Source organism: Fusarium vanettenii, assembly GCF_000151355.1.
Source record: "Fusarium vanettenii 77-13-4 unplaced genomic scaffold NECHAsca_95_unmapped, whole genome shotgun sequence".
Taxonomy (NCBI): Eukaryota; Fungi; Ascomycota; class Sordariomycetes; order Hypocreales; family Nectriaceae; genus Fusarium; species Fusarium vanettenii.
In genome coordinates this window covers 1-52,313 of record NW_003315794.1, presented here as the reverse complement: position 1 = coordinate 52,313, position 52,313 = coordinate 1, and the positions used below count along the sequence as shown (strand labels likewise).

General features: G+C 41.6%; 14 protein-coding genes across 14 annotated transcripts; 5 read left to right on the top strand and 9 right to left on the bottom strand.

Annotated features, from left to right (window-relative positions):
• Positions 1 to 6,595: 6,595 nt before the first annotated feature.
• Positions 6,596 to 6,751, top strand: NECHADRAFT_55948 (uncharacterized protein; the record flags this gene model as incomplete). The annotated part of the gene is made up of 1 exon (XM_003039525.1): positions 6,596 to 6,751. A coding segment is annotated over one exon (156 nt), but the record flags the coding sequence as incomplete, so codon positions are not given.
• Positions 6,752 to 15,209: 8,458 nt separating this feature from the next.
• NECHADRAFT_55950 (uncharacterized protein) lies at positions 15,210 to 16,140 on the bottom strand (the record flags this gene model as incomplete). The annotated part of the gene is made up of 2 exons (XM_003039520.1): positions 15,210 to 16,001; positions 16,051 to 16,140. The coding sequence occupies 2 exons, from the start codon at positions 16,138 to 16,140 to the stop codon at positions 15,210 to 15,212; spliced, it is 882 nt and encodes a 293-aa protein (XP_003039566.1).
• Positions 16,141 to 16,873: 733 nt separating this feature from the next.
• Positions 16,874 to 18,715, bottom strand: NECHADRAFT_55923 (uncharacterized protein; the record flags this gene model as incomplete). The annotated part of the gene is made up of 2 exons (XM_003039519.1): positions 16,874 to 18,580; positions 18,632 to 18,715. The coding sequence occupies 2 exons, from the start codon at positions 18,713 to 18,715 to the stop codon at positions 16,874 to 16,876; spliced, it is 1,791 nt and encodes a 596-aa protein (XP_003039565.1).
• A 1,593-nt stretch (positions 18,716 to 20,308) lies between these two features.
• NECHADRAFT_89079 (uncharacterized protein) lies at positions 20,309 to 22,970 on the top strand (the record flags this gene model as incomplete). The annotated part of the gene is made up of 5 exons (XM_003039524.1): positions 20,309 to 20,859; positions 20,913 to 21,110; positions 21,167 to 21,223; positions 21,287 to 22,124; positions 22,272 to 22,970. 5 exons carry the CDS (start codon positions 20,309 to 20,311, stop codon positions 22,968 to 22,970), a joined length of 2,343 nt encoding a protein of 780 aa, XP_003039570.1.
• Positions 22,971 to 23,895: 925 nt separating this feature from the next.
• NECHADRAFT_105756 (uncharacterized protein) lies at positions 23,896 to 24,774 on the bottom strand (the record flags this gene model as incomplete). The annotated part of the gene is made up of 2 exons (XM_003039518.1): positions 24,286 to 24,774; positions 23,896 to 24,231 (listed from the first exon to the last, which is right to left on the bottom strand). The coding sequence occupies exons 1-2, from the start codon at positions 24,712 to 24,714 to the stop codon at positions 23,896 to 23,898; spliced, it is 765 nt and encodes a 254-aa protein (XP_003039564.1). The 5' UTR covers positions 24,715 to 24,774.
• A 518-nt stretch (positions 24,775 to 25,292) lies between these two features.
• NECHADRAFT_98298 (uncharacterized protein) lies at positions 25,293 to 26,720 on the top strand (the record flags this gene model as incomplete). The annotated part of the gene is made up of 4 exons (XM_003039523.1): positions 25,293 to 25,478; positions 25,769 to 26,145; positions 26,200 to 26,276; positions 26,335 to 26,720. The coding sequence occupies 4 exons, from the start codon at positions 25,293 to 25,295 to the stop codon at positions 26,718 to 26,720; spliced, it is 1,026 nt and encodes a 341-aa protein (XP_003039569.1).
• Positions 26,721 to 26,830: 110 nt separating this feature from the next.
• On the bottom strand, positions 26,831 to 29,681 carry NECHADRAFT_55920 (glycoside hydrolase family 3; the record flags this gene model as incomplete). Its single annotated transcript, XM_003039517.1, has 7 exons — positions 26,831 to 26,976; positions 27,025 to 27,883; positions 27,943 to 28,449; positions 28,504 to 29,318; positions 29,372 to 29,427; positions 29,487 to 29,519; positions 29,569 to 29,681. 7 exons carry the CDS (start codon positions 29,679 to 29,681, stop codon positions 26,831 to 26,833), a joined length of 2,529 nt encoding a protein of 842 aa, XP_003039563.1.
• A 628-nt stretch (positions 29,682 to 30,309) lies between these two features.
• NECHADRAFT_55927 (uncharacterized protein) lies at positions 30,310 to 33,260 on the top strand (the record flags this gene model as incomplete). The annotated part of the gene is made up of 10 exons (XM_003039522.1): positions 30,310 to 30,368; positions 30,435 to 30,465; positions 30,560 to 30,824; positions 30,878 to 31,030; positions 31,095 to 31,207; positions 31,263 to 31,513; positions 32,462 to 32,535; positions 32,590 to 32,776; positions 32,835 to 33,011; positions 33,065 to 33,260. Coding segments are annotated over 10 exons (1,506 nt in total), but the record flags the coding sequence as incomplete, so codon positions are not given.
• Positions 33,261 to 33,391: 131 nt separating this feature from the next.
• On the bottom strand, positions 33,392 to 34,138 carry NECHADRAFT_55924 (uncharacterized protein; the record flags this gene model as incomplete). The annotated part of the gene is made up of 3 exons (XM_003039516.1): positions 33,392 to 33,548; positions 33,614 to 33,858; positions 33,911 to 34,138. 3 exons carry the CDS (start codon positions 34,136 to 34,138, stop codon positions 33,392 to 33,394), a joined length of 630 nt encoding a protein of 209 aa, XP_003039562.1.
• A 508-nt stretch (positions 34,139 to 34,646) lies between these two features.
• Positions 34,647 to 36,012, bottom strand: NECHADRAFT_55935 (uncharacterized protein; the record flags this gene model as incomplete). Its single annotated transcript, XM_003039515.1, has 3 exons — positions 34,647 to 35,151; positions 35,201 to 35,534; positions 35,616 to 36,012. The coding sequence occupies 3 exons, from the start codon at positions 36,010 to 36,012 to the stop codon at positions 34,647 to 34,649; spliced, it is 1,236 nt and encodes a 411-aa protein (XP_003039561.1).
• A 498-nt stretch (positions 36,013 to 36,510) lies between these two features.
• Positions 36,511 to 38,668, bottom strand: NECHADRAFT_55951 (uncharacterized protein; the record flags this gene model as incomplete). Its single annotated transcript, XM_003039514.1, is given in 10 exon segments — positions 36,511 to 36,733; positions 36,793 to 36,969; positions 37,023 to 37,209; positions 37,262 to 37,335; positions 37,389 to 37,639; positions 37,726 to 37,808; positions 38,078 to 38,277; positions 38,330 to 38,445; positions 38,458 to 38,582; positions 38,635 to 38,668. The coding sequence occupies 10 exon segments, from the start codon at positions 38,666 to 38,668 to the stop codon at positions 36,511 to 36,513; spliced, it is 1,470 nt and encodes a 489-aa protein (XP_003039560.1).
• Positions 38,669 to 42,393: 3,725 nt separating this feature from the next.
• Positions 42,394 to 45,819, top strand: NECHADRAFT_64964 (uncharacterized protein). The gene is made up of 7 exons (XM_003039521.1): positions 42,394 to 42,546; positions 42,603 to 42,972; positions 43,032 to 43,394; positions 43,464 to 44,013; positions 44,079 to 44,187; positions 44,236 to 45,110; positions 45,161 to 45,819. Exons 1-7 carry the CDS (start codon positions 42,397 to 42,399, stop codon positions 45,744 to 45,746), a joined length of 3,003 nt encoding a protein of 1,000 aa, XP_003039567.1. The 5' UTR covers positions 42,394 to 42,396; the 3' UTR covers positions 45,747 to 45,819.
• Positions 45,820 to 45,896: 77 nt separating this feature from the next.
• NECHADRAFT_55945 (uncharacterized protein) lies at positions 45,897 to 46,865 on the bottom strand (the record flags this gene model as incomplete). Its single annotated transcript, XM_003039513.1, has 1 exon — positions 45,897 to 46,865. The coding sequence occupies one exon, from the start codon at positions 46,863 to 46,865 to the stop codon at positions 45,897 to 45,899; it is 969 nt and encodes a 322-aa protein (XP_003039559.1).
• A 424-nt stretch (positions 46,866 to 47,289) lies between these two features.
• On the bottom strand, positions 47,290 to 47,891 carry NECHADRAFT_98292 (uncharacterized protein; the record flags this gene model as incomplete). Its single annotated transcript, XM_003039512.1, has 2 exons — positions 47,290 to 47,795; positions 47,858 to 47,891. 2 exons carry the CDS (start codon positions 47,889 to 47,891, stop codon positions 47,290 to 47,292), a joined length of 540 nt encoding a protein of 179 aa, XP_003039558.1.
• Positions 47,892 to 52,313: the final 4,422 nt, after the last annotated feature.

Below are 52,313 nucleotides of genomic sequence, written 5' to 3'. Positions count from 1 at the left end.
AATTTCTCTATTACTTAGAGTAGGTCTAGATATTAAGCTAATAAATACTAAAGATAACTTATTAGCTTCCTAATAGATAAGCCACGGGATAGGGATAAAGTAGAGTTAAGGTTTAATAAAAAGTTTATTAATATAATTTAAAATAAAGTTTTAAGACGTAAAGATAGCAAATATAACTATATAAATATAATAAGTAATCTAATCAAATCACTAGAAATTTATATTTATATATTACCTTATATAGGTCTTTATTATATTATACTCTTATAATACTAATAGAGTTATATTAATAGAAAATTTAATATCCCTTTATTTTATACTATAGGTATAATTTATTATTAGGCTAATATAATAAGGGAATTAAGAAATAATCTTATTTTTTTTTTTTTTTTTATATTTCTTATATTAATAGTATTAATATAATATCTATAAGATACTAAGGTATTCCTTATATATTAGGTAAGTTTAGATATTATCTTATATATTAAATAATACCTCTAGGTATTATAGGTTTTTAATTATTATTTAGTAGTATATATAGATATATATATCTTATATATTAGTAGTATTTATATATTCCCTTATAGTCTAAATATATTATTCTTATAGCGAATTTTAGTATTAGTTATTATATTTATTATAAAGTTAAGGGTAATATTTTTCTTTTTATAGGATATTATCTATCCTAAGGTTCTATTAGTTTTAAATCTAGGCTATTATTAGTTATTATTAAGCCTTTATTCCGGCGCTATAATTAAGATCTTTATTATATCGCTTAATTTATCTTATTATTATAATAGTCTTAGTATTAAGGTCTTTATTAAGTTTATTAATTAATTTAGGTAATAATTTCTATCTTAACCTATTTATAAGATAGAGCTATCTTACCTTTAAGGGTTTTATTATAATATATTATAGTTTTAGCTAGGGATAATTATTATGCCTAAATTATTCCTTAGTAAGGTATACTTAGTTATAGGGCATAATAATTTCTCTTAGTTTTAGATTAATATTATTATATTTAGTCTAGGCTATGCCGAGTATTTTAGTTATTTAAAGAGCTATTTATAGTTTATTATTAATTTATATAAACCTTATTTACTTTTTACCTTTAGGGAGCTATTATTACTATAGCTAGTAATAACCCTCCTTAATATTATATTATTTCTTATAATAGACCTTCTCGATATAATTTATCTTATAGTAATATTAATATTTAAGTCTATAGTAATTATATTTCTTCTATTAGGTTATTCTAAGTTTTATAGGTCTTATATAGGTTTTATAGGATATATTATTTTATTAATATCGCCCTTAATTAGTATTAAACCGAGGTTTCTAATAATTTTCTTTATTATTACGGGGGTTCTAGAGTTTCTTCTAAGAGAACTATTAGTTATTAATCTTAATTACTTAGCTAATATAATTAATAAGGTTATTAAGCTAGTCTTCCTTATAGAGTTCGGCTTATATCTCTTTCTTAAGTCTATTAAAAAAAAAGGATATTAAGAATTCTTAGTCCTAATTAAGCTTTAAGGCGAGCTAAAAGTACTTAATATTATATTCTAATATAGAGTAAGTTTATTAGAGTGCCTTAATTTCTCTTTTTACCTAGGCTTTTTTATTTATTATTTTAAAAGCTTATTAAAGCGCGGCTTTAAAGGCTTTAAAGCTAGAATAAAGGTTTATAATCTATAGTAAGTATTTATTAAGTAATTTAATAAGGTATTGAGTTGGGGGAGAGGCGTGCTAGGCCGTTTTGGGCTATTAGGCAATTTCCTATACGTAGAAAAGGGCCAAGGCCGCGGCCCTAACTATTATTATTATTATCTTCTTAAAGGATCGGATTAAGAATAGGGAGCTTAAGGGCTCTTTTCTTAAGAAGATCTTTATTACTATTAATTAATTATTTACCTTTATTATTTTATATAGTATTTAATTTACGAGAAAATATATAAAATCTCTTTTTTAAAAGTTATTAGAAGAAAGTTATATAAGAAGTTTTAGCTATAATTAATATATTCTATTTCTCTAATAAATCTAGTGCCCCTATATAAGGTCTTTTAATACTCTTGCTTCTATAATTACTAGGATATATTACTTAAAGGCGATTTAATTAATTAGATAAGAGAGTATACTTTTATACTACTAATCGATAAACTATAAATATAACTACTATTATTAGGCTAAAAGAGAATAAAACGCTAAAAACTATTATAAGTAAGAAAAAGGTAGGAATCAGAGAGACCCCGAGAAGTCATTTAGTTAAGAAGGGAGACCGATTACGAATATACCTTGCTCTCCTTTGACCCTGGATTTTAAGATATTATTTAATTAAATTCCCTTAAAGAGTTAAGGCTAAGATAGACCCCTAGAATACCCTATAAAAGGCGAATATAGGGAAATAGAGGTATCTACCTATTATAGATAAGGAGAGAAATAATAATAATAGTATATAATTAAAATAAAAAACCGTATTTCTTAATAAGACTAGTAGTTTAGTCTTACTTAAGACACCTAGAGGACTCCTAACTAAGTAGTAATAAAAGGTCTTAGTAATAGGAATTCTTATTTAGATAATTATAAAGAGCGAGGCTCTTATTACTCTTATCCTTATCCTTATAATATTTAAGAAAGCCTCTATAGCTAACTTATTTTATATTATAATAACTAAGAATCTTAAAGTAAGAAACTAGCCTTACTAGGAATTAACTAATTAAATACCTATTATTATAATTACTATTACCTTAACTATAAAGATAGCCTAGAATAATAAAAGCGTTAACCTTAGAAAGAGGTCTAGTAATATCTAAGGCTAGAACCTAGAGATAGGAGGCAATAAGGCCGCCGAAGGTAATAACGAGGTTAATAAACTCCTTCTTAAGATCCTAACTAAGGGATTAAATAATCCCTTTTTTACTATCCCTCTTAACCCCCTCCCCCTCTTTAAGGGAAAAGATATAACTAAGTACCTCTAAAACTTTAATTAATAGGCGGAACTTATAAATATCTCTAAGGATAAAAAAGTAGCTCTCTTTAAGTTATATATTAATTAAGAGATTAAGAGGGAGGCCTAATAAGCTATAGATAGACTTAATTAGGAAGCTACCTAAGAGAGCCTAAAAGAAGCCTTTGCGAATAAAGATTCTAATTAATTAGAGACTATTAAGGAGAAATTAGAAATACTTAATAAAACTTATCTAAAGGTAGACTTCTATATTATTATTAAATAGCTAAATAAGTACTAATACCTCTTTTAGTAGATTAATAATAATTAAAAGATATCTAAGAGCTAATTTAAAATAATTTATAAAATATTCCCTAAGGAGATTATTAAGGGTATTTATGAAAGATATAATAAGAATATCTATGAGCTTATAGCTATAGAGTATTATATACTTACCTAAATAATTAAATAATACTATAAAAATAAGATTAAGATTTAGAAGACTTATTACCCCCGGAGCGAAGAGGATACCCACTGGGTTACCTAGGCCCTAACTCCTCCTAAGAGCCTAAGCCCTTCTATAAAGATAACTAAGACCCTAAAGATCCTTAAGAAAAAATCTAATAAAGTAATAACCTCAAAGATCGACTAATTAACTACATAGCTTAGCCAACTTATAATTAATATAGCAAAGGGGTAAGAATCCTAACTATAATTAGCTTAAATCCTTGAGAGAGAATATAATAAGTAGGTAGCCTTAAGAGCGCCTTAGGCTTTTAAGATAAATATAGTATTACTTAATTAAATATATAATAGCTAGAACTTCTATATAATTATAGCGTATAGATCTAGGCGAGGTAGCTACTAGAATAATATAATATACTAGTATTATAGCGAGAGAAATTACTTCCTAAGTAACTATATAGACTTTACCTATAATAAGAATAATAGGATTATAAGTTATAACCTATAAGGTAGCGCGGCTTTCCTAGGAAGGTCTAATAAGATATTACCGCTAAACCTAGTCTATGCCTTTAGGAGGTTTAGGATCTATAAGCTAGTTTATAACTAGCTAAGTTACTTCCTAAAATTAGATATATTTCCCTTAGTTAGGAAGATAGAATAATATAACCGCGCGGGAATTAACTTCTAATTAACCTAATAAGAGAATATTATAATTAATAATTAGATTAAGAAGAACCCTAAGGCTATAAACCTCTACTAACCGGCATATAAGTCCCTAGTAGGATTTAATTAATTACCTATAGATATTATAAAGGGAAACTAGGATATCTTAGATAGCTAGAACCTACTAATAAGAGCCTCTACTAATATTATTTTAATTAATAAAGAAACTATGCCTTTTGATCGCGCCGGAGAGCTCTAAATAATTACTATGACTACTATGGCTATTAATGCTAATATAAGGAAGAGGGTCTATATTAAGGATATTACTAAAGCCTAAGAAGCGGCGTAGCCTATCCGGAGGTTTATATCGATAGAGAAAATACCTATGATTAATAAGGAAAAAAATAAGAGATTTTAAATACTTAAAGAGAAGTAGGCCTCTATCCTATAAGAGCTAAGAGATAAGTATTAAACTAAGAAAATTTTAGTTATAGCTAATAAGCTTTTTATATTATTACTATAACTTAGAAGAGAGGTAATAGAAGATTATTAAGATATTATTAATAGTATCGAATAAATTACCTATATTAAACCCGCCCCGTATACTACTAGAGAGACGCAAGGATTATTTAATTAGAAGCCTTAGGGTATAAATGCGATCTAGATCGGCAAATAAGACTAAGGGGAGTTATACTAGGTAGAGATTAGTAAGAGAGCTAAAGTAAATATAATCCTTATTAATAATAAGCCTTAAATTAAGCGAACTAATGAAGTTATAAAAGATCTTTAACTTAGCGACTATATTATTATTATTAATATAGGCATAAAGGATAAGGAAACCGGGACTATAGAAGTGTATTAGGATAAGGCAGAGGCTATAGGAGGGAATAAGACTACTACTAAGCACGATAAATTAACTAATTAGATAATTAATATCGTCGAATTATTACTAAAAGGTTAGGGTAAGGCTATTATATAATTATAAGAGCTACCCTGAATTCTAATCTGATTTAATAATATAGAGGGTAAGGTCATTAAGGCTATAATAGATATTAGTTCTAAAGGGAATATTATCTTAGAAGAGCTCGCGAGGATATATAGCCTTAAGGTTATAATTACGAGGGCTTCTATAACCTCTTTTTCCTAAGATAAGGTTACTATGCTCGGCTAAGTAATAGTCTAGCTATACCTTAGAAATATATAGATCTAGCAAAGGATATATATAGCGCCCTCTAAGGGGATCTTAATTCCCTTTATTCTTAGTATATTATTTATCTACTCGGCAAAGGTATTATTTAATTATTTAACTAAGGATAATTCTATGCTTTTTTATTATTAACTAGGTAGTATATATATAATTACCCTTATTACTAGCTCTATTAAATAAGAAGCGCTAAACTATAGTATAGATAATAATATATTATTAAAATAAATATTAACCTTCTATCTAAACCTAAGGTTAATTAAGAGAGTAATTTAAGACCTAATAATATCTTAATATTATTATAGTAATTAAGTTAGGAGTTAGGGGAGGAGGTAATTAATATTATTAAAATAAAGATAATTAGGTAATACTATATAGCCCTTTAAGATATAAATTATTTAATTAAGAGATAAGCGATAAAAAAATATAAGATATAGAAAGGAAAAGACCTACCTAATTAGAGTAAATTAAAAGAGATTTTAATTAATACTCTTTATAAAAGAAAGGGTATTAAGATCTACCTAAGGGATAATATCCTATTAGATAGCTTTACCCTAGAGGGTAACCCTAAGTAAAAAGCTAAGAAATAGGAGAGAATAAAAGAGAAGCTTTAAGAAGATTTAAAGTACTAAGATTAAATTACGCTAAAGTTCTTAGATATTAAGCGAGGAACCTAGATTTATAAAGAGCGACTTTAAGGACTAATTAATTAAATAAATAATACCCTTATGCGCAAAGAATTAGATATATTCCTTGAGATTATATATAATAAAGAAGTAGTACTTATATAAGAATTTTTAGAATATAGGAAACTCGACCTACTTATTATACCGCTATAGGTTATTAGGGTAATTAAATATAAGGCCTAGTAAGCAAAAGGTATACCTATTCCTAAGGGATATAAGAAGGAAGTTATTAAGCTTCTAAGAACCTAGATAGAGAGAGAAATCCTCGAAGAAGGCCATAGCCCCTATAGGAACTTATTCTTTTTTATTTAGAAAAAAGATAATTAGTTTCAATTAATTAATTTAGCTATATTAATAAATAAGCATATAATTAGGGATAGCCTTATTCCTCTAGGCTATAATAAGTTCTCTATAGATTTTACTATATATAAGATATTATTACTTTTAGACTTCTTCTTAGGATATAATTAGATAGAATTAGCAGAGGTTAGTAGAGACCTAACTAGCTTTATGATATTAATTAGGCTACTAAGGATATATATATTACCGCAAGGAGCTATGAATTTAATCGCCTAGTTTACCTAGAATATTCTTTAAATCCTAAGAGACCTTATTCCTAATATATATTAATCCTTCCTAGATAATATTTGCGTTAGGGGACCCACAATAGACTATAACAAGGAGAAAGTAGCGCTAAGAATACGCCATTTCGTTCTAGAGTATTTAATCAACCTCGATAAGGTACTAATAAATATTAAGCTATTTAGTTACATAGTTATAGGCTAGAAGTCTTAATTTTATAGGATAATAGCGGTAATAATTAGATACCTTTATAGAACTTATAGGAGGAAACTAAAGGAAAAGAAAGTTATAAAGATTTTAGAGTAAAAAGTTTACCTTAATATAAGGGAAATAAGATCTTTCCTAGGCATTATAGGGTATTATTATTAATAGATTAAATAGTTTATATAGATTATAAAAGCCTTAATAGATCTATTAAAGAAAGATACTAAGTTTATCTAGGGAGCAGACTAAAAAGGGGCTATAGAGATATTAAAGAAGAAAATTATAGCACCGCCGATTCTTATTACTCTTAATTACTCCGAAGAAGCTAAGGAGGTAATCCTTATAGTTAATATAAGCCTCCTAGGCTAGGGAGGCATTTTAATATAATTAATTAATAGAAAATAGAAGCTAATTTAATTTAAATCTGGATTATAAAACCTAGCTAAGACTAAATATAATATAACGAAGAGGGAATATAGGGTAGTCCTTTATGCATTTCGCCGCCTTAGAGGCATAATATATAATATCCCCTTCGTCCTCGAGACTAATTCGCAAGTACTAATCTACTAAATTAACGGCAAGGCAAACGATATCCCCAGATCCCTAGTTCTAAGATAGATTAGCTACCTTCTTTTATTTAATTTCATGGTTAGATATATACCTAGAAAGAAGAACTATATAGCGGATAGGTTATTACGAAAATACGTGGGACTATCTAATTAAATAAATGCCTAGGTTAAAAGGGATATTAAGGATTTTATTAACCTCTATCTTAACTTAGTCTATGTTAATAATAAGCCTAGTATCTTAGATAATACCTACTCATAGGGGCATAAAGATATAGCTAAATACTTCTATATATTTAAGAAACCTAAGGGGCTAATATGCTCGTAATTATAATAGTTTAAAAGAAAAGCCCTTATATTTTTTATTTAAGGGCGATAACTCTAGAAATAAGCTAAAAGGGACTATAACTTACCCCTACTAATAGTCGATAATCTATTAATATAGAGGAAATTAATTAAATTATATTATATTAATAGCGGCTATAAAGGGAGAGAAGTAACCTATAACCTCACGAAGAAGAGATATTTCTAGAATAGCATATAGAGCTAGATCTCAGAAGTAATATAGTACTATCTAACTTATTAGGTATATGCCCCTTAGAGGCTATTAGAAGCTATCTAGTTTACTTAACTATTTAATCCTATAATTAAGGTTTATTTTAACTATTAATATATACCCCTTAACTAAGGATTTAAGTACCTAGTAGAAGCAAAGTATAATATAATAGGATAAATAAAAGTAATTCCCTTAAAAAAGATCTTAGCTATAGCGTTAAAATACTTCGTAATTAACCTTATTTATTAATTTAGTATAATTTCTGCGGCTATTATAAATAATAGTCCTAAATTTAAGAAGGAGTTCTTATTTTTACTTAAAGAATTAAGAGTATAAAAGATCTAAATATCTCTATATAATACTAAGGCTAATAGCATTAATAAATAAAGATATTACTCCTTTTTAATAGCTTTAAGGAAATTAAAGAAAAAAGGGAAGGCAAACTAATATAATAACCTAGAGAAAGTACTATTTGCCGATAAAATAGCTATAAAGGCACTATATAAATACTCCCCTTTCTACCTTATCTATAGCTAGGAGCTAGTATACCCTCTAGAGGTTAATATTCCTACTTAGCGATTAATTAATTAAGATAATATAGCTATAATAGAAGACCTTATCCTAGCGAGGATTAAGGTCCTTAAAAGGAAAAGCAAAGATATAGAGGTAATATAATAAAAGATTAGGGTATTCCGGGCGAAGGTTATAAAGAAATAAAATAAGAAGAATATTTATAGGCTAAGAAAGACCCCCCTAAAGGTTAGGGACTTAATATTAAGATTTAATATTCCCTAATTAATTAATATATTAATAAAGATAAAAATAGCGCGTAAATAATATAATCTATTTTATATCTTTAAATATTATAATAAAGCGAATTATTATAAGCTAGAGACACTTAATAGCTATAAGATTACTAAATCTATCTATAGAGATTACTTAAAGAAGTTTATAAAGGATAAGAATAATTAATAGGAAAGAGAATTAGATAAAGAGGAAGCCCTTAAGAAGCTCTAGGAGGAAAAAGAGAATTCTAAGAGATATAAAAGGAAAGAGAATATATAAATAATAAGGAGCATAAAGAATTTAATTAATTAAATAATTAATTAAGAAAATAATAGCAAAAGCAATAATATAGATAATAAGGAGGAAGATCTTAGTAAGAAGAGTAAGATATAATACCTAAAGAGATAGACTTTAGTGCGTATAGAAGTTTAATTCCTTAGCCTCACTACTAAGCAAGCTACTTAGTATAAGAGTCTCTAAGGAGAAATAGCGAGATAGGCAGCTAGTATTAAAAACCTATAAGGATCCTTAGGTTTCTAGTAAGGGAGGAAGAGAAAAAAGAGAAATTTTATATTATAATATAACTACCGGAAATTTTTAATAAAACTAGATATTTTATTTTACGAGGGATATATAAAATATTTAATTAAATACTAGGGATACCGCCTAAGATATAAGGGATACTATCTAGGATAGGCTAGATATAATAAGAGATAGCTATAATACTATCTATAATATTTTAGATATAATACTTAAATTTATTATTTCTTAGAAAATAGGCTTAATATAAGAGCAATAAAAAATAGCTAGGAATAGATAAGGGTCCTAATAAGAATATTAGAAGCAATTAGAAATAATTAATTAATTAAAAAGCAATTATAGACGTAAAACCAGGCCTCGCTATAAGGTAGGCTAAAATAATAAAAACGCTATATTACGCCCACTTAGAATCCATAATCACTCGAAATATATCGCCTCTTAAAAACCAGTCTTATTAGCCCTCTCCTTAAGGGTAAGTCCTCGTAACTTATTAAGAAGTTAACGGTCTATTTTAATAGACCTATTAATTAAAGGGTATTTATAAGAAATATAAGGATAAGATATTAGATTTAATTAATTAATTAAAACCTTATCTAATAGATTTGCTAGAGTCTCTTTTCCTAGAAATAGCTATTCTAGAAGACCCTCTATAGTAAACTTCGGTTAATATCTAGTTATAAACTCCTACTCGCAGGGCTTTTAGTGCCAAATATAGTTAATATATTTCCTATTTATAAAGCCCTTAATAGAGATATAAGTTAAGAAGGGATATAAGATATACTCCTTATTCTAGCTAATATTTATTAAGTATAACTAATAGTAATAATAATAAAGAATAGGGTTATAGTAACCGAGAAGGGCGATTCTAAGAGCCTTTCGGTGCTTAGGGCATAAGATCAATTACTTAAAGAACTAACCGCGAGGATAAGCGAAATTAGCGGGGATATAAATAGGCTAAAGAGGATACTTAGAGATTAGGGAGATAAGCTCCCCTATAACCTTATTGGGAATACTATAGTATTTAAAGAATATTTTTATATATGCCTTTGGGTTCTTACCTAGGCTATTATTAAAAGTAAGCTCTATATATAAAGGATAATTATCCCGGTCAAGAGCGAAGCGAGAATAGATCTAGACCTTTAGATACTCGTAGATCTATTTAATTATTTAATTAGAAAGAATATTAAGGGCAGAAAGGATTTAAGAATAAGCCTAGGGAAGATAGGCGTTTTTTGCCTCCTAAGGGGTAATCTTAAAACCTCTATAATCGCTCTATTACGAAGAGGTACCCTTCTAGAAGTTAGAATATGAAATCTAAGTCTTAGTAATAGCCTAAATATTAAGAAGAAGATTTTACTGCTTAGTAGCGAGAATCTTATAAGGAAGCGGCATAAATATAATAAATTAATTAATTAAAAAGTATAGAGGGGTATAAAATTAAAGAGGAAGAGGAGGGAAAAATAAAGAGTATAAAAGGTTAAGTATATAAGAAAGAAGAAAAATATATTAGAAAGGAGTAGCCTATTTAGGTAACCTCTATGCATAAGACTATGAATTACGATTAACCTTTGCGGGCAATAAAAGAACTATTTAGCACCGAAGTAATTAAATAGCCGACCTTTTCTTTTTATACCTATCGCATAGGTAATACTTTGCCTCTTCTCTTTATATAAATAAAGCCTAAACTTACTTTATTCCCTCTTACCTCTTTATAAACTAACTAATTAAACTATAAATACCCTTTTATTTATTTTATATAACTATAATTAATGCTTAAATAGATAAGAATCCTTTATCTAATAACCCTCGGATTAAGATAAATCTAGTAATTAGTTTTATTATAACCCCTATACCTCTTCGAAGATTATTATTATAAAGAGTATTAAATCTTTCTATATTTAATTAGATAAGATAATACTATAATTATATTATATACCCGCTATGAAGATAAAAAAGAACTATGATACCCTAATCTATACCCCACGAGTTATTAAGATATTACTAAAGACTATATTCTTTACCCCTAAGGGCCCTTATAGGTATATAAGTATACGGCCGAAGTAAGCTTACCTAGTTACCTAGGTTAAAGGCATTAGCAGGTAAGGAAGCTTCCTTAAGAAGGATAAGACTATTATTAATATAATTCCCGAATTATATAATAATAAATAATTATTATTCTTTTAGCCTTATAAGGAATAAAACCACTAGGACCTAGTAACCTTTAAGTACCCTTATATAATAAATAATCAGTAATTAATTAATTAAAAGCTAAGTAAGACTAAGCTCTAGCGAAGCTACTTCGAGAACCTAACCTTTAATATCTCCTAGGCGGACTATATTAAAAGCCTTTAGTATCTATACTAAGATCTAACTTACGACGATAAGATATTACTTAATATCTCGATTAGAGGAGTATTATAGATACTCGCGAATAAGCTTAAGAAGGTTATTATAGTTACTAGGTGCGAGATTAAGATCCCCGGGAAGGAGTTAAAGTATAATTCCTATTAGAATACCCCTATGCTATACCTACTAGATTATTACGACTAGATTAAAGCCTACTTTAATATAGGGTTCTATAGGCCTAGGAGATAATATAAATCCCTTATTAGAAAGAGATTCTTTATTAGCTTTATCTAATACTAATATAATAGCTACTTTATAACCTTTATTTAAGATAAAAAGAAAGTAAACCTCTATTATTTTAATACCCTACTAAATAATTAGATAATTTAAATAAAGAATATCTCCCTTACCTAAAGAAAGTACCTTATAATAGCTAGATAACCTTATGACTTTAATTTTCACGTAATCCTACTAACTCTATAATAGGGAGCCTAAGAATATAGCCTTTTATCTTTATTTTATCTCTTTTAGACCCTTAGAGGGTTAATAAGATTAAGTATAGATATACTTACCTAACTTTACCCCCCTATGACCCTAGAGATTAATAAAGAGGAAAATAAACTAATAGGATTATTTAATCTATTAGTCCGTGACTAGATATTAGACTCTTAGACCCGCGTAGGAAAGTCTAAGGATATTATATATAATAATAATATAAAAGTAATTAAGGGTATTTTTTAGACTATGATTATTAATAAGATCGGGATCTAAGATAGCTATTATTTATATAAAATTAAAAGAGGACCTTTTGCGAAGTATTAATTAACCTATATAGACAAAGTTAAGTATAAACTAAGCTTCCCCGATGAATTAAAAGCTATAGAATAGCTCTATATTAATATAGGAGGTTATATACCCGCAGAGCTAGAATCTATTAGTACTATTAGTAACTAGATAATTAATCGCTTAATCTTAGCCTTAATAATAAATCCTAGCGATAAGGCACTTCTTCTGCAAGGACCTAGGCTATTATTAGCTATTATTATAGCTCTAGTCCTTATAGATATACCTAATAATCTAATTAGATAATATAAGCGCTAAGACTTTAAAATTAAGGATAATATACTAATTTTTAAAGGCAGGGAATTTATCTTATTGGATTCTTTATTGAGTTCTAAAGTACCCGACCTAGGGTTAAAGGTAATAATAAAGAAGCTAATAAACTTAATATTAAACCGCAAGAAGTAATTAATTAAACTCTTATAATTCCCCCTATTAATAATATTAATAGCGATAGGTAAGCCTATTACCCCGGTACCTTACGAGAAGATAAAGGACCCCTAGACTCCGAGCGGGCCTCTAAAGTCCCTCTCGCTAGGCACCCTAAAGCGCCTACGCCCCTCCTCGAAGAATAGCTCTAAGTATATATAGTCGAGCTTATCGTTAAGCTCTAGAGGAAAGGAATCTAAGCTAGGGGCTTAAAGAGGCGATAAACTAGTTAATTAAATAATAATAAGTTATAATTAGGGCGAGTATAAGGATAGGCAGTCCTATATTACTAATATTATACCTAATATTTAGGGCGCTAAATAGTTTATTTACTTAACTTTAGAAAGCAATAATAAATATACTTCGGCAAAGAGAATAATAAGCCTAGCTATAAAGATTATATTGATATTTCTAGGGTTAAAAGGCTAGCTTAGGGAGGTAAGAAGCTAGCCTACGCAGCGACTATTAACTAGGAACTATATAACTTATATGCTAGCGGGTCTTATAAGACTATCCCAGTGGGATAATATTATATAAGTAGCCGCGTAGCTATGGGCCCCTGCTATAGCTTCGAAGGAGAGTAGGGATAAGAGAATAAAGAAGCGGTAAAGAAGCTAAGGCAAATAATTAAATAATTTATAAGTACTCTAATAGGTAAGAAATTAAGTTAGGGAGGTCACGGGCTAAAATAAGCGAAAGAAATATCTAGGATTAACGAGGCTTTTTAGGAACCGTAAGGATAGGTATTAAAGCCTCGTGGGGAGCTATGAGTTAGGGGAGAGGCGTACTAGGCCGTTTTAGGCCATTAGGTAATTTCCTATACGTAGAAAAGGGCCAAGGCCGCGGCCCTGACTATTATTATTATTATCTTCTTAAAGGATTAGATTAAGAATAGGGAGCTTAAGGGCTCTTTTCTTAAGAAGATCTTTATTACTATTAATTAATTATTTGCCCTTATTATTTCATATAGTATTTAATTCACGAGAAAGTATATAAAATCTCTTTTTCGAAAGTTATTAAAAGAAAGTTATATAAGAAGTTTTAGCTATGGTTAGTGTGTTCTGTTTCTCTAATAAAGTATTCTTTTATAATAGGTTTAAATTAGGCTATAATATACTTAGTAAGATATCCTATAATATATTAGACCTTATTAAATATTATAGTAAACTAAGTAAAGTAATAAAATATAAATATATATAGCTATATAAAGAATATTAATAATTTATATATAATATTATTAAATTTCTTTAATTATTTTAACTTTAAGATTTCTTTAATATTTTTACTTTTTATAATAATAATTATTATATTATTAATATTCTAGATATTCTTATAATATTATTAGTTTTAAACTTATTAAGTAATAGCTATATAATTAATAAGTCCTCTAAGTTCCTTTATTTTAATAATTATAGTAATAACCTAGGTATAGAGTTATTTAATTTCTTTATTATTATTATTTATTTCCTCGTCGCTATTAAGATTAGCTTAAATTAATATAATAGGGGTAAATAGGTAATTAATAAATAGAACCTATTAGTAGTTATTACTAAGAGTAGCCTAAGTAGCTATTATATTTAATATTATTTAAGGTAATATAAGTAATCCTCTAAATAAGAGCTATTAATATATAATAAAAGGGTATTTCTTAAGGGATAAATCGGTTATATAGGTTTATATTAATAGAGGAGAATATTATATAACCTTAAAAGGTAATATAATATTATATCTAATAATATACTTAAGGTATTAAGTATAACTAAGTTATATTAATAGCTAAGGTAGTTATTATATAAGAAAGTATAATAAGTATATTTTATATATTTATAATTAATCCTTAGATTAATATTCTCTAGGTTTAGTCTAGGGTAGGACTAATATTTTTAATGTTTGGTCCCTAGATCGATGCGGGCGAAGTTTGGTCCCTTCGGTCCCTTGCTTAGTTAGAGTATTTCTGCTATACTTCCCCGCCTAGCTTATGTCATGGCCGTGATATGTATGAAGAGTATCTCTTTTCTATCCTATCTGGTATGATCGCGGGAGAGGGCATTGGAGGTGTTATTAACGCGATTATTGCCATTGCGGGTGTTCAAGCTGGTACCGGAATCGGCTGCCCTGCTGGAATATGTTGATTGTAATCTTCTGTATATATGTATTTCTTTGTTGCGAGATACTGGGGGTGCGTATTTCACTCATGATGGAAAGAGTCCTTTACGGCGAATGCCTGTCCTCCTGTCAGGACACTTGATCATAACCTTTTACCTTTACCTACGACCCATCTCAAGTACTCGTCTTGTGCGGATCGGGGATATAATAACTCCAGTTTCATACACAAGAGGATGACATACAGTCTATTAAAATTGCAGCGCCATCCCTCTCGATGCTCGTTTACCGTCTAAATCAAGTGGAGCTTGGCCGTCCCCGGGCCGCTGTGCAGCCTTGGCCTCTTCTTCTGGGCCCTCATCTGCGTCACTTGAAAAGCCTGTCTCACATGCTCAACACCAACAGGTTCCCTCTCAGTCTTGTCTGTCGTAAAGAGACCCTCGCGAACCTTGTTCACCGACCCCTTGGATCTCCCCTTCCGCTGGACTTCATTGTCTTGAATGGCCAGTGCTATCTCAGTCAATCGCTGTACCATCTCGCAGGCCAAGAAGCTGAGAATATCCAGACAATCATGTTTGGGCTCGGACTCAGCAATGACACCAAGACCACAGAACTCTCGGAATTTCTGTTTCTTGCGATAACTGAAAGATGCTCGGCGACGGGATTCGGCCCATGTCGTGTACTCTTTTGCCGTCATTCTCCTTGTGATTTGGTCTGCGCGACGCAGCCTCTCGACAGTCGCCTGGTTGGTTTCAGGGAGAAGACCCCCCGGCTCTTGGCTCTCCGGCAGCTCTACAGAGAAGTAAGAGTCGACGTCCCACAGTAACGCTAGTTTGGGACGCTTTTGGTTCTTTTTATCCTTTTGGACAGGGACGTCGAGAACCTCAGCCAAGTCTTTGACTGCGGCCAGTTCCGCATCGCACTTGTCACTTTTTGCCTTGCTCTTGAGGCGGAGCCGATTCCATCGGAGAAGGTTCATGAGTCGCCCAAGTCTTACTGGGTCATGTCGGATCTGGAAGAACAGGTCTGCGTTGGAGATGAAGCGGGCGCCGCGTGAGGATGCAAGTTCGTTGGCACTCGTGAGCTGAAAGACATTTAGCAGCTGTCGATTGCAAGGTGGAGTTAATATGTACCATGAGGACAAGTTGGTCTCGAATGATTTCTTCAACGACAGCGATCGTTTCGGCCGAAGGGTCTTGAGTCTCGCCAGCGATGTACATCATCTGTTTGGTCAGTCAACACATGCGAAGAAAAACGAATGTGATGGACAAATACCCGCTGAATCTCGGATGCGAACTTGGGCTTGTACGTAGACATTACGAAATGATTGACCGTATGTGCTCAACTCAAATCCAAGGCTTGAACAGGGTTGTACGGCAACAAATTGTTGCCGATTTATACTGGAGATGACCTTTGCTGTCCATGATGCTCTGATTCACACTGTACTGCACGTTGAAAAAAGGCCCATGGTCCACACACATTCACAGTGCGGACTGCGTCAGTGATGAACAAAGACACAGCGACAGGACACTTGCTGGACTGGGGGGTTTGGGGATACCCGTTCATTTCGTACAGGATGGCTCGGGAAGAAACAGGGGTCTTTGGCAGGGGTTCAATGCGCCCCACTCAACCAAAAGAGCCAAAGAGTAGACAATGATCTTGGAACAAGCATCAACGGTGTGGTACGTGTGGCTTGCAGGAAATGATGTGGCCTTGTTGGTGGACTCAAAGAATATCACGTGGGCGAGTTTTACTGTTAAGATTAGGTTGGTTTTCATACTATCATGCATTGATAACTATAGTTACGGTGTTCAACAGCATTGGGTTTTAAAGCTGCTGTGTGTTAATCAGTATGCTCTTTGCCCCCGTGCACGACCAACATGCCAGTGAAATTAAGACTAGAAACATGAAATAAGGTTGCCATAGTTGACATTAAAGGGGTGCAAAGTAAGCCTTTCAATTACCCTCCGCCTTGCACAATGGCCCATCAGGTCGTTCAACAAAGGCATCAGACCCAACACATGTTGGACAGTAAAACGCATTGGATGGATCATACTTGCGCTTCGTCTTCAAATGAACGTCATAGACCTCTCCATAAAACGACGTCTTGAAGTCAGGATCATGGCGGTCCCCTTCATTCATGTAAGCACCAGTGTCAGGCGCAAGCTTCTTCAGCGCCGCACCCTTGACAAAAGTTGTGTCGTAGTTGGCTTTGTTTCGCTCTGCGAAACTAGCAGTCTTTGGAACGCCAGTCCCAGAGATAAGTGCCAAGTGCGACTTGCGCCAAGCTAGGTTCAGGCCAGATGTCTTGTCCTCGGCGTCCTTGAAAACTTGCCCGCCAGAGACAAGCAGGATAACATTTGAGTGAAACTCGTCAGGCTTGCCGCTGATAATCTCTACAGCATCCCGTACACTACTATAGTCCTTCAAAGACTCTCGGTTGATTAGTCTCGAGGTCAAGATCGCAGTGTCTCCTACGGGATCATGGAGTCCTGACTCGGCGCCATAGAAGGACCAGTAATCGGTATAGCTCGCCCAACTCTCGTTGACGAAAAGCTTATCCTCAAACTTGGATAGAGCTTTTCGCACAGGAGCCCAGGCCTTCTCAGCTTCATCTTTGCCAATGCCGATCGTCCAAAAGCCGTGAGAATAACCCGACGTCGCATTCCCGACAAAGACGGTAGGGAAATTGCGAAACCAGAAACCGTACCCCGAAAAGCCAGCGTCGTTGAGATCGGGAAGCATCTGCAGCAATACTGAAATAGCGTCCAGAAGGTCTGAATTCTTCTCCGTTTTCTCTAGGGGAGCAAGCTGCAGATGATGAGCAGTAACAACATCAACATTGGGATGTGCTTTTATGGTGCTGCTAAGAGTGATTCCGTACCCAGGCCCGCCTCCACGAAGCGCTCGGAAAAGGTCGGTATTTTCGCAGTGGTTGCAGGTAACGACTCGTCCATCAGCGAGCATGACCTCAGCCTCAAGGATCTGGTCAGCGCCGAGACCATAATTCCTTGTTGCCGGCCCGTGGCCACCTCCAGATGCCCACCCGCCGATGGCACCAGGTGAAACGGAGCCTCCTCCGACAGCAATGACATTGCTCTCTTTAGCGGCCTTGTTGACATCTCGCCATTGGTAGACACCATCGATCTTGATGGCGCTTCCCTTCCAGCCAGACCTAGTACACTTATTTTCCGAACGATACGTCTTTTGGAACTTGATGCCGTTCTTGAAGTCATGCAGCCAAAGTTCAAGACCACCATACCCGTCAGACCGACCGAGGAGATCATGCCCTGTGCCAGAAATCACAAGGCGGATGTTGCGTCGCCGAGCATACAGGAGCGTAGACTGGATCTGCGCACGAGATGTAGCGTGGACGGCGTAAACGGGAAGCGAGCCGAGAGTGCATGTGGTGGGCTTTTGTCCAGCGGCGTAGTCGACTGGGGCACAGGTGATGTTGTAAGGATAAGGCCTACCAATGGGATGGGAGGTCTGAAAATCCTGGTCTGTCCACATCTTGTTCACATAGGCGCACTTTTCGAGGTCCTGGGTGTCGCCTGGATAACATGATTGAGCTACTGGCTCCGTCTTGATGAAAACCCCGCCGACAAGGTGATTAAACGATTTCCACTCGACATTCGAAGGCCAGCAACTTTGACCAGGGACCTGTGTAGACCATTCAGTAAGGCTTCTGTCATCTCCTGCTGTTGCACTCACACATTTGCATCGTGGTGATTGGTATTGGCCTCGAACGAGAGTTGAAACAGAGGCCAATATGGCTAGCAAGGAATTACAGCGCATTTTCACAAAAGAGCTTGCGGCTTTGCCCATGAGAAGGTGGGAGATGCCCGGGGGAAAGGTATTTAAGCAATACGGATGCGGAGGCGTGTTTCAACCCATGCAAGGATCGACGACTCGTTGTCCAGCGTGAGAATTGAGAGCGCGCCATGGATCTCGATTCGGTGGAAGGCTGCTTATCCTAATGCAGGGCGAAAACTCAATGCAAGTTTTCATGTCCGTCGGAGAGCATGTGCAACTACCCTGTACGACCTCGGTTTTTGCTGAGATGTCTAGAGGTCGCTCAAGTACGCTAGAGAAAGCAAGAAATGTAGAGGCGAGGACGGGCCAAATCGAACTCTGAGGGTGATGGTGGGAATGAAATATTGTTAGACAGTGACATATTTTGCTCTTATTCCAACCTCAAATTCGTGGACCACCGTAGAAACTCGAAAAATCAAGACTCTTGGCAATCCCCAGTTTTACTCCGCTAAAATCAGACTAACTCATCCAGATAAACCAGTAACAGAGAGGAGGTCTCCCCGCTTTGCCAAGAGTCTCGATTTTTCGAGTTTCCACGGTTAACTCTCCTGCCCTCTTCCCACCTCTCTTCGATGCAACTCTCTCCTGTAAAAATTTTTCCTTGGCGGCTGCTGTTAGCGCCGCACGGGCACAAGGGCATTTTTCAGGCCATATTTGCAGCTTTTAGTGGCTCTAGGGATATATATCCTTAACAGCTACCTCGAGAAAGGATTAAGAGAGTTGACTTTCTCGATAAAGTATACACATAAATACCTGCGAGGCCGCGTTGCCGCGAGACTCGCACACATAAAATAACCCGCCGAAAAGGGCCCCTTTTGGGGCCCTGCGGCATATAACCAACGCTGGCCTCTTCAGGCCACATAACCAGCCGATTAGGCCCTTAAGGCACGAAAGGCACTAAAACCGACTAGAAGATAGCCCTATGAATAGCTGCATCGCGGCCCATAGCTGCTTGCGGCAGAAGTTGCAACGCGGCTATAGCCTTGGCTAAGGCTGCAATGCGGCTATCGTAGGCCATGCTGCGCACCGAATCAAATGGCCCTAGATGTTTGATATCACCAGGGTTATAATATTTGAATTTCCTTTCTTATGAATCTTACCTAGCTCTTCTTATAGGGGAAGTTTCCCTTCTAAAAGGGGTAGTTATCTCTTTAGTTAGTCTAGATAGGCGCCCTTTGTCCTCCTATATGATTTGACCGGCGTTAAACACCAATATATACATACATACCTCTCTTCGATGGGCACTAGTTTAGTCCACGAATCCCTTAGCTGAGGTTATAATGTATCACAAGTGGTCCATATTACAATAAACTTTCCAAGCTACGCCAACACTACTATGCTCCATTCCGTGATGCATAGGACTCGACCAGGCAAAGCCCATCAGTCCAGGAATGACATGTTCCCCTGTCAGCCTGCATGGGCGCTCTGGTTTGATTCGTCGGCAATGCACGCGCTGCCCCTCATCAATTTCCCTGTAGTCATCGTGAGCAGGATCTTTCCATAACCTCACTCTGTCATCCCATTTTCACTAACGTTAACCTCAGCAGCCTCATCTGGAAAAGAAGCACGATAACCATGGCCGAGGCCATTGGAGTTGCCGGCTCCATCGTCGGTATCGTTGCTTTCGGGCTGCAACTTGGCGTTACATTGCAGACACATATCGAGGCCGCCGTAGAAGCTAGTGATCGGCTTCAAGAGATCGCGTTCGAGATCAATTCCACGGCGGGTGTGTTGAGTCAACTCCAAGAGATTATGAAGAAAGACTGCGATACGGCTGTCCCTATTTTCAACATCGATGGCGTGCAGGATATCAAGCGGCTTTCTGAGAGATGCAAGAGGATATACGGCGTCATTATCATCTTGTTGAACGAAGCTGCTGAAGGTTCTGAGAAAAGAAAAGTAAAGGCACAAGTATCAGCAGATGGCCTCGACGACTTGTCATTGAAGCTTAACAAGTTGGGATTCCGGCGGAAGCTAGCATGGCCATGGCTGGAACCACGGATCAAACGTTGCCAACAGGAGCTGAGGCAGGTGAAATTGGGAAATTGGACCTTTTCCTCCATATTCAAGTGGTCAACCTCGCACAGTTTCAAATACAGTTCGTACAACCTCTTCTTACAATTCGGGTAACAATGCAGCCGCATGATGGAAAACATGCTAATATCTATGTCCCTCAAAGCCACACAACACGGGCTCCTGGATCGCTAGAAGAGGAACAAGCACTGAGAGGGCTAGCCCAGGAACTGATGAGAAAACGAGCAAACCATGCGAAGAAGCTCATGCAACGCCGCCATACTGAAAAGGTCGACAAGGCTATGGCAGCAGCGCCCACTTCCAAGCCCGAAACAGTGGCCCCGCCACCAGAGGAAACCATTAGGTGAAGGATCTTCTTTGAACTAATGTGCCCGACTAACGTCATCATTGTTCTCATAGTGCCATCAAAAAGCCAGATGCACCGCCTCTCCTAGCGATAATGACACATCATGCAGAGTACGTGAACATCATCAAGCAACAGACTGTGAACTAACCGAATTATTGTCTTACCCCTGACAGATCAGGAAAACAAACAGAGAATAGCCTTGATAAGGTTATAGTTGACTCAACGCCACAACCACGTGGCATGGAAGTGACGATGGAAAACAACAGGCCTCAACCTGAAGATGGGAATCTGGTCGAAGACCCCGTGCGCAGGCTTGCCCACAGATTTCAAAGCCGTGAAGCGCCATCCATCCCTGCGTCTCCTCCCCTCTTTTACAGCCAGCCATACGCAGGAGGCGGCGTTGCCACCGAAGAAGAGGCCAGCGTGGATTATTCCCCTTCAACCAGCAACCCAGACAACGGTGGCTCTGGTGATGACGAAGAGGGATCTATCAGCGGCAGCACCGCCGCCCCTACTGATACCACATCTCCAAATCGAATACTTCGTTTCATTCCGAATTGGGCTCATGGAATATTCTCACGTGGCAGGCATGACGACCGGAAGAGTGACAAGCTGGAGGCTTTTCTCCTTGAACTACCGGCCAGAAGCGATCTCTTGTCTAAGCCATCACTGATGAAACTTGACATGGAACAAAAAGACATCGAAGCTGCCCTTTCTGCAATCATGCCCCGCCGCTGGCGGAGAGGACGGCTACAAATGTGGGAGCAGTACAAGCATCTCGACCCACGCGTCCGTCACGAAGTTCACCTTGCTATGACATTAGCAAAGCAGTGGGACACGCAAAGCAGAACCTGGATAGCTATCGAGATCATGCAATCATCAGAGCTGGACCAGCAGGAGAGCCTTCACATCGTTCTATTCTTTCGGCTGGGTGAGGAGGTGGAGCCTGTTGCCTTGAACACTACCAGCGGCAACTTTACGCTGCCATATGAACATTGCCGTAGTTGGGAGGTGAGTCGAGTCAATTGCTGGCGGTTCTATTTGTGTATGGTCTGCTCATGTGGGCTATGAAATTATTATGGCTCTTCTAGCTGGAAGCGTATCCAACGCTTCTTGCAAATGCAAGAGGGATTTAGACTGACCTTAAACTCTCGACAGATGATGGAAAACCTTCTTGTCACAGCCTTCACCGGTACACAGTTGGAAGTCGCGGTACGAAATCGCAAATATGATATTGTCAACAAGTATACAGGCGCAATCATCCCACCAGAGACATGGAGGTCAGCGATCCTTCCTGGGATGCACATCAAAATGAATATGCGGTTTTCATCCAGGCAAGCGTTCGACGCGACGCTACCCGGGCATCCACCATCGATGCCACCTCCAGTGCCTGCAGATGGACGGATCCGGGTAGGCGGGAGTATGCCAGTCCACATACCACCACTAGGGCCAATGCCAGCCCCGAGGATGCCACGCATGTCAGTATACGGAGAGAAGAGGGTGGCACCCCGAAGGGAAGAGCTGAGTATACTCCCGTCAAGGCGCCAACGAACGACGTCATACAGAAGAGCCATGGTAGACATTGAGCCAATGCCCCTGCACCAAGTCAGCATCAATGCACCGTCTTCAGCTACCACAGACAGCGAGTCTACAACTAGCATCGATAATCGTGAACTAGATGAAGAGATGGAGGGACTTCTCGGCCCAAAGGAGGTCATGATAGATGAGATTGACACATCTAAGCTTGACTTGAGGGAGCTCCTCATGAGATGGACCAACATTCCGGACTCGGCTGGAAACCGTGTGCCCTTACCAGAGTCAGACAAGCGAGGCGCATCAGAGATGAGGATAGATTAGACAAGGGGAGTTCTGTATAGCGTCAGAGTTGAGTTGTCTCCGCATTATCAGGCGCAAGAGCGCAAGGTAATAGGTTAGTTAGTTCGCGTTTCACTGTCAAGTACTTTTGACATGAGAACAAATTCAGAAGCAATATGCATTCTCGAGGAAAAAATATGGTTGGTAGCGACGTCTGTGAAACTGGCCGCCAAAAACAAGAGTGGAAGACATGGCTATCAATATCATCAAAGCCAGATTACCTAAAACACTGTAACCTAAGACAACCAGCTCAGGTTTGTGCCAGGAGTGAAAACTCCGGCGCAGTATCAAACAGAGGTATTATTAAGGCCAACAGCTGACCATTGATTGTGAAGAGATTTAAACTTTGTTAGTCTCGGCAACTTGCCGGGTCTAATGAACGACCCGTGAATCCGTCCGGACTTACCCCCTGCCCTCCCCTTGCTCCTTATCGCGATAGTCTGCCCTACCTTGAAGAGCCGCAATGGCGTGCCTTGGCCGTCACGCCACAAGGCGAAATATTGAACTGTGATCGCCATTGCCGCAATGCTTTAGCTAAACTAAAGGGTTTTAGCTACGGACCAAGCCGCATCAGATGTCCCGTTAGTTAACTCCAACTAGACCTTGTACAGGGTCAAGTCCGACTGCATGCTTCGCAATGGTATCCCGACATGCGATTAGTATGGTCTAGCCCTTGATAGGCACGGGTGTTGCGGCTCAACTGAGAGTGGGCTTTTGAAACGTGTTGGGTGCGGAACCTATCTGCGGAGCCGCATCCGGTCGTTTTGCACGCTTAGACCGGCTACGATTTGCAGGCAGCTCGCCTGCGCTAAGCTCGGTAAACAATAAATGATATGACACCTCACAAGTTAAGGGGTTTATTGATTCGAGACCAACTAGCTTAAATAGACACTACAGGAGTATTGGGTCAGTTCCGGCCCTCGACGATCTTGACGATCAACTCTGCAGTTTCCTGTCTCTTTTCAAGGAACGGGCTATGACTGGTTGCCATCCTCGCCTCCTTCATACCCGGCGTCGACTGAACAAGCTGTTCCTGGAGAGGGAGCGGTATCACCTGATCCTTCTCACAGATTATGTAGGTCTTTGGAATGGTGATGTCGGAACCGATAAAGTCTAGGCCAGTCTCAAATGCATCTTGAGAATGTGGCTGTGTGGCGTCAAAAGCTTCTTGGGCTGCTTCTTTAGGACAGCCATTGTATAGGCTATTCCATGCTCCTTCGGGCGACATAGTCGTGATTTTATTCTACGTCTCGTTAGACATTCATTTATGTGATGGTCTCAATTTCTCTTTGCGTACCTTGGTATATTTCTCGCCAGTTTGAAGCCACTCAGGGTATGCGCCACCGAAAGTCGTGATGAGATCCCACCCCTTAACTGGAATTGCAAATGCAGCCATAAAAATGATTGAGTGAAATCCACCCTTGAGACCCTTCTCTGCTCGCTCGCTGATCCCCTGTCCTTCTGTGACGGCAGTAGCGGGAATGCCTCCGTATGAATGCGCAATAAGAACGACCTCTCGTCCTTCGGCAAAGTAAGGCTCCGATGTTTCAATGATCTTAGCCTTATCCGCCTCCCAAGTGACTCCATGGCTATCAGCTCCTATCGTGGGCATCTTGGGAATGACACACTCATAGCCGAGATCAATAAGCGTCGTCCTGAGGCTATCATAGCACTTGGGAGGATGCCACGCGCCGGTGACGAAAAGCAAGACGGGTTTGTCGCTCATAGTCGTTGCCTTGTAGTTGACGGTTTCACGAGTGCTGAATTCTGCCAATCTTGACAAAGTGGTGTGGCTGGATGCAACACAACATGGTTGTGATGTTGCCTCGTTCTTATACATAATCAAGGGGCCCGGGCCACAAATGTCGCTTGTTATCTGTGGAAACCGCTTCTCGGAAAACATCCGGAGTTTCGAGAACTTGGGACTAGGGGATCCTGGTGGGGTGACTAAAGGAGCATTATCGAAATCATTCGAGTTAGACTTTGCAAGACGCGTTTCATCGAATATGGAGCAATGGATATGGCACCACGCATACGAACTATAACCCCTGTTGAGAGCCCCATTTCGCCTCTTCTTGTGAATCTTTTCCTCAAGGGGCGTTGCGTTGCATTGCAGAATGAACCAGCGAGTCAAGCATCGGCTGGCCCTGAGAACTGCCAGCCTTACGCCGAAGCCCATGAAAACTCTAGTTATGCCGCCGCGTAGAGTATTTCACGTCGCCAAGTGCCCACCTATGTTCTCTCCTGGCCCGCGATTACTTGCCGAGATGTCTGGTTGAACCCTGATTTCCCTATCCAGCCACAATGTCAGCCACACAGTCGTCTACGCTTCCGCCCGAGGTTCTCAAGCACAATGAAGGCCCGTCGCTCGTTATCGTCAGCGCTGTGTCCATTCCCTTTGCGCTTGTCATTGTAGCTACGAGGGTGTGGGCACGTCATCGGAAGAACATGGCCCTCGAGATTGACGATTGGCTCATATTGATATCATTGGTATGCATGAGCTTATCACACGCGTGCTTCGATCCGATCGTTAATTGTGCCACCAGCCGCTATTATGGGCCAACGCTGCTATCGCCATCGCAGGTGAGTCCTTGTCTACTCTGGAGAATTGAAGGTATGATTGATAACACGGAATCAGTCGTCTACGTTGGTGGAGCTGGAAAACCACTGGCAGTCAACATGATGCAAGACCAAAACCGGCTTGGGAGAGCTCAGCTGGTGAGCCAAACACTCCCTTCCATGTCTTTATTCACTCTCTAACGACTCTATTATGGGGATAGTGCCTAGTATTAACCGAGTTCGTTTACGGAACAGTACTTTGCACCATCAAAGCCAGTATCCTGCTCATGTACTATCGCATATTCCCAACGCGATCGATGAAGATTGGCGGCTATGTCCTCGGTGGACTAACCCTAGCTTGGTGGATAGCCATTGTGTTCACTACCATCTTCCAATGCACTCCGATCGACAAGGCCTGGAAACCCTTCATGGAAGGGGGGAAGTGCATCGATAAGAACAAGTTCTTCATTGGGAACTCTATCCCTAACATTGTGGTGGATGCCCTGATAATCTCGTTGCCAATTTGGGCGGTATCAAAAGTCCAAGTACCGCGGTCACAAAGGGTAGCTATTGCTGGTATCTTTCTGCTCGGTGGATTGTGAGTTATCTCAAAGACCCTCGGAGGACACAGCATGATGCTAACCAGGCGTAGGATCGTAGTAATCAGCTGCATCCGACTGAAATACATCGTGGATCTTCTTCAAGCAGGACCCACGGCAGACTTTACCAGTGAGTCACTTGATTCATTGCCCATGTTGACACAAGAGCCGGCTGACAGATCAAACAGAACTGATTTCAACACCATGGATCTGGACAGTCATCGAGCCAACCATTGGACTCCTCTGCGCGTGTTTGCCCACGATGCAACCGCTGCTTTACCTAATCTTCGGGCGCTTTATCACCAGAGCGACCCAAGACCGCAGCAAGGAGGGGATTATCACTATCGGCGGTAGTGGGTCTAAGCAGACGGAAAGGGAGAGGGTGCCAGCCAAGGACGGTCCATTTAGGCGACTTCACGACAATGACTCTGCCGAGGAGCCTGTTTTGTGGCCAGAGACGTACATCAATGAGCAGAACACGGTGGTGGAGCATATGAAGGGCGACAGGGGGGATTCTATCCCGCTGGGTACAATTGCAGTCAAGAAGGACATGACGTGGGCAGAGTCACGATAAGTTGATGGAACTCCATAGGCAATAAACCCTGCCGTGTTGTTTACTCTGGTTGAAGCACGGCCTTTGATGGGATAACTGGGCTAAAGGATAGAAGACTCAAGTGATATCGTTTAGATTCCCTTCCAATTGAAACCAGCATCCACAGTGAATGGGTCTTCAAGACACATGTCCTGCGCATTCTTTCCAATCTTGACGTACCACTGACCGGGCTCGGCCCTCCACAAAGAACTCAGCTCATCCCAGTGCGAGACCGCGTCTGACTCCTTCGTTAGTAATGTCAAAAGGGGTCGGTGGCTAGACTTACATTTGTCCATCTCTACGGTTACCGTCTCGGACTTCCCTGGCAATAGCACGCCGGTCTTGGTGAAAGCCTGGAGGGTTACCTCGGGGTGGGTAAGAGAGTTGGATGTTGGAGGTGGGGGACTTGTATAGAAGTGAACTGAGTGAGCACCTGCGACATCGCCAGTATTAGTTACTTTGACTGAGACTTTGATTCGCCAGGAGCTCGGAGAAGTCGACTTGGAGGGCGTAATAGCCATTTGAGAATACTCAAAGTCTGTGTACGACAGTCCATGACCAAAAGGATACATGGGCTCGATGCCACGGGCGTTGAAGTGACGGTAGCCAACCCAGATACCTTCCTCATAGTATGTTCTTGTACGAGCTGACCTGAAGTTGAGGTTTGCAGCAATATCGAGCTCTCGCTTAGGAAGGGTAATTGGAAGCCTGCCGGAAGGGTTTACCTTGCCGTAGACAATGTCGGCAATGGCATTTCCAGCTTCATTTCCACCGTACCAGGGCCACAAGACTGAGTCAATGTCCCCAAGCCAAGGCATCGACACCGCAGAGCCTGTCTGCAATACCACTGCCGTCTTGGTTCTTGAGGCCTCGGTAGCTACGCGGCGTACGAGGTCGTTGAGGCGAAGAGGAAGAGATAGGTTGGGTCGGTCGTAGCTTTCAGATTCCCAATCCTGGTCTAGTCCGACAACGAGGACAGCAAAGTCTGACGATTTTGCTAGCTCGACAGCCTCATCGATGGTTTGGTCCTCGTCGATGGCAGGAAATGACCCAAGCTTCATTCCGATAAGCTGCAAAGGTTGGCTGTCCTGTCCAGGGGCTAGGGGAGGCTTCCTGGAGTCGTGCAACAGGCGGAACGTGTAAACCTACAGTGACACATGTCAGCAACAAGAGTCAACACACAACATCTGGTCTTCTGACTTACCTGGCCTTTGGTCACCGACACGGTAATGATGGTGCCGTTTCCTCCATTTCCAAAGAAGGAAGACGTCCGTTTCTGCTCCTTGGATAGGTCTGCCACGAGCTCACCGTCTAGATAGACCCAAGCTTGGCCAGTGACGCTGACCTCGAATTCCCAGTCACCAGTTATTGGTGCTGTAAACATGGCTCGGATCTCGGTGAAGTAATCATCGCCTAGATCTGGATGCGTAAAGTCGGCAAGCATGATATCCGAGTTCTTCCATACCTCAGAACAAGCAGGCTTGCTCGCCTGTTTGCCATTGACAATGGCGTAGTGCAGCATATCGAAGCCTTGCGTCACACCATCCATACTTGTAAACTCTTCTCCAAAGACAGGCAAGAACTTGGAGCCCTTGCAACCAAGTGCGTAAGAAAGCTCGACGTCGTTGGGTTTATTGCCGATCAGGCCTTGCCATGGCGTAACAGACCAGGCCGGACGAAGTCTTGCACTTCCACCACCAGTAATGACAGCCTTTTTGGCGTTAGGTCCAATGACGGCTACTTTCCCGCTCTGGATGGGCAGAACCGAGGCCTCGTTTTTGAGTAGCACGATACCTTCGCTGCCAATCCGCCGCACTAGGGCCGCGTCAACCTCTTGGTCATCCTTGCGTGTCCATTCAACAAAGTCGTCACTGTCGTAGACCATATCGGGGTTCAGGATGGCCAACTTCTGTACCCAACGTAGCAAAGTAATGACACGCTCGTCAAGGGTCTCGGGTCTTATCTTGTGAGAGTTGATCGACTGTCGAACAAGCTGGGGTTGACGCCACCGAGGCTTTCCAGGCATCTCCAAGTCAAGGCCAGCGTTGATAGCTTCGGCGACCGAGTACGTTCCCATCCAGTCAGACATGACAAGACCATCAAAACCCCACTCGTCTCGGAGGACATCTTTGAGGAGCCACTCATTCTCTGAACAATGGGTCCCATTGAGCTTGTTGTACGAAGTCATGTAAGCCCAGGGGCCAGCTCGAGCTTGTGCAATCTGAAAGGGGCGAAGATAGATCTCCCGAAGCGCCCTGGGAGCGATTATGGAGTCCTGTCCCATTCGCTCATGCTCTTGGTCGTTGGCGACAAAGTGTTTAATGGCCGCACTAATGCCTTCATCTTGAAGACCCTTGATGTACTCTGCAGCAATGATGCCGCTGAGGGTAGGATCTTCACTGAACGACTCAAATGCCCTACCGCCGAGAGGACTGCGGCAGATGTTGACAGTCGGCGCCAACAAACAGACTGCATTTCTAGCCTTGGTCTCAGACGCAAGCAACCGTGCGGCCTCGGTAGGGAGGGTCGGAGAGAAGGTAGCCGCTAGTCCAGTCGCATTAGGGAGCACCACAGCGGGTGCTGAGGCTGTCAGTCTCGTCCGTGATTGCTAAGTGTAGAGTTGCAAGACTCACTCATCTTGAAAAACGATTGCCCTCGTGCACCATTGGGCCTATCAGTAAGCTTTACCCTAGAGATGTAGTGGTCAACAAGGTAGTTGTGCAGGTCAATTGCCGAGGGAATCCTTACGAGGGAATGTTGAGTCTGGGCAAGGCTACCGTTCTGTCATGGTTGTTAGTGATCGAGACAACAGGGAATCGGCCAGTCTTACCTCCACCAGTCTTCACCCGCGATGAAAGCCACCTTTTCTGTCACTGACAAATGACTAACGAGTTCTTCCACAGACACTGTCAAGAAAGATCGATCCATTCCAATATTCGCCATGATGGTAGTTGCGAACTGTAGCGAACCTTGTCCAAGGTACGCCTTGCCGATATCTCACCACGTTGAACTATATTGCTTTTACGTCGAATTGATCTGGGAGGCTTTATGTCTTCCGAAATCCGCCTCTTCACATCTAATTTCCCGAAGTCTATCAGTTCCTACAACCTCATGCTCTCGACCTCAAGTTTCCGCGACTTCCCCGACTTCCGGGGAGCGCTCCGTGTCTACTCAGCCGATGTGGGCCAGGGGACGTCCAAGTCACCGCTTTGCTCGGATGTTCCCCGACTCTGAGTCACCTGGCCTGCTATGGAATGAGCTGATCTAGCCTCTAGCGGCTCCTCTAGTTCCTTGTTAGCGAACTTTTTACTTTTCAACCTTTTTACATGTCCAACGGCCCACCCCCAGAAATGCCCCCAGCATCTCCACGATTCTTCCCCAGACACTTTATTTCACATCTCTTGAGAACTACTTGCCAATAATTCACTAGATCTCCCTAACATAACGAATTTCATGTAAAATCCTTCCTTATTTGAAGAGCCATGGCGCGTCAGCCTTCCTCGTTTGTGGACATACCCAGTAAGGGGTTCAAGCTTGAGAATTCGCACTTCCAGACTGATACAAGGGGTCAGACAACACAAATAAGCTTTGGTATAAAGACACTTGCCTCAAAAGAAACATCGCCGAATGGTACGTTTATTCACCTAGCAAAGTTATCAACTTTCTCCGGCGTAGTCCGCTAAGATAAGGCTTCAGCCTGGGACTCTGTCTCGTCGTTTTTTACTTGGTGAGTGATTAAAACCCTTTGGCTTCAGAACCCAACAGACTGAGATGCGTTTACCAGGGGTGTAAGTGAACCGGAACAAGACCTGGTTATCTAGACTCAAATATTGCTAGACGATGCCAGCCTCCTCAATGGGCTCCAGGCCATTGCTTCCTGGGGTGAAATTGTCAACCATCCGAAAGGACCCATCCTCGGCCTCTACACCGCGACCTTGTACCTGCCATCCATGATAACCGCCTACCTAGGAGATTTCTTGTCTCGGCCCTATGGACGACGAATTGCCCTGGGTCTGGGATCTCTCATTGTCTTGGCCGGGAGTCTTGTCAACGCCCTTGCGGTGAATCCCGGCATGTGGGTGGCCGGTAAGTCTTTGACTATGTTTACCGGTATATATCCTGTTCCAACATTCGTCTAGGTCGAGGTATCATCGGCGCTGGTGGTGGTATCGCCAAAGTGGCGGCTCCGGCTCTGATCCAAGAGATCGCACATCCTAGATTACGACCGATGATTTCTTGCTGCTACTATCCGTTCTTTTACTTTGGTAGTCTGTTATCGGCACTTTTGTGCTGTAAGTTTGCCACCTTTCATCAGTGCTGGTCTTCCAAAATAACTGTTCTAAACAAACTTCGTAGTTGGCGGTCTCTACATCCCAGGAAGCTGGTCGTGGAGAATGCCATCTATCGTCCAGATTTTGGGCCCATCAATGGTACTCATCACACTTTTGAGTTGTCCCGAATCTCCCAGGGTTGGTAGTGGTCGTTGTCACGTTCTACATCACTTGGCTAACGCCCAGGTCTCAGTGGCTTGTCTATCGGAACAGAATAGCCGACGCTTCTGCTGTTCTGAGCAAACACCACGCAAATGGGGTCGACAACGACCCTCTCGTTCAGTGGGAACTCGCCGAGATTCAGGCTTCTATAGAAGAGGACCGCGTTGACCATCAAGTGTCGTACCTGGACTTCTTCAAGACACCAGGTAATCGAAAACGTCTTGCGGTCTTGTTGTCTTTGTGCGTGGGTACGAACTGGGTTAGAAATAGTATCGTCTCCTAGTGGGTGTACCCGTGTGTTCGGTTTTATTATATGTCAAAGTCAGGTCTCTTCCTGCAATCATATTTAACTTTTCTAACCCGTAATTAACCCTATTAATAATAGATTAAGCTTTTTCTAATAACCTTATATTTACTACTAATACCACGAATAATTAGATATCCGCTACCTATCCCGGTCTAAATCCTCTATTAATAGATCTTTTTAAGCCTATAGCTCTTTTACTAATTTTAATAGTTCTTTTAGCTAGCCCTTTAATTATTTAAGCTAATCTAAGAAATAAACTTTTTTTTCTTTAAGGGTATTACTTATAGCTAGTCTCTTAGCTAGGTTCTTAAGTGCTATTTATTATATATTAATATATTTAACTTAGCCTTTTTAAAGATATATATACTTAATAAGATAATTATAAAACTAAATAAAGGCGATTTAAAGTATATATATAAGATCGCGAATTTAAATAGGTTTAGAGATAAGAAGCTTAATAAGCCTAAGTTTCTTTTAAAATTATTATTTATTTTTATAACTTAATATTATAACTTAGGCACTTATATTATTATATTATTAATTAAGTCTCGGGTTAATTATTAAGATTAAGAGTTTTTATATTAAAATAATAGATATTTTAAGGAAAAAGGATAATAAAGAAAATAGAAATATTAATAATAAGCTAGAAGAAAAAGCTAAGTAATATAACTTCTTATAAGAAAAGGAAAAATAATATCTTATATTATAAGGCTTATCTTCTAGCTATTAGGTTTCTATAGCTATAGAGCCTTATCTTAGGTTTTTAGTATTTTATAGTATTAGGTTTAATATTACTATATATCTTTAATTATATCCTTTGCTTCTATGGCCGATAGTGATTATCGATGTTATTAAAAAAAATAGAACTAGTGGGTGCATATACTCTAAACCTTGACGTTTTCTACTAACCATGCATGCCATAGCTATCTCACACCGGTGCTCAAGACAATTGGCATCACATCTCCGGTGCAGATCACGCTTCTAACCTCTGGTCTCGGTAAGTCCACGAGTCTCACAGGCCCAGTGTGGATATTAACACGGGTGATTATAGCCATCTGGAACCTGTTCCTAGCGTTTGGAGCAGCAGTCAACGTTGAGCGCTTTGGTCGGCGTCCACTGTTCCTTGTGTCCATTTTTGGCATGCTCCTGTGTTACTGCTTCATCATGGGCTTTTCGGCTGGTTTCGCTTCGACTAAAAAGTCTGGTCTCGGAATTTCTGTCATTCCACTACTGTTTCTGTAAGTGTTGGCAAAATGGTCTCAGATACGGTCATGAAAACTAACGTGGTTGTTCAAGGTATTACGGATTCTATGATATCGCCTGGACGCCTCTTCCAGTTCCATATACGACAGAAATCCTACCTTTTAAGCTACGTACAAAAGGACTCGCCATATTTACATCCTTCGGAACCATGGCAAATGCCTTCAATCAGTTTGTAAATCCAATTGCCCTGGATGCCATTGCCTGGAAGTAGTAAGTAGTACCCCGTCCAACTCGCACGATCGAGTGGCTGACCGCTTTGCCAGTTATGCTGTTTATATCACCATTCTCCTGTTCTACCTCGCTTTCGCGTGGTTCATGTACCCAGAGACCAAGAACCATACGATCGAAGAAGTCTCAATTATTTTCGACGTGCAGGAAGGAGATCTTGAAAGCCTGAGCAACTTTGCAAAGCAAAAGACAAACCGGAGTGCTGCTCAGACATTTGAACATCGCGAGTAAAGGCTTTTGTCAGTGTGCTTTGGCGAAATTCCGTGACGTGGCCTGTAGAGGGCGAATGGGCCTTTATGTATTGTACACGTAGAAGATTGAAATAAGATTGAATTATACGGAGACATGATTCATTACACTTTTCATCCATACGAAGGCGGGAGAAAAGACCGCGTGAAGTCAAAATAGCCACTGAGGTCGAATCCAGTCCCCCCAGTTGTCATGTCCTGACCCAAGAAAGCACTGACATCAAAATCCCATTCCGGTTCAAGGAAAGTCGAATCTGATATCATCGAGCCGCTGCATGCGCAATGTCCAGTCAGTCTACAATGCACATTTCACGCTCAAGGGCGAGAACTACTTACTTTGTATCTGCCAAATTGCCAGCAAGTTCCAGACAAAGGCCTGTAAAACGCATCAAACTTCGACAGAGCCGTGCTACCCAGCCACAGACTTCGGTTGTGGACAGATCGTTCAACTCTAGGAGATCGATGGCCTGCTTGAGATAGTGCCGCAAGACAGTCTGATCTACTGTCAACGGTTGTTTAACCCGGGACGTGAGGATCCGAACGAAAAAGACGGCTGCTTGTGCAAGTATTAGAACAAGGTACTTTAGATCATGTTAGCAACTGCAATGGCATTAGTCGATTGATGACGCCCACATCAGCGCCATATGCAACAAAGAACTCAGTATTGTCTGATGCAGCGTAAGTATTAACAATAGAAATGGCTGCTTCACATGCTCTTGTCAAATGTGGTTGTAAAAGTTGATCAGCCTGGTTGTCGTGATCGCCTTTGGCAGTTAAAAGATTCAGTGACAGGGCGTTTAAGCATAGTCGTACGTGTTCGCCGTACACTTTGGCAAATTTGCTATAATTTCCAAGCGTCATGGTATCGTAAGAACCTGCATAGTGAGTAAGTGCCCAGGATTGCATGCTGACGAGTGAAGAGACTTACCAGCCCATGTCCACTGGCGCTGCCACTCATCCAATCGAGGATTGAGATTGAGCAACAGGGCTGACACGTGGGCGTGCCCTGAAGTTGTAGGTTGCGAGTTGTCTTGCTGGCTACTTGAACTGGCGCGAGTGGCCCGAAGACCTGAGACTAGATCGGTGGTAATCTAGAGTTAAGGAGGTTCAGGATATGATCGACCAAAGGCGGAAGAATAGGGTAAATCGGATCTTACTATAGATAGTTCCATGAGACTGGTAGCGTAGGTTGCAGCCTCTAAATCAGCTCGACCTAAAGCGCCGAGCTTGCGCGCAACAGCAAGATATCGTCGACAGTCGGTATGACTTGAAGTCATTACGTGGGGGCGGCCGAAGCCGAGGCTGAGACATATGTCGTACCTAAAAGCAATGAGTTAGGAATCCTCGGGGGAAAGGGGTTGATGGACTATTACTGATGAAGCATCAGCCAGGTGTGCCATTGGGGCAGTATCTCGTCGACTAGCTGTGTATCCTTCACGTCGGGGTTGGGCGAATTGATGAATCGCTGTACTTCTGGACGACTCCATAAGTCGGTCATCCCGATCCGATGGGCCAAACGGTTACACAGCCCCGATATCATCCATTGGTCTGCAGACTGCCCTTTTCCACGCGGGATCCAGACAGAGAGCAGCAGAGTGGCTTGCACGTCCGATAGCTGATGCTGTTTACGGAAGAGGACAAACCCAAGATGCGCGCAGGCGAGCTCAGCAAGAGCTTCGAGGGCGTTGACGGTGATAGCTTGGGGTCTTTCTAGGGCGAGTAACCTCTCTCGATAGCTGTTATAGTAGCGGCCTGCAATAGCAAGAATGCTGGTGAAGAGGAATGGTGATGACGACCGAATGTGCTCAAAGTGTCTGCCAAGGTCCTCGTATGACTCAAGCATGGGGAATGATGGATGGCACTTCTGGAAGAACCTACACGAATGTTATCAGATCGGGCAAAATACGTAGCCAAGAGACTTACAAGGTGAAGAGAGCTCGAGCCACCACCTCTTCAACGATACCTTCTGAAACTGGTTCGCTTTGTAAATGCACCTGAGCTTTATAGATGGTCATTCCAACCGTGTTGGGAGACACGCCCCCAGGGTTGGTCTTAACTGGCCTTTCTAACCAAGCAGCTGGATGGCCCATCAAAGCCGGAAAAGGGGCAGAATCATGCTGCAAAGCAGACCAACGAGATTCTAGTCTTTCCGAACTCCTTGGATCGACTGAGCCCTGAGAGGCTTCTGGTGTCATAATCAAACTGCCATTTGGGGCAGCGAGTCCAAGGCCAGAACGAAAAATTGAAGACCTCGAAACTGTCACATTCTCGGCATCGGTCAAAGGTGGTCTGTCAAAGCCATGGACCGCGATTCTGGTTCGCTCGGTGGCGGAGGTACCTCGTTGAGTATCCCCAGGGTTTTCAGGGCGCTCTGAAAGCCGGGTCGAAGGTTGAACAAGAGTTCTTGGTGGAAGGGTATTTGTCTCACGGTTGATAGTAGCTATCAGCTCGGCAACCGTCTTCTCAAGTTGAGAAATGCGTTGATTCGCAATCGAGATGCTATTTTGAGAGTCGCGTTCCCGATCACCAAAGCCACACTCGACCTTGGCTCGCTGACAAGCACTGCAGGGAAGACCACCCATGCAACGGAGCTTCTTCATCCGACACCGCTCACAGGCAATAATGGTACGCTGTGCTCGCTGCCTCTGTGCCTGTCTCTCGTCTGCTCCCGGGCTTGAGTTGCGCCGCTTGCGTCTGACGCCGTCTGCGTCGACCGAGGTTGGAGTGGTCGACATGAGGCAGTAATTGGTGTTGTATGTTTGGGGAAAGATTGTTCTTTGGTGCGGGGGGAAACTTGCCCGTGGGGAGTCAATGGGAATGAATACAGATGGAGGCTGCGGTTGAGTGATGTAATAAATACCGGGAAAGGGTGTCAGTCTAAAGAAACGGGGAAACAAGGATTTTTAGGCCCGTAATTAAACATGCCAGGTGATCACTAGCGTCTTTACCCCAGCACACCACTTGGGTGGAGGGAACATGCTGTCTCTGGACTTGGCAAACATCATTTGACACAAAGTGATGCTGAATGATCGGCATGATCTCTCTGCACGCTTTATTTGAGGGTCTAGGAACTAATTGGACTCCCCAAAAATTGGATCCCAACAGCAATTATTACACACTCTTTCAGCCAATCAGTGTGAGCAGCCCCGTTGTTGGATCGATGGTATCAAGATTGATGCATCCTTTGACTACCCTAGAAAGCCCCGTAAACCATGAGACATAAACCAGAAGGCTTATTCTTTGTCATCATGTGTGACAATGCTCGTGACTGGCTCTTTCTCATCTCCGGGCTTCTTGGCGTCCCGTTCAACATCGACGGCCTTGCCGAGGGGATGGCCCTTGCGATCGAAATCAAAGACCTTGGAAGCGTCCTCAGCCGAAAGACGCTTGGTTTCGGGAAACATGAAGAAGATGAAGACAAAGTAAAAGATTAGGATGCCGATATACACCGCGTAACTGAGACGTGAGTCAGTACGTTGGGATAAACACAGCAAGGGTTTGAATTGGGCACCTACTAGCGCCACTGAATGCTCTTGAGGGCAATTGGGTTAACAAATTGGTTAAAGGCGTTGCCTAAAGTGGCGGTACTGGTGAAGAGAGCCATGCCCTTAGAGCGGATAGAGAAAGGCAAGATCTCGACCGTGTAGGCAATCGGGAGGGGTGTGTAGGCGGTATCGTAAAAGCCATAGTAGCTGATTCATCATTTAGCACGGAAACGTTGAAGATGAACCGCATAGTAACTTACATAAACAGGAATGGAATAACCGCAATGCCAAGCGCCTTGGTTTTGGTGTTGGCAAAGCCCGCAGATAATCCCATGACGACGGCGTAGGAGCACAGCATACCTGCGGTCGAAAGAAGGAACAGAGGGCGACGACCAACTTTGTCGCAGTTTACGGCCGCAGCAGCAGCAAGGATGAGATTCCATATGGCTTGTGACAGATTAGCAATGGCATCGAGTCGTGTAGTTTGGAAGAAACCTACCGAGACCGACATTGATCAGAGTAATCTGAACCGGGGCTGTAATGCCAACTGATTGGAGAATTGGCGCAAGATAGCTAGATAGCGAGTTAGAAGGGAAATCATGCGAAACGCCTGCCAATCAACATACTAGGCGATGATTCCATTACCCATCCAGTTCAGAGAGCAAGCCATGGCAATAATCGTGACCAAGCGCCTCCTGTTTCCAGGTGTGCGCAAAAAGTCTGCAAGGCTTGCCTGCTGCTGAAGAGCTTCTTTCTGTATAGAAGTGCTGATCTGCTCCACCTCGAACTGCACAAGGGCATCATTTATATCGCCATTGGCATGAAGAGCCGCGAGGATCTGGCGGGCCTGGTCTTCTCGATCGTTCATGATGAGCCACTGATCGATGTGTTAGCAGACAGGGTATCTGGGTACTGTGCTGGATATGAACTTACGCGTGGAGATTCAGGGCACAAAATTGTGACTAGAATGACGGCGACGGGTCCAATTACTTGAAGTAGCGACGGGAATCGCCAACCCCAGTTACCGGGGATGTAAAGGCCAACGACTGTAAAGTGTCAGAGTAGCGACCAATGACACAAGTTGAGAAATTATATACTTACAAGTCATCAAGGCAGCGAAAAACATTCCAAAGTAGGCAAACGTCTGGTAACAAGAGCCTAGGATAGGCCGCAGGCGGGGATGGCTGATCTCCTGGATCAGAACAGGAGCGGCGACCTTGACGATTCCGACTCCTGCTCCCATGATCGCACGGCCTGAAAGAGTACTACATCAGCTACTTAAATCGAAAGGCAATGATCAATGGAAGAGCTTTACCGCCGCACCACATGCCAATGTTGACCGTAAAGGTGTTGACAAGGGCGCCGATGAGAATGATGATGTTCGCAATGATGATGCACCATCGGCGACCGAACTTGGTAGAGATCCAATCACCAATCCATGGCGTCACAATCGACGGGATGAAGAAGGAAGCGACGTAGATGCCCAGCAGGGCCCCAGTAGGGCGTTTGAAGAAACTGATAACGCGAGTTAGGAGGAATAATTGTCAAACTGAGAGCCACAACATACATCTGCCATGAGGGCATTGCTTGGAAACCAGTAAGAATACTGACTTGGTCTTGAATTTGGTTAGCTAAAGCTGTCTTTGGCTGCAAATATTCGTTTACTGACATCCCTATCAAATGCTGTTAGCATACCAACTCTTGTGGACAACAATGTGAAACGCTACTTACATTAGTCGCAATGACCAGGCAAAGTCCAAGACCTAATGCCACGTTATGACGCAGCCCAGCATCCTTATACCATACAGGATTGGTATTGTCTGTTTTGAAGCGTTAAAACCACGGCTCTCTTTGACGGGCTGTTGGACTCACTTGGCAGTTCGTGCCATTTGATGTTAGCGGCCATTTTTACAACGAAGTCGATAGTTGATATTCCTTGACTTGATAATATGCCCGTGTCAGAGGATGATCTTCAAGCTCCCCATGGGGAAGTCCTTCTGGGACTTTTTATTCCAGGTGTCGTTCATTTGCAATGAGGCCCGGAGCCGAAACGAGGCACAGGCATGTTCGGGAACCGCCGAAGCAGCCATCAGTACCCCTGTCACTTGAAACTCCTGATCCTCGGGTCTTCCCCGTATCTAACCAGACGAATTTTGCCTTCCACCTACCGCATAGGCCATTCTAACCGGTGCCTCCCCGACATCCGGGCAACCCCTGTACTCACCACCGCCACGCAGGTTCGATGGGTCACGAGACAAAATTCCTCCTCAGTCAATCTTCCCAGAATGTTTGTTGCCTCCCATGACTCGTCGGCCACCATGCTCTCGCAGCGTCTGATCTTCTCAGAGTGGATTGAACTTCGGGGTAGGACACCTGACTCCGTGTGACTGGGGCTAGAACACATATGATTGACATCTTCCGTAGCCTTTTCTAGTTCTCGGTTACGTAGTTGGTATGTCATTAGGCGACTTCTCCCCCGCTGTTGACCCCGTTCGAGGATGATGAAGCCTGATGGTGGGTTGCTTGATGTCAAGTTTCAGAGAATGATGAGCCTCTCGAATCCCTATGAGACGTGTATACTCCCGATCATTTACATACATGTATCGTCATCAATATTATATCTATCCTCTATTTGGACCAGCTATCCAAGAACCCTCCTTATCATTTCTTTCCTGTGCTCGCCTGGGCTACTAATAGCAAAGTATGGTCTGCTGCTGGTCCTCCTGGCGGGCACTCATATAAGATTGGGTGCCGCGATTCCGCCCGACTCCCAAAATTAACAAACTTTAAAATTCAAGAGTGATTTTCCATTGGTTAGGATAATACTGCCACTACGGTAATCGAGGTAGTCGGGAGATTCGAGGCGCTCGGGGCATTCGGGGCACTCGGGGGAATTGAGACGCTTTAGGGACTACACTAGCTCCTTAGTTTTTGTCTCCTAGTGAGCTACGTGGCTGTTATTCTCAACCGTCCTCCAGTACGCATCCGCTGTCTTCCCCCGCAGAGACTTTCCACACCAATCAAAGATTAGAGGCACTTCGTACAAGGCATGTCAATGAGCCCAATAGCGATATACGTGTCTGGGACACCGGAAGCATTGATCCAAGGAGTGACACTGTATTCAAAGGAAAGCCAATGGCATTCCGAATACGGTCCATTGTGACTAATCCATCGCTCGCTACTCCCCCATAGCACTTCATGATGTATTTGATAACTAGGGTGCTCCCAATTGAGAAGCAGGCCATGATCATAGCTATCCTGAGTTATCGACCCAGTGGATGCTATGGTCGGCACCAACGCCGACGAGAATGCGGCCGCTACGATGAAGGATAATTAGAGCAATGGCAGTCTATAGATGATCCTCGGGCTCAAAGACGCCACCATTACGTCGAGATAGCCATATGGCAAGGCGGTTGGTAAAAGGAGCAGCGAGGATGCAACCAATCATGCAACTAGTGAAACCCGAGACGAGGGAAACTTCAGTCGACTTTGCAGAAAATTTGTAAAGCTCGGTCGAGAGAATGAGGGCAGTAGTCCGGCTCGGGACGGTGTACCATGACAGAATAGCTCCCTCTAGAATGGGTAAGTTGACAATTTCTGGGAACCTCGCAAGGTAGAAAGGCATACAAATGGAATGAACGAGGTGGTTTGATTGGTTAGGATAACGACTGCCCTAAAACTTCAGTCTCTGTACCTACGCAAGGTTTGGGTATCACTGAGGCGTCTGCGAATGAGATCTTGGGCACCTCGTGCTCATTATAAAACATGGACTCGTCCCAGCAGAAACATATGATGAAGAAATTCTCCATTCCCATCATAGCCGCGATGAACTGGATACACAACCAGTTGTGCTCAAGTGCATGAAAAACACCCCCCTCCATCATTCGTAATTATCCCCATTGTTTTATCATAATATTTCACCTTGGCATAAGCTGGGTTATGACGGTCCATTTATGCCATGTTGTGCTACCCTATGCTTGGCTGTGCTCGCTTATGTGCTTCCATCACACGCTGCCCCTGGGGCGCCATGTCTTAAATCTCTTTCCAGGGGTAGCTGTTTTCCCCGCACCAGCCGCCTGGAGTTTCGCAGCTGGCATGAGAATGCACGTCGATCTCCATTTCCCTCTATCTAGATATCGGTAGCTGGCTGGCTGAGACCTGTCAAGGCCTGTGTTGAGAGGAAAAAAGCATGTCAGATTACTCCCAAGTACAATTCAGGGCAGACCCGGGCCTATTGGCCGCGATCTTGCCTACGTTGGGCTAGCTGATCTACAGCAGCACAGCTGAGGCCAAGCGACGGGCTATCGGGTATTTCAGCGCGCCACAAAGCGGACCGAGGCGCCTTTAAAGGTTGTGTGTCTTGGAAAATCAAAGGTGAGTGGTCCACGGTCAGGACGGGCTGAACTGAGACACTGGAGCAATGTAACCGCCCTTGAATCGGCTAGCCAGGCCTGACAGAAATGGGTGGTGATTGGCGAGGGTCCGGCCATTCTCGGTCGACATTGTCTCACTTGTTCTCGTCTGACGTGTCTATGCGCCGAGGCAAACAGTTGACGTCCAAAGGAAGCATCCTATGTCTAATCAGGTTGTTGGGTTGCTCCGAGGCCTCCGCCCCCTGGCCTTGTGTAGCCTTTTGATCAAGTCTAATCAGGTTATCCTATTGTAGAGCACAGCGTCCTTGGCGTCTTTTCTCTTCTCTCCTTCACTGACAGGTGCATAAAACGGGTTACACAGTACTTGCGGGCCGCCATGCAGCTTAGTCGCGTCGCTCTCGGGTGACAGCCTGCAGGCCTGTTATCGGATGTCGGCTGTGCACAGCTCACATCAAAGTCCATTGTCCTCGCTTTTTCTACAGACAGCCCAGAGAGGGACTGTGCTAAGTTAGAGTGACTGTTCCGTCACAGTTGAGACACAAGAGCAACATCCATCTCCTCTGGGCTCGATTACGAGCGATCAACAGCTCGCACGGGATTATTGAAATTCAACATGGAATGCCCCATGCCTATTCACGAACGCTATGGCAAATACCTACTCAATTGATAAATATGCAGTGGATCATGACACCAGCGTCGAGGCGGAATGCACTGATTGAGCATCACGCACGCATTCATTCTACCAATCATGGCTATTGTGCTACCAACGGGACCCGTTAGACTCCATGTCATCACGACTATTTACTCTCGGCGCGCATCCTGGGCTGCTGAATTCAAGACACGGGACGTACGTAGTGCAGATTTCAGCTGAAACATAGCCAAAGACAATCCCTTCCCTGGTGGATTCCTCTTAGCTCATTGGACTATTGGAGGGGCCGGGCCTGCCCGATTCCGAGACACATAAACGAGCTGCTGCATGATGCCACATTCTCAAGCGCGAAATAGGTTGTGGGATGAGAGGGACAGTGATGTCAGTTGTTTTGCATAGTGCCTGAGTCGCAGGAAAGGATCTACATGTTCGATCTCATGGAGAGGCTAGGTACGGAGTCAGTTATCCATTTGACATGTGGACATAGTTATGCCTCGAAATTTATGGTCAGGTCGAAGTATAAAAGCCATTCATCTATTCCTTTCCTCCCGATCATCACTCAAACTCTTACATCTGATCTTCCTCTCTCTTCCATCTCCATAATCATTCATCATGTCCGACCCACGTCAAGAAGAGTTCGATGCTACCCATGCCTATTTCATCGGGCCTAAGGGCTCCAACCTTCCAGATTTCAGGGCAAATATCAACACCATCCTGGATGAGCTACTCGTTGCCAGGCAAAGTTACTATCCTGAAGACCGGGTACTTCACACAGCTCACATAGGCGTTCATCATGTTCACTGACACCAATTGGATAGGCTTTCATCCCCAAGGAAGTCCGCCGCTCGGACAAGTTCCTCAAGGCGAGAACCAACCTTCGCCTTGCCACCGAAAAAGTCGCACAATTGCTAGGCGAGCACTCTGCGCCCTTCTGGTCCCCTCGCTATGAAGCCCACATGTGCACAGACCTGACTATGTCGTCCCTGCTTGGATACTTCATGACCATGCTGTACAACCCCAACAATGTCGCCCTCGAGGCCAGCCCCATGACCACTTTGGTTGAGCTGCGAGTCGGCCAGCAACTCTGCAAGCTGTTTGGGTACAACATTGACGAATTCAAGTCTCCACTGGCGTGGGGACATATCACCTGCGGAGGCACTGTCGCGAACCTGGAATCTATCTGGGTCGGTATGTTTCTCATGACCCTTCCTACACGTATTGTGGAGACTAACAATTGGCCTACGTAGCACGAAACCTCAAGTTCTATCCCTTGAGTCTTCAACTCGCACTGGGGGCGAAGGAAGCGAAGGGAAAGCTGAAATTCATCGCCAAAGACTTCTATGCACCCTCGAGCCACCCCGCTCCCAGGAAGCTGTTCACGGAACTGAGCACATGGGAACTGCTTAACCTCCGACCTGACGTCATCCTTGACCTACCAAAGGTACTAGAGAAGCAGTTTGGAATCACGTCTCAGTTCTTGGAGAGTGCCCTCAATGAGTTTAACATCCAGACAGTTGGTCGCGAGTACCTTGAAAAGAAGTTTGAAATCGAGGAACCGGCCAAGTACTTCGTCAGCAAGACTCGCCACTACTCCTGGCCAAAAGGAGCAGGTATTTCAATCCCAGCACTATTACAATTGGGAGTTTTGATTGAGATAGTTAACATGGTCTGTCTTATAGCAATTGCCGGTCTTGGTTCAAAGAACATGATCGGAGTCGACATCAACAACGGTGCTCAGATCGACATTGCCAAGCTCAGGAGCCACCTTGACACATGCGTCAGGGACGAGATTCCTGTCTACGCTGTTGTGGCCGTAATTGGCTCGACAGAAGAGGGCTCCGTGGACAGTTTGACTGAGATTCTGGAGCTTCGAAAGGAGTTTCAGGAGAAGCACGGTCTTTCGTTCCTCGTCCATGCTGATGCAGCTTGGGGAGGCTACTTTGCCACCATGGTCAATCGAGAAACGCACTGCAGCGCTCCCGATGAGGGCACCACGGTCAAGAAGCCTGAGCCAGAGTGGTATTTGGATCCCAACACCGCCGCAGACCTCAGAGCCATGGAGAACGCAGATTCCGTGACTGTGGATCCGCACAAGGCTGGCTACATCCCTTATCCAGCGGGCAGCTTGTGTTACCGAGATGGCCGAATGAGGCACCTCGTGACGTGGTCTGGCCCCTATCTGTCTCAAGGATCTGCCGAGAACATTGGTGTCTATGGAGTTGAGGGCAGGTAAGTCATTTTCTTACAGAGTTGAGGTTGAATCATCTTTGCTAACTCATTCCTCTCTTCAACAGCAAGCCTGGTGCTGCAGCCATGTCGGCGTGGTTTTCCAACACCACTATCGGCCTGAACCCCCATGGCTATGGCAGGCTGCTTGGTGAAGCGGCCTTTACGAGTGCTCGGGTAGGTTCCTCATTTTTCTCGTACTCAACTAGTGCTAACAGCTCCTAGCTATCCGCTCATTGGGCAACCATGGACAGTGACTACTTCATGTGTGTGCCCTTCAATATGCTGCCTGCCGAGAAGGGAGGTGACAGAAGCTTCTTCTCGGCTCCCGTTACGAACCAAAGGAAAAAGATCAAGGATCTAATCGTCGACAAGAGCGATGAGCAAATCTTCAACTCTCCCGAGGCAATGAAGCTGATCCGCGACCTCGGATCGGACCTCAACATCAACGCCTTTACACTCAATTGGAAGTACGGCGACGACAAGAAGACACTCAACACAGACTTGGAGGAGGCGAACTACTTTATGAAGAGAATTGTCGACAGGCTTTCTATTACTACCGCCGATACCGACCCTACCAAGATCCCCATCTTCTTGACTTCGACATCGTTCTTGCATGAGGACTATGGCGACTGCGCCAAGACATTCATGAAGAGAATGGGACTCCAGGAGTGCAACCAGAGCCTGTTTGTTCTGAGAAATGTCGTCATGAGTCCATTCCCAACCCAGAACAACTTCCTCAAGTCGCTGATGGGGGAGCTGGAGGAGGTGATTGTGGATGAGGCCAAGGCCTGCCGAAAGAGAAACACCCCCCGTGAGAAGCAAATCCAGTTCCTCGTGCAGGGGTCTCCAACTGCCTCTGAGGTGTTCCTGGTGTTCAAAGCATCGTTTCATGGCATCTCCAGACGGCAACAGGTCATCCTTTCGGCTACACTGGACGACAAGTTGAAGGAGTCTTATGACAAGTTGCTAAACGACGGGCGAGATATTCCTGTCATGCTGGAGACAGATGACAAGTTCTTCATCGAAGATGTTGTTCAAAAGATCGGTACCTCAGAGGTTGAGGGGATCTCGGTCCGCTTGTTCGAAAAGGGCACACGGTAAGTGTTGCAAAAGTCTGCTCGCGAAAGAAAAGACTGACATGATTTAGCAAATACAACCCCATGCAGGGAACCGTGAGCTTCAAGTCCGTTGTCAAGAGCCGACCTCTGAACTCTCCTTACCGCGACCCCGAGTACCCATCCGAGTTCATGCCATTCTATCTGTATGGTACAGAAAAGGAGATGCATATTACCCATGTGCTTGTCAAGTCCCCCAACATCTGTCTCTCAGCTGGCAACGTCAAGTTCGAGCCCAGTCTCCCTGCTGCAGTCTCAGGTCTCCTCGGAGAAGGCTTGATTCTCGGCTTCTCTGACATCCCCGAGAACTCGATGCAGCCATTTGCCACCAAGAACAAGGACCTCGGAGACAAGTTCTTCTTCAACCACAACAAAGAGTTCAACGTCCAGATTTGGAAGGACCCCAAGGGCGCCAGTGCCGTTGGGCCTGGTCTGCTATCAGGCCTGGGTGATCCCATCTACGATGGTGTCATGGCGCTTGGCGAAAACGTGTTTTTCGACGTCGAGGGGCCAAATGAGGATAAGCATTACGAGAAGAAGCCTGTGTCAGATTCGTGGCAGAAGAAGCTGGATGAGATCGGAAGCATGTTGGACGGTACACACGTCCATAACCACTGAGAAGGATTTCTCACTTGTCTTTTGATATGTAAACTTATCAAGCTTAGTGTTCAAACAAGATACTAGGTTACTCATGTCCTATATCACCCAGCGTACGTAGCCACATTCATGAAGACAGCTGGTGTCAGCCCCCTCAGTTGTCTCGCGCCATTACAGATTTGGCCTGTTTGGACGCAAGATGCACTGTTGAGTCATGTCGGCAACCATCCTCCCCTCCTTGTCCCAGAGCCTCGCCTCTGAGTACGTTCTTCCGTCGCCTCCTGTGACAGTCTTAATCTCCCTAAAGTTCCACCCGTTGAGATCCACCTCGTTTGTGAAAACTCTCAGTGCAAAATCCAGGCTGGAACATGCACCAGCTGCCTCCAGAGACATGGAAGAGTGCGCCAGTGGGGTGAACGAGAGTGAACCATCGAGGAGAAATCCAACACCTGCCACCTGCTCACCCAGACTGGTCAGCCTATGCTTAGTCTTGAAGTAATCCCCTGTCGTTCTCTCTGGGAGGGTAAGATGTTCTTGTGTCGTAGGTGTTTTGAGACGGCCTAGCAGGTTTCGGTGCATGACTCCTTCTGGAGATGGCCGGATGTGGAAGACTCTTCGCATCAAACTTGCTTCCGTTGCCAGGAGACTGGCCAGTTCTGACGATGCCTTCCCAGAAGTAACCAAGTGCTCATCAACTTGTTCAACATCGAGCAAAGACTCCGGGGCTGCGTATGCCATTGCTGGTGGCGCCGAATACGTCAGGAGACTCTCTTTCTCTGCTAATTGAAAGTCGATCAGAGCAGTGAGACAAGGTCGTCGTTCTTGGTGACCATCCCGTTCCTGGGAGACAAGAACTTGCCGTGTGGCAAAGGTTCGAGTATCACGGATTGATTGAACATGCATGAAGAGTTTGCGATCCGTGAGGGCTGGCCCCAGGTAACTGCCCATCGCTGTGTATAGACGATACCCGGGCTTTACAGTCTGACAAGCAGCCGCAATGGCAACACCAACAGTGCAGCCTCCGTAAGCGATATTTGCTACGTTGGCCATCTTCTCGGGTGGTAGGCACGAAACATACTGGCCAGTTGAGATTTCATCAACTGCAAGTTGTTGTTGTAATGTGCTTGCTAAAGAAGGCATTTGAGTAAATATCGGAGAGTTGAATGAAAGTGAAGATGATGAAAGGCCTTGACAAGTAGCTTGGTCCTTAAATGCACCGGCCTGGTCAGCGCGGGGTTCGGAGTCAGGCTAGTACCGAGGTACCATCTTCCGGGCTTCCAACTGCCAAGATAACTGCGACCAAGTCTTGACGCACGAGGGGGCACATGTCATGATGTCCTCTCCCGTTGTTAAACCCTAGCCTCGGTTGGAAGAAGTCATGGCAAACTTGATGCTCGCTTGAAGCGGGGGTCAAGTGTACAGAGTGGAGAGAAAGAGCATAAGGCTTATAGAACCGAAGCCTTATAGAACCGAAAATGAAGCAGACAAATTGTGAGTGAGCTTAGGTTGAGTGATCAAGGAGCGGTTCTTTAATCTTGCCCCTATTTACGGGCGGTGCACCGGCCTAGTCCAGTATGTGTGCCAGCTTCGCGATATTGTCACCATCAACGCGCATCCCAACCCATTCGTCCATTGACTGGGCTCCAACGGCCTGATAGAACTCGATGCTTGGCTTATTCCACTTCAGCACATTCCACTCCACCCGCACCCCATCCATGGAACTCAGCTCTCGGGCAAGCTCTGACAGGAGTCGCTTGCCATAGCCTTTCCGCCGGTGTTGGAGCCTCACATAAAGATCCTCCACAAAGATCCCCGGCTTTGAAGTCCATGTGCTATAGTTGTAGTAGTAAACAGCCATTCCCGCCAGCTCGCCATCGTTCGTATGAAGTAGCAGGCACCGTGCAGGTCTGTTCGGTGACGGCACATATTCCATGGCGCTTGGAGAGTCATTGGGAACGTCGTGTTCGGGCGCGAAGGCTATTGTTTTCTGTAGGGATTCGACGGTAGCTTGGACGGCATCAGACTGGTTCTCGTAGGCGGCCAGTTCGTGCACAAGGCGTAGGATCTTCACTGCGTCTTCAAAAGAGATTAGCATTAACTACTTGGTAAAAGGGATGAGATGCGCAGGTTACCCGAGGGAAAGGCTTGACGGACTGTGATGCTCATCGTGGCTGGTAGTGATAGACTGTTTCTTTTGGGCGGATCATGGAAGACGTAGGGAATGTTTGTGTAGCCTCTGATGCCAGCAAACCTATTACTATACGGATCATTGTAATATGGGGTTCTCCAAGGGATGCACGGCTCATGCCGGAAAATGGAAAAGAAACGCGACTTCGTTTGTTCGAGTAAAAACACCCCCCAGAAGCTCGTTACCCTTGTCACTACAGGTTGGCCAATCCAGACTTGATTCATCGGACCATCGCTCAGGTAGTCCCAGTTTGGTTAGCCTCTCCGGGGGTGGATGTAAAGGATCGGAGAGGAGGCAGTCAACCCTGCACCTGTGATTCTACCTACCCTACAGCTTCTCAACTAGCAACCGGGCGTATACAGTGTTTTAGGATCGTTTCCTACCTTGCCCATTAAGCCTACGATCTTTAGGCTTAATTAACCCATTAAGGGCTAGGCTATAATTATAATAAAGAATAAATCTTAAATATAATATAATATTATAACCTAATATTAATATAATAACTTAATTAAATTTCTATAATAATAAAAGAGTTATACCTAGCTATATTATTATAAAAATCTAACCTCTTATAAGTATTTTAATTATTTTAATTTTTATATAAAAAATAAAAAAATTATTTATTTTTTTATTTTTTTAAGTTATAATCTCTTAATATTATATCTTTAAATTTAATACTTATAAAAATTATAATTAATTAAATAATTAAAGTTATTAAATTATATAATTATATCGCTATTATTTAATATAAAAACTAATATCTTTTACTTTTTAGCCCCCTCTATAAGATATATAATCTCTTTTATAATATATAATTATTATTATTTCGGGATATTAATATAATAAGAGTTATTATAAATTAAATTATTAAGCTAGATATCTATTTTAAGCTTATAATCCTAGGTAAAGAGATATTTTTTATAACCTTAGAGTACTTAAGGGTATTATAAAACCTTAGGTATTTTATATAATATTAAGAGTTATTATTACTTAAAAGTCTTAGGGATAAAGAGCCTAATAAGTATCTATTTATCGAGGTTATAAAGAGAAATATAGCCTAGATTAATAGCCTATTAGATATAATCTAATAGCTAAGAGAGGCCTAGCGAGAGGAAGACCTATATAGGTAAAGCGGGGAAGTTAGCTATGGGGGGGGGATTAAGGTTTTTAAGTTATTAAGTTATAAGAGTGACTTAAGGGAAGGAAGAAGGTTTTAATTATAAAGATAGAAAGGTTTAGGTAGTAGCTACTAGGGTAAGTTAATAGGAGTATAAGAAGGAAAATATTAGTTAGAGCTTAAATATAATATCTCGGTGAATTACTAAACTTATTAATTAGTAATATACTTAATAAGCGAGTTAGCTAGTTAAGCAAGTTAGCTACTTTTTTTAACCTCTCTAATAGATATCACGATAAAAATACTATAAACCATTTAATTAATTAAAACTACTTATTATACTCTTCCCTAGATATTTTAATTACTACTTAATAGGTCCTTATATTATAGCCGGGCTTACTATAGATACTATAACGCCGAATACCTAGTCGCGCCGACCTCCCTTAACTACTACTCCGCGACGATTTAGCCACTACCTACGTATTAGCATCTATTTAATTAATTACTTGCCTTTCTTCCTCTACCGTTATAACCCCTCTTTTCTATAGCTAGGTTCTTTTTGCCCTCCGGCGCTAGCTAAGTATCTTATTTACCTCTCGAAGATCTTTAACTTTATTAGTTAATAAGGTAACCTTATATATAATTACCTTTATCCCCTTCTTAAGAGACCTTAGGGCTTTAAGGATTAACTCTAGGGAGCTACTTTAATGCCTTTTAATTTATCTTTTAAGGTATTTAGACTAAGATTAGGCCTTAAGTATAGTCCTTAGGGTCCTTAATACCTAAGAGATTAATTAATTAGATACCTCCTTAACCGGCGTTAATATCTATAGCTATATATTAAGCTTCGAGACTATACTTTCTAGGTTAAGAGGAATAAGCCTAGCCCCTTTAAATAATATTTTAATATTTTTTTCTATTATAATAGCTTAAAATATAATATAAAAGGCTAGAAAGAACTTAGTCTTTAAAATATATATAATAAAGCTTTTAATTAAATACTCTATTTCTCGGCTATAAGCCCTCTTAAGTATACTAAAATATATAATATTAAGGGGCTAAAGTAAATAAGATAAATAAGGTAGTATATAAAGCTAGATAATCTTATTATTATTATAATATCTCTTAAATTCGATAGAGTAATAACTTTTATAGCTATTAAGGATTAAGAGATAATAAGTACTAATTAATTAATTAATTATATATTAATTAAAGTACTTAAGCTACTTAAGACCTATCTTATTATTAATTTAGCTATTTTAAGTTATTATAATAGCCTAATCGCCCGGGAGGTTATTTTCTCGGTACTAGTTAGCGAGGTAATATTAGCCCGCGCCGATAATAAATAGCGGGATTAACTAGCCTTCCGCATTAATTACTTAGATTACTATAATCTATTCCTAGTTTCTAGGCTATATTAATTTTAGCTTTAAATACCTTTCTAAGCCTATAATAATTATTTTACTTATAATTATGCCTATAAGGAAGCTAGTCTTATTAAAGTTATAGATATTATCTAATTAGATGCTATACTTCGCGATTATATTTACTATAAGCTAAAACTAATCGCGGATAATAATTAGATCTTCGTATTTAGCTCTCTAGTAGTTATATTTCCGAAAAAAACGCATCTTAAGGTCTAGGTATCGCTTAATAAAGTTATGAGCCTAATACGTGCTAATAGGTGGCGCATCGCGGTCGGTAAGTAATTAATTAGCTATTTCTTTTATATTATAAAGCTAGGGGGGAAATCCTCGTGAATTTAGGTTAAGAATAAAGTAAATAAGGATCTATTCTTCTAGATCTAATAGTCGATGTGATTTATTAAAGGTATCGCGTTAAGACTAGATGCCCTTATGGCGATTAATAAGAGTATTATAATTAACTTTATAGATTATTACGGCGCATCGGAAGCTAAGTTTTAGTTAATTTTAATAAGCCTAAAGGGCAAGAAGTATTCTAGCCTTATAATTAGACTATAATATACTAGGTAGTTAATAATTAATTAATTAAATTAAGAAGATATTAGATGAGGGATTTTTGGCTAACTCGCTTGACTAGCTAACTCGCTTATTAAGTACGTTATATATATTATCTTTAAATATAATGCTATTAAGCCTGCGAAGTAGAAAAACTAGAGATAGCCTTATCGACTGGGATTATGGTGAGAATGGGAGAATTGGCCTTGCCGAAGAATAGTAGATACTCGTGTGACAATCGTGAGATTCCCAAGGGATAACCCGGTCGTATTAGGTCTATATTAGCAAAGGAGAATATTACGTAACCTTAAAAGGTAATATAAGTTATATCTAGTAATATACTTAAGGTATTAAATATAACTAAATTATATTAATAGCTAAGGTAGCTATTATATAAGAAAGTATAATAAGTATATTTTATATACTTATAGTTAATCTTTAGATTAATATTCTTTAGGTTTAATCTAAGGTAGGACTAATATTTCTAATATTTAGTCCTTAGACCGATATAGGCGATACTTAGTTCCTTTAGTCCCTTACTTAGTTAGAATATTTTTATTATATTTCCCCGCTTAGCTTATATTATAGCTATAATATAAGGTTCCCCTTTTATTAGTTTTATCCTTAAGACTAGTTTTAGCGACTAAGTATTATTAATAGGTAACTCTAACTTATAAAAATCTCTTTCTATTAATATAATATTAAGCTAAGTTTCTAAGTATATTTCCTTATAAAAACTTTTTAAAGTATAAAGTCTTTTTATTTATATTAAGGCTTTTAGTTCTAAAATTATATCTTATACTTATTATTTCTACCGGGGCTTATCCTATAAAGTAATCTTTAATTATTTTAATTATTATTTTAATTATATTAATATAAAAGTAATATATAATAGAGCTAATATAGCTTCCTTCTATAGGTATATATTAATATTTCTTTATAGCTATTAGCTAACCTTCTATAATTATAAAAAATATCTAAGAGTATAAGCGCCTAGAAAATAAAGAGGCTAAGGTAGAGGCTACCTTAGAGGAGGTAATAGCTAAGTTTACTTATATCTAGAAATAAAAGAGGTTACTTAAAGTATATAATAATAAGGCCTTTAAGCATAGCCTATATGCCTTAGAGGAGTTAGGCGAGCTCTATAAGGAGTTATTTATTATTATAGAGGTATATTCTTTTAGGGCTATTAATTTAATTAATTAAAATATTATTAGTCTTAATAAGCCTATATTTAGTATTATTAATAGAAGTTTTTTAGAAGGTATTATATATTAATAAGGTATTTTAAGGGTTCTTATATA

Excerpts from the sequence above, each read along its gene's own strand:
- NECHADRAFT_64964 (XM_003039521.1), top strand. The coding sequence starts at position 42,397 with ATGTCCGACCCACGTCAAGAAGAGTTCGATGCTACCCATGCCTATTTC. Across the intron at positions 43,395-43,463 it reads CTCCTGGCCAAAAGGAGCAG|CAATTGCCGGTCTTGGTTCA; the intron begins GTATTTCAATCC and ends TCTGTCTTATAG. Across the intron at positions 44,188-44,235 it reads CGGCCTTTACGAGTGCTCGG|CTATCCGCTCATTGGGCAAC; the intron begins GTAGGTTCCTCA and ends AACAGCTCCTAG.